The 71,209-nt window shown below is 41.8% G+C and overlaps 3 protein-coding genes across 4 annotated transcripts; 1 reads left to right on the top strand and 2 right to left on the bottom strand.

Moving 5' to 3' along the window:
• Nucleotides 1-4,136: 4,136 nt before the first annotated feature.
• eevs (2-epi-5-epi-valiolone synthase) lies at nucleotides 4,137-9,184 on the bottom strand. 2 transcript variants are annotated; one of them, XM_029774734.1, is made up of 6 exons: nucleotides 8,822-8,908; nucleotides 6,509-6,644; nucleotides 5,664-6,303; nucleotides 5,205-5,441; nucleotides 4,670-4,922; nucleotides 4,137-4,556 (listed from the first exon to the last, which is right to left on the bottom strand). In XM_029774734.1, exons 3-6 carry the CDS (start codon nucleotides 6,288-6,290, stop codon nucleotides 4,471-4,473), a joined length of 1,203 nt encoding a protein of 400 aa, XP_029630594.1. In that variant the 5' UTR covers nucleotides 6,291-6,303; nucleotides 6,509-6,644; nucleotides 8,822-8,908; the 3' UTR covers nucleotides 4,137-4,470. The 2 variants fall into 2 exon arrangements, with proteins under 2 accessions (XP_029630594.1, XP_029630593.1); XM_029774733.1 differs by lacking the exon at nucleotides 6,509-6,644 and having other exon boundaries at nucleotides 8,822-9,184.
• A 1,650-nt stretch (nucleotides 9,185-10,834) lies between these two features.
• zgc:113054 (uncharacterized) lies at nucleotides 10,835-25,474 on the top strand. Its single transcript, XM_029774732.1, has 11 exons — nucleotides 10,835-11,045; nucleotides 12,573-12,762; nucleotides 12,852-12,943; nucleotides 13,040-13,272; nucleotides 13,585-13,821; nucleotides 13,910-13,984; nucleotides 14,177-14,393; nucleotides 15,472-15,680; nucleotides 16,337-16,409; nucleotides 21,016-21,133; nucleotides 23,567-25,474. The coding sequence occupies exons 1-11, from the start codon at nucleotides 11,030-11,032 to the stop codon at nucleotides 23,760-23,762; spliced, it is 1,656 nt and encodes a 551-aa protein (XP_029630592.1). The 5' UTR covers nucleotides 10,835-11,029; the 3' UTR covers nucleotides 23,763-25,474.
• A 9,165-nt stretch (nucleotides 25,475-34,639) lies between these two features.
• On the bottom strand, nucleotides 34,640-45,443 carry mdfic2 (MyoD family inhibitor domain containing 2). Its single transcript, XM_029774731.1, has 4 exons — nucleotides 44,981-45,443; nucleotides 44,573-44,671; nucleotides 37,675-37,896; nucleotides 34,640-36,246 (listed from the first exon to the last, which is right to left on the bottom strand). Exons 1-4 carry the CDS (start codon nucleotides 45,081-45,083, stop codon nucleotides 35,990-35,992), a joined length of 681 nt encoding a protein of 226 aa, XP_029630591.1. The 5' UTR covers nucleotides 45,084-45,443; the 3' UTR covers nucleotides 34,640-35,989.
• Nucleotides 45,444-71,209: the final 25,766 nt, after the last annotated feature.

The following is a 71,209-nucleotide window of genomic DNA, read 5'->3' as shown; positions in this document are numbered from 1 at the left end:
CCAAATGGAGGGTGAGGGAGAGCTTTGTACGCGTCTCTGTGTGTGGAGTACAGGTGATCTAGAATTTTTTTCCCTCTGGTTGCACATTTAACATGTTGATAGAAATTTGGTAGAACTGATTTAAGTTACCCTGCATTAAAGTCTCCGGCCACTAGGAGCGCCGCCTCTGGGTGTGTGGTTTCCTGTTTGCTTATTTCCTTACACAGCTGACTGAGTGCGGTCTTAGTGCCAGCATCTGTCTGTGGTGGTAAATAAACAGCCACGAAAAGTATAGCTGAAAACTCTCTAGGCAAATAGTGTGGCCTGCAATTTATCACAATATACTCTACTTCAGGCAAGCAAAATCTAGAGACTTCCTTAGATTGCATGCACCAGCTGTTGTTTACAAATATGCACAGACCGCTCCCCCTCGTCTTACCGGAGTGTGCTGTTCCATCTTGCCGGTGCAGCATATATCCCGCTAGCTGAATATCCATGTCATCATTCAGCCACAATTCCGTGAAACATAGGATATTACAGTTTTTGATGTCCCGTTGGTAGGATATTCGTGATCGTACCTCGTCTAATTTATTGTCCAATGATTGCACGTTGGCGTGCTTCACATACAGTATAAACCGAAAAGGATAGTCTGTAGCCTCACTCAGTGACATTTCGTGCTCTTGTTTTGGGCTAACATTAGATAAGTATCTAGCATTTGGAACAACGTATTTTTTAGTAAACTTCAGTATACCCTAAGCCTACGCATGTATCAATTGAAGAGTCACCTGAAGCTTGAGAGGAATGGGAGATGCAGTAGACTGAAAAGAGGAATAAAACTACTTCCTAATCATGGCCTCTAAAATGGCCGTAAGGCGTGCCTCCCTGGCAGTCACCTCCTTCTTGCGCCTCCACATCTGGACCCTACTGGGAGGGAGACAAGCCCACTCTGCACCTTGGGAGGATGAGGAGATGATGATCGGTGGGGTGATGGAGTTGCAGGCCCTGCAGTGCCTCATCCATCACAGTATACCACTTCCAGACTGAGGCCTCTCCTCCCTCCGTGCTGACTCCAGTGGAGGGAGCGTTCAACTCCTGGAAAATATGGAAAAGGATAGCGTTCAGTGTCAAACATACTACATGTTTTTATTTATATCTTATCTTTTTTTCTCCTTTATTTAACTGGGCAAATTAGTTAAGAACAAATTCTTATTTACAATGACGGCCTACCAAAAGGCCTCCTACAGGGACAGGGGCTGGTATAACATCCAGGCATTTAAAGCATGCTCGATTTTCGAAAATTCACATACTATAAAACGTTATATTTCCTTATACTGAGAATGAGTCATTATTTTAATTTTTACCAACTATTGGGTTATTTCGGTAGAGCATCCCCATATCCCCATGGACCATATGTTTGACACGCCTTCCCCATACTGATTTGTATTAGTGGAGCTCTGTGAACAATTAGGGGCCTTTAATGTCAGAAAGATTAGTGGTAGTTTCAGGGTGTTTTCACACTTACGTAGTCCCTTTCAGACAATTTTTGTGAACACAGTGTGGTTCACTTAAAACGTTTTTGCAGTGTGAACACTCCAAAGGAACTCAGAACCCTCAAAAGACCATTTCGAGAGGTGGTCTGAGTTCGGTTCACTTGAATTCCGTGGTCCAGATCTCTTTTTAAGGGCAATGTGAACACAAAGCTCCCCAGGTTCGCTTGTCATTATTCCCGCACCACACACTAGACTACTGCAACACCATTTCCCCTACCATTTCCCCTCTCACATTGGTGCCACAAAAGAGAGAATATGATCATCTGCAGGGAAAAACGTGCTGTTTTTGGATAGGCCTATTGATTAGCGATTGTCAAGGATGCACAGAAATTCCAAAATATGTTTTTAGTTCAGATTATTTGTTTGCAACATGTGATCTATAGGCTAAAAACGTTTCATAAACTGTTTATTCGATTGTGGGGTTTGAATAGTGTGAGAAGACGCCAACATAGGGTACAACATCTGTTCTAGCAGTAGCCTACCTTGGGTGTACAATTGTCAATTACAACATTATTTAATATGCAGTTATTCTTCTGCTATTTATTCTGTTACCAATAATATTTACATGTTAACAGTATCTTCTGGTTACAATTATTATGTCTCATTTTTTAACTAAAGGCAATCTATTAGCTTACAAAATGTAAGTAGGTATATCTAGCTGTCCGATAACACGTTCTAATAAAATGGCTTGTCCTGCACTTTGTAAAAACCCAGAGCGCACTGAGTAAATGTTGGAAAAATATATTGGTTGCTTTTTAAACATAGCCATGTGAATGCAAAGAGGACTGAGCACTTTTGCTATTTTTACCCCAAAATTCACTTTAAAGGGGACATGGATCAGTTCTCTAAAGAGGACTGAGATCAGTTCTTTTAAAGAGGACTGAGATCGGTTCTTTTAATGAGGACTATATGTGAAAACACCCTAAAATCCATTCATTGAACCTCAATATACAGTTGAAGTCTGAAGTTTACATACACTTAGGTTTTTCAACCACTCCACAAATTTCTTGTTAACAAACTATAGTTTTGGCAAGTCGGTTAGGACATCTACTTTGTGCATGACACAAGTAATTTTTCCAACAGTTGTTTACAGACAGATTATTTCACTTATAATTCACTGTATCACAATTCCAGTGGGTCAGAAGTTTACATACACTAAGTTGACTGTGCCTTTAAACAGCTTGGAAAATTCCAGAAAATTATGTCGTGGCTTTAGAAGCTTCTGATAGGCTAATTTACATCATTTAAGTCAATTGGAGGTGTACCTGTGGATGTATTTCAAGGCCTACCTTCAAACTCAGTGCCTCTTTGCTTGACATGGGAAAATCTCAGAAAAATGTTTTACCTCCACAAGTCTGGTTCATCCTTGGGAGCAATTTCCAAACACCTGAAGGTACCACGTTCATCTGTACAAACAATAGTACGCAAGTATAAACACCATGGGACCATGCAGCCGCCATACCACTCAGGAAGGAGACGTGTTCTGTCTCCTAGAGATGAGTGTACTTTGGTGCGAAAAGTGCAAATCAATCCTAGAACAACAGCAAAGGACCTTGTGAAGATGCTGGAGGAAACAGTTACAAAGTATCTATATCCACAGTAAAACGAGTCCTATATCGACATAATCTGAAAGGTCGCTCAGCAAGGAAGAAGCCACTGCTCCAAAACCGCCATAATAAAGCCAAACTACGGTTTGCAACTGCACATGGGGACAAAGATCGTACTTTTTGGAGAAATGTCCTCTGGTCTGATGAAACAAAAATAGAACTGTTTGGCCATAATGACCATTGCTATATTTGGAGGAAAAAGGGGGAGACTTGCAAGCTGAAGAACACAATCCCAACCATGAAGCACGGGGGTGGCAGCATCATGTTGTGGGATTGAGGTCAGGGCTTTTTGATGGCCACTCCAATACCTTGACTTTGTTGTCCTTAAGCCATTTTTCCACAACTTTGGAAGTATGCTTGGGGTCATTGTCGATTTGGAAGACCCATTTGCGACCAAGCTTTAACTTCCTGACTGATGTCTTGAGATGTTGCTTCAATATATCCACATAATTTTCCTGCCTCATGATGACATCTATTTTGTGAAGTGCACCAGGTCTTGGCTGAGGTCTCGGGCTTGGCTGATTTCTTTTGATTTTCCCATGTCAAGCAAACAGGCACTGAGTTTGAAGATAGGCCTTGAAATACATCCACAGGTACACCTCCATTGACTCAAATGATGTCAAGTGGCCTATCAGAAGCTTCTAAAGCCATGACATAATTTTCTGGAATTTTCCAAGCTGTTTAAAGGCACAGTCAACTTAGTGTATGTAAACTTCTGGACCCACTGGAATTGTGAATTAGTGAATGATAAGTGAAATAATCTGTCTGTAAACAACTGTTGGAAAAATGACTTGTGTCATGCACAAAGTAATTGTCCTAACTGACTTGCCAAAACTGTAGTTGTTTAACAATACATTTGTTGAGTGGTTGAAAAACTAGTTTTAATGACTCCAACCTAAGTGTATGTAAACTTCAGACTTCAACTGTATTTTGTACAATATTAAAGTGCATTGCTCCTAAATAAAGTGTTTGTAATTGTGTATTTAAGACACAAAAAGTATTCATTTCTTAAACGATTTAATGAGAACATTTGAGACATCAAAAACATCAATAGCAATACAAAGTCATCATACAAAGTTTTGAATTTCCCTTTTTGTAATGTAGTAGTAAAACTGTGAGGGGCCGGTATTGTTCAATAGGACAAGACAGCGCTTGAAATTTTCTATCAAATCAAGTCAACCTGAACAATCAACAGCACCAACAAATATCAGCTACAACAACTGATGAGCATTCTAGATATCTGTGTCAACATGTCAAGCAGAAATGCCACATCCTTGTTTTAATTAGTTAAATCATTCAAAGTAAATAATCTACAGTAATACAAAAAATGTGGACTAGTTCGGGTCGCTTGGTCGCAGCTCATCACACCACTTCTCAAACGCTCTGTACAGGGTGTCATCACCTGTGTCATTATAGATCTCTACAGATGGAGAGAAAAAGGATATTGTTAACACCAGCTTTGAAAATATATGCATTTTTAATCTTTGTTAATGTGCTGAACTCTAGCTGACAAATACATGTCTGTCTCTTTACCTGCATGCCCTAGGCCAATGGGTAGAGGCATCCTGACCAGCCCACCAGAGTGTTTCAGCCTCTCACAAAGTGAGTGCTGCACTAGTGCCATGGTAACGTCCTGGTGCCACACAGGCAGCTCCAGCCCCCCCATGCAGCCTATAATCCGCAGCTTCTCCTCCTCTGTCATGAGGCCTCTCTCACGGGCCACATAAACCATGTAGGACATATCGATGTTCACCGCCTCTCCGTGCAGCAAGGAAGGGAGCACCTTCTGCAATAAGGTCAGCGTTCAGTACTTTATCCATGCACAACTCTCTAGAGTGCAGTATTACTCGTAGCCACACTGTTTATTGCCGCTAACTAACACAAACAGGTGTGAGTAAACCTGACACCATGCTCATCTGGCACATAGTTACACTAAAAATGGAACAGGAGGTGACAAACATGACATGATGACATATTGATTCAAACCCGTTTACATACAGTAGCTCATGGAGCTATTTGGCTTTGTGGTTATTTAAGGTGAAGCGGTATATAATTGGTTGTACTGTACCATTTCCAGCTCTGGGCTGATAAGGTGACCAAAGTCTACCAGTCTGTCTAAATCGTCTTCCCACAGGTTGGGTGCTAGCTCCTCGAGCATGGTTTCTATGGCCATGCGTGTGGACACGGAGGCAACATCTTTGTTGTCCCCCTGAAGACCGCTGTCAGACTGGAACTTGGAGTCCAACAGGAACCGGCCATTGGTCTCCAGAAGCTCAAAGAGACCTCTGTGTTTCATCAAGGCCATCTGTAGAGCACACATCTACATTACATTTACATTAAATACCAGTACATAAAACCAGATCTACAAAGCTAAATGAGCATCAACATATTCTCCAAGACTGATGATGTACTGTATATTGTTCTCTACAGTATAGTATACAGTCAGATAGTACAGTATTGTATCTTAAGTTCATGTACAGTCCAATATCTAATCCTTATCTGTTGCTGTCAGGCATTGACACTGTACCTTTAACATTTCAGCCAGCCCATTGGAGATGTGTCTTCGAGAAACAGTTTGAATGAAGGAGCGGTCTAGGAAAGCAGCCACCGGGGGTATGTAGCCACCTAGCTTATTTTTACAGTTGGCAAAGTTCACCCCAGTCTTTGCCCCCACGCTGGCATCGACATAAGAGAGCAGGGTGGTAGGGACACGGATGTAGGGGGTGCGTCTCCTGTACAGGGATGCCGCCAGGCCCACTATATCCAGGCAGACTCCTCCTCCGATGGCGATGATGGGCTCTGTGCGTCTGTCCAGGGAGAACTTATGGACCTCCTCCAGGATCCTCATCACCAGCTCCATGGACTTGTTCTCCTCGGTGGTGGGCAGGGGCAGGATCCTGTAGAGAACATTATGGGCCTCAAAGTAGTCTGTGAGCTGGCAGCCGTAGAGGTTGTAGACGGTCTGGTCCATGACCACGAAGCGCCTGAGGGACTTGGTGCTGATGCTGTTCCTCAGGGCCTCCAGCTGCTGGGGGTCCCTAATGTGCCCCAGGAGCAGGGTGTCGTTGCTGGGGTCCAGCAGGCCCAGGGACTCAGTCACCTTGTAGGTGAAGATGATAGGGCTGACCACTGTCCAGGAGGTGCCTTGCTCCATGGTGCTCTCATAGCTGGAAAACGTGATATATTTGTCAGGTTATTTTATGTACAGTACAATATGTACATTAAATGTTTAGAGAACAAAGCCTGGGGATAAATGTAAATGTGGTAGCTAAATAAAGTGGGAAAATGTGTTTGCAAATTACTATGATAGTGTTGTGATGGCTGGATAAACAACATTATGGCATCTATTCACATGTTGAAATAAATATTTACTTTCAATCACTGTCATCCACTGGCTACTCAGGGGTCTTGTGTTAAGAGTGTCCGTCCTAAGGTTGGGAGTTCAATATCCGCAGGGCTGGCATTATGGGCGAGTCCTAGAGGGCTTTGCCTGCCCTACCGTACCATCCTTGCCCGTCCAAACAAAATATTGAAATATTGATAATTTGTTTGACTGAGATGCGCGATAACAGAAAGATTCAACAATCTCAGATAAAGCATCCGAGCGAGCGAAACAGCGCCCCTCTGTCTCTGTATGTGTGACCATGTATCTGATGCTGTCTGGACAAAAGGAGTATGGCATGTTATACTTTTTCTGTCCAGACAGCATCAGATACATGGGCTACACGTAGTAATACAGAGCGGTGCTGTTGCGCTCGCTAGTTTCAGCAGAGAGGAAGAGGCCAAGTGAGAGGGCACTCTCGTCAAAATATGTCCTAAATAAACCCATGGGCATAATATGGGCATAATACGCAGACCTAAGCTTATTGCCTGCATTCCCACCTTTGGGACAACGATTTGCATTGTTAGGGTTGAGACATGAGCATCTCGTCATTATACACAGATCTCTGGCTTCAGCCACTTGTGAATTAGAACGGAAAGTTGACGTGTGCACAGTGCACTGTTCGGATGCTGGCTTTCCCTAAAGTAAATTGATGTTTTGCCAAAATTATATAATTACTCCAGTCAAAATACTTTACCAGAGAGCTTGACTTAGCCATAGAGGATCATTAGCTTCTATAAAAAAAATTGCTGTGGATTATTTCAAATCACAAGTGCATAGGCCTATGCCTATTAGGAAAGCCTGCAATTTGGGCAGAGCACGTGGCAATAAGCCTAGCTGATTATTGAGTTGCGGCTGTCAGTGAAAAGCATGTAAAATGTGAAGATAATGTGTCTTGAGTATAATTTAAAATGTTGAGACAAGAAGAAGGGGAGGGGTGTGTGGCGAAGACATGCTTAGTAAATGTACCGTTAATCCCCGTAATTTGGTTACATTCATTTACCATTCTCATTCTAAGAGTGCAAAAGTTGTTTGCAGAGTTCACAACCTGCTACACTTGTGGGAAACAAGTTTTGAGTTGATACAATGTTGCACTTCACTAGCTATAGCTCTAGTCAAGACAGATAGAAAGGGAGCCACACAGGCATGCAATTGAAAGAACCTGCATTTTATCAGGATAGGTTCTAATGTTTTTATTTGTTGGCTTTAGGCCTATGTATTTTACTGCTGCATTGGCCTATAGGCTATCTCTGAGTTCCATGCGCTCATTTCTTTAGCCGCCAATGGATCACGGTGTAGGCTATCAATGTGTTCATTTGGCAAATGCTGGTGCTCTTGCATTAGTTTAATTTTAACTTTTAGATTTTTACAATTTTAATTCATATTTGTATGATTAACCACGTGACAATAATTTTGAGAAACTAAAACGTTGCGAAAATGCGCATATAAAAATAATCATAACTGGCATGCAGATAGGTAAAATTGTAGGAAAAATTGTAAGCTTCCACTAACTTGAAACTCACTAGCTGCCTTTGGTCTTCATTATAACAGCCATTAACAAAATTCAAAACACCAGAAGTCCCATGAAAAAAAGGGCCCATCCAACTGAAATCAAATGCCTATCCAATTGATTTGTTCTGGCGCCGGCCCTGGATCTCAGGCTTATACCAAAGACTGTAAAAATGGGACCAGATGAGTCTCTACTTGGCACTCAGTATTAAGGAGATAAATTGGGGGTAAGGCCCTGCGATAGACTAGTCCAGTTGGTGTACTTGTACATCAAGATGCCTCACACTACAGAAACATGGGATAGGCTCCTGGTCCTATGAGCCATTCCGAATCACACAAGCCAAGGCTTGTGCAAGCCCACTGGGCACAAACGTCAGTTCAACACATCTAGTTTTGATTTACATTTGGTTGAGTTGTCAACTAACGTGAATCCCAAAACAATTTCACCATGCCATTGGATTTAGGTTATTAAAAGTTGGTTGAAAAAATTCCAAAATTCCCTTATTGATGACTTTTTGAAAATCCAATCAATTTTCCACGTTGATTACACGTCATCACATTGAATATTTTTGTTGAAATGACGTGGAAACAAGTTTTTGCCCAGTGGGAGGCTACTTGTTTTTTTTACTGAAAGTCTAGCTAGTGGGTCTAATAAAATAAAGCATGTTAACATCAAGAAAACTAATTTAGATGTATGATGATAATGTGCACAAACCTTATATTTTGCATAACGTTTTAATTTATTTTGAATCAATTGCATCCCATAATTATATTTTAACACAAGTTTTACTCACATTTTGGCAGCTGATACTCGACCCTTTATATATTTATTCAATTTATTTCCCGATTTACGTTTCCATGTGCCCTTGATTTGAACTAAGTGAAACTCATTCTTCTTTATTACTGCAATATTGTTGCATTCCAGTGGCTCTTCCACATGTTTCTTCCCAGTGTTTGCATCAAGCGACATCTTGATATATTTATGTATTGGAAGCTAATGAGTGACCGATGCAGAGACTAGTAACCTAATGGAGCATAATGTTCACCTCTCATTACTCTCTGTATATATACATATATCCTCGACAGCAGATCACTTCACTTCTACCAAGGGAGGAGCAAGTATTTCCAGTGTGCTTATGAAAGTGTAGCCAAAACCAGTGTGTAGCACATGCCCCAGCATGATCGTTACACAATTTTTGGGAGTGACGTAATGAAACTATAGAATTATGTAAAGAGGGATCCCCCCACCCACACAATAGGCTATATAATTAATTAGCCTACATTTCTTTATGTAACAAATATTAACGCTACTTAATAAAAAAACTACTGACTCCACATCAATAAACATGTCATGGACCATTTGTAATTGTATTTGATCACACATTCTGTATGTTTATATGTCAAGTATTTTTTATTTCACTCAAGAAATAAGAGAAGCAAGATAAATTAATTTGTAAATGATCCACATGTATTGCAAAGTTACATGTGCAATTTTGGGATACTTGACTTCTATGAGGGTTATGTATTTAGCCTACTGAGGGAGCCTACATCAGACTTGCTTCTTGTGCAGAAAATGTGCTATCAGTCACTGATGAACATGAGAAAAATGCTTTGGATATTATATATATCAGCATTAGCCAACCTCTTTTCTGTGTGTGCCAAATTGACTGTAAGAAAAATACATTTTAGTTTAGTTTAATTGTGGTATGTTCAGTTACGTAGCCTCCTAGGCTACTTAACATACTGGACACAGGTATGCAACAGTTACAAGACAAAGTATTTGTTTGTGGCAGTGGATGGATGTTGTCAGAGGTCAACCTGACTAGCTACTGTATAGAAACACATTCAATTGACCATTTTTCATCTGAGCACATCTGGTGAGTTCATGGTGTTCTGTTTGAAGAGTAAATATACATGTAGCATCTTAATTTGGGGCAGCAGGTAGCCTAGTGGTTAGAATGTTGGGCCAGTAACTGAAAGGTTGCTAGTTCAAATCCCTGAGCTGGCAAGGTAAAAATCTGTTGTTCTGCCTGTTCTTAGGCTGTCATTGTAAATAAGGATTTGTTCTTAACTGACTTGCCTAGTTAAATAAAGGTTAAAAAAAAAAAAATTATAACAATTTGAGCCAGTTTGCTACAGCAGGAAAATAAGCCTACAGGAAATGTGGATTATAATTAACTGGCATTTTGATAAATGTTTTAAGGGAAAATCAGGTTTGACATTTCAAAGTGGAAATTACAAACTTCAGAAGCCTTTTTAAACCTCAAATGCACTAATGATTTCAGTAAAGTTGTCCAGCAACAGGGTAATCAAATTAAGATCCTACACCTGAAAATAAAGAGTAATAAAACGCGGAGCTGACAACAAAAGCAGATGTCCGTCTAGGATGAGCCAAGATCAAAGGTTGAGATCAACTTTTTTGTAGAGTAAATGTATGATAATGGGAAATATGCACATTCTTGAAGTAAGGTGATCGTTCATGTCTTTTTGTATTGAGCTAAGAATTCATTCTATTATATAATTTGAATGATTTCACATTTTACATGGCTCATTTGAACTCTTCAGCACCTCATGACAAAAGTGTAGACATGATGGAAACAAGTTGTATTTTTCTTTCTTTACACAAGTGGCCTTTTTAACGTGTGGATGCCTGCGCTGGACAGATACAGTGGCTTGACTTGGTTGAAGGTCAGCTCCATTAGACATAGCTGTGTTATACGGTTTGCGCCCACGTGATGACAGTAAAACGACCTGAAAAAACGTTGTCGCGAAAGGTTTACACAAACAGTTTGATATCGACAGACAGATCTTACAGGTCAACGGACACGTGGGCGGAACTACTGTGTGGAAAACTAGGGAGTTTCGTAAGCCATCAATAAAGATACATTTACACAACTGAAACGGGTTTAAGCTATATAGATAGACAGCTGCTTTGCCAGTCGCCCTTTGTGATTTGATAACTTGTTGTGTATTTTGTATTACGAACGCCGTGGAAATTCACCATGCAGGCTGCCAAAGGTATGTCGGGTCTTTCTCACAGAACTAGCTATGATTGCAGAAGCTCGAAAGAATGAATGTGGTTGGGCTAGTTAGTTGTAGGATGCAGGAGAATGTCGCGGGGAAACATCAACTGGAAAGATGATAGGACACATAAATAGTATATTCATAATATTACACTATTTTTGCATTATAAAACTAAACATTACATTTATATTAATTGTAATTAAATAACCTACATATAGGACTAGCTAGATGCGGTTAAGAGGGGGGGACTAGGACGCCGGATTGGCGCACATTTAACAAATCTGATCTAACAAAGTGGATATTCGTCAAATCCGTCAAGATTGATGTATTGTGACATGCCCACAATGTAGTTACTAACGTCCTATTTGAATATATTTGGTTGTTTTCGCTGCATAACATTTAGAATTGGTCCCTTTTCAGGTTTAGAATAAGTGACTGCTAATGCTAGTTTCCCAACTCCCGTCTGTAGTGTCGCTAGCATCCAGAAATCGGTGGTGGTGGTCTAGTTTTGAACTGCATTGCAGTTGATTGGTGACGATGGCATGAACATGTATTGGGGTTGACATCTATACAAGCAGTTTACTCCGATTTTTACATTAACATAGTGTGAAATACACATAAACAATAGCTTAAATGAATGAGGCATCTTTCACCCACGCGTTTCGATGGCATAGCCATGGTTTTGGTCGAGTTCCATTGACTTCTTTACCGCATCTCTAGGAACATACACTTATAACCCCGCCTGTTACAGTTATTTATTGGACTCATCCGTCCTTCCTAGAGCTCTATGTCCATCTAATGGTGTAGTTATGTCATGACACAGAGTAGTCTATGAATTGTCCAGTGGGAAAAGTACCCAACCGTCATACTTGCAAAATACTACTTGAGTAAAAGTCTAAAAGTATTTGCTTTTAAATATACTTCATATCAAAAGTAAATGTAATTGCTAAAATATTCTTAAGTATCAAAAGTAAAAGTATAAATACTTTTACATTCTTTATATGAAGCAAACCAGACAGCACAAATTTATTTTATATATTTTTTATTCACGGATAGCCATGGGCACGCTCCCAACACTCCAACATCATTTACAGACAAAACATTTATGTTTAGTGAGTCCGCCAGATCAGAGGCAGTAGGGAGGACCAGGGATGTTCTCGTGATAAGTGTGTATCTATCATATGTAACATTCCATATGTAACAAGTACTTTTCGGTGTCAGGGAAAATGTATGGAGTAAAAAGTACATCATTTTCTTATGAATGTAATGGAGTAAAAGTTGTCAAATATAAATATTAAAGTACAGATACCCCCACAAACTGACTTAAGCAGTACTTTAATGTATTTTTACTTAAGTACCTTTTACCATTGGAATTCCATATTATTACAACGTCACTCCTACTCTGTATCACCCCCCCCCCCCCCCCCATCTCAAATTGTTCATTAGTATAATAGCCTACTGTAGTCATTAGGCCTATACTGTATAGGCTTGTGTACAGTTTTGGTCTTGTGTTCTCTGCAGTCTCTGACACCCCGATGGAATTCATGGTGGATTTCCTAAACAAAGCCAAGGAGATAGCAGATAGCAATGCCAACGTTCCAGAGGAACTGAGGGTCAACCTACAGAAGGCCCTGGACATAGCGTGTGGTCTAGACGGTTACCTGGAGAAAATGAGCAGCCAGGAAAGTGCACCTCTCGCTGAGCTGTATCAGTGAGTAATTCTCTTGTCCGTCCCACAGACACAGTTCACATGGATGGTTTCTTATGCACATTCTTACTTAATCCCATATGGATGTGTAGGAAAACGATGGAACACAACTGGGATAAAGTATTCAAGGAGGGCAAGACTCAGTTTCGGCTTCCAAAAGAGTGCATCACTGGGCATGTGGAAGGTGAGACATCTCTATTGGGTTCAGTTGTGTGGATGCTTGGGTAGAGATACATATTTAAGTAGTGCTAAATATTTTTTCTTGATGTTTCATTGGCAGGCCAGACTCTGAAAATGCTGGTTCACATGAGTAAAGCCAAGAGGATCCTAGAGATAGGCATGTTCACAGGGTATGGTGCTCTCTCAATGGCTGAAGCACTGCCCGAGGATGGTTCACTGGTTGCCTGTGAGATTGAGCAATATCTTAAAGAATTTGCTAAGCCCATATTTGACAGGTCTCCACATGGCAAGAAGATAACAGTGAAGATTGGTTCTGCCATGGATAGCTTGAAGGTGACTAACTACATGTTGTGTAACTACATTGATTAAGTTTAGCCTGCAGTGATTACATGTTAGTCTACTTGCTTAATAACCACGTTATATAGTTACATGCATATACAATGCAAACCAAATCACTTCAAGTAACAAAACTATTTGCAAATGTAATAAATATGAGTATAATAAATAGGCAATTATATATATATATATATATATATATATATAAACAGCCATTACCCCTGAGTAAAAGACGATACACTGTATCGGTGTATCTAGCTCATTGACAGTGAATAGTCCAGCTCTCTGATAATATTGTCTCTTTTAAAGGAACTGGCTGCAGCAGGCGAGCAGTTTGACATGGTCTTTATCGACGCAGACAAGAACAACTACATGAACTACTACAAGTTCATCCTGGACCACAACCTCCTACGGCTGAGTGGTGTGATATGTGTGGATAACTCTCTGTTCAAGGCTAAGGTCTACCTAAAGGACACCGCTGATGTAAACGGGCTGGCGCTTCGACATTTTAACCAGTTTGTGAAGAGTGATCTTCGTGTGGAGCAGGTCAGTGGAGAGACATGGCTTGTAATCGGTCTAATTATTGCTGGGTGTTTATTCCTGTGTTAGTAAAGAAGGTTTTGCTTCTTTTAAGGTCATTGTCCCCCTCAGAGATGGCATCAGCATCATCCGCAGAGTACCCATGGCAACAGCATGTGCAGGCACACAGGTAACATACGACGCATCCTCAGTCAGAAACACACTTAGTGCCAGTGCTAAAAGGAAAAGAAAATGACTATCACTGTTGTCATTGACAGCTGTAGTTACTACCATGAGTCAAATGGTGACTTTACAGTAATTAAAAGCTCATACAGACTTTTCCCTTCTCACTTATAACTCACTTGTGTTTGACTTGTCTCAGAGCAAGGTAACAGACGATGAGGTTTTCCGGGGTTTGAACGGGAGGTCGATCCTGGACCGGATGCGTCTGGACGGCAGGGTGGCCTATGTGACGGGGGCAGGCCAGGGTATAGGCAGGGCGTTCGCACATGCCCTAGGAGAGGCTGGGGCCAAAGTGGCTGTGGTAGACCTGGACCAAGGGAAGGCTGAGGGTGTGGCAGAGGAGCTCACACTGAAAGGTAAGGCTTTGGCATTAGCACACACCACTATGATTGTCACAATGTTGGATTTTCATATTAACCTTCCATGTATTACCAGCAGATGGTGCTCTACTGTCAGGGAAAAGTCAAGGAAATACTGTACATCATTGTTCCCCTATTAGCGGTCCAAGATTTGAATTGTTTTGTTTTATTATTGTTGGACATGATGTAAAAATACCCCCACGCATAATAGAGAGATATACACTACACTGAGTGTACAAAACATTAGGAACACCTTCCTAATATTGAGTTTGCACCCCTCCCTTTTGCCCTCAGAACAGCCTCAATTCGTCAGGGCATAGACTCTACAAGGTGTCGAAAGCATTCCACAGGGATGCTGACCCATGTTGACTCCAATGCTTCCCACAGTTGTGTCAAGTTGGCTGAAACCCAGCAGCGTTGCAGTTCTTAACACAAACCGGTGCACCTGGCACCTACTACCATACCCCATTCAAAGGCACTTAAGTCTTTGTCTTTCCCATTCACCCTCTGAATGGCACACGTACACAATCCATTTCTCAATTGCCTCAAGGTTTAAAAATCCTTCTTGAACCCGTCTCCTCCCCTACCCTACCCTACATCTACACTGATTGAAGTGGATTTAACACGTGACATCAATAAGGAATCAAAGCTTTCACCTGGTCAGTCTATCATGGAAAGAGAAGGTGTTCTTAATGTTTTGAATACTCAGTGTATGTGATTGTATGCAAACGTAAGCCAGGTTTGAATGCTTGTTTTAGTGAAGTATTATATCTGTTTTGGCTTCTTGCGGTCACTTTGTAGTCTGCAAATTATTTGTAATTATGTTCCGGCCCCCTGACCTTCCGCTCAAGAAACCATCGTCCTAGGCTGAATCTAGTTCATTATCCCTGTTGTATATTGTAACCTGATTATATTAAATTTTCAGACAAAACTTTAATCTGCACCACATGGCACCATATTTTGCATATGAAGACACAAAATAGTAATAATATCAATAATTTTGAACTTCAGTCTTCAAAAAGTCTAGAGGTGTTGCCTATTATTGCATTTAAACAGCCACTACTTTTTAATCCAGGGATAAGTTGCATTGCGATTACTGCTGACATCAGCAAATCGTCAGATGTTGAGAGGATGATTGACAGCATTGTGTCCAAATGGGGAGTGATCCAAATAGCATGCAACAACGCAGGGATCAACATGAACTCAGCCAGTGAAGACACCAGTCTGGAAGAGTGGGACCAAACCTTTGATGTCAACTTGAGGGGGACCTTCATGTGTTGTCAGGTGTGTGAATCCTCTACTGTATTCTGTTGTAAGCCTAGGCCACTTATAGGGACGCCTGATCTGCACTATCGTCTAGGATTGATGTGCCCAGCTGGTAATACACTTGTGTCCCCTGTGGACCGGCTGAATGCGGTGCGAAATGGTGTTGGAAAATGTTTTATTAAGACGGTACACATATTTTTCAAATTGTTTTTCTCCAACTGCCCGCCATTAAAGCTAGTTAAAGAGGAAAATGATGCCTTTGCAGCCTGACTGCAGGATGCTTTATGTACGAGCCGGTACACGGGGGACACAAGTGTATTAACGGTTGGGCACATCAATCCAAGACAATAGTGCAGATCTAGAGCCCACTATTGGCAGCCTAGGCTAGAATGCTACTGTAGGCCTGTGTGATCTATTTCATTACTCAGAGGGTCATACCAGTGGCGTAGGTCTGTCTGGAAAATGGGAAACATACAGTTGTTTGAGTTTATGCGTCTAACTGTTTTGGGGGGGAATGTTTGACGTGTAAATTACACATGGAATATATGAGAGTTTGAGTTAGGGTCTTTGAGTAAGTATGAATAGTAATGAAAGGTGTACACATAGGGTGTCAATACTAAAAGTGTGATGAATGTTTGTAATATGTGTCCATTCCCCCTGAATTCTTGCCTCAGGCTGCAGGTCGTGTGATGCTGAAGCAAGGATATGGGAAGATAATTAACACAGCGTCCATGGCTAGTCTAATAGGTGAGTGATGATTCTATCTATCCTGTATGTTCCCTTTAGATTTCATCAACGTTTTAGAGGGAGAATGTCTTCCTTTCATCTCCATGTATGGTGAGTCAATGAAGAATGGTGAGTCAAGTGAAGAATAATGACCTGAGCTTTGTTGCTGCATTGATATGTCTCCTGTAGTACACTGAGAAGTACAGTAATGTAATACTCATCACAGTGCTTTTGTGCACCAGAACATAATTGTATACGGTTTGTTTCTGTAACGTTGCGAAACGACATCAATGGGCTTGGTATTCTACAGTCTTGCCATTTCAGTGTATTTTAGTGAACTTAGTGACAGGAAACTTGGTGACCCATTTCACAAATGCAATCTATTTTTTTTAAAAGTATAATTGCTAATACTGCTAATCTTCACCATATAACTGTTTATTCAGGACAATACTATAGTGATTTATCCACCCACATTATTCTCCCGCTGCAAACACAGTTGTGATTGCTGCTCATCAAGGCAGTTTTGCATCATAATAAACATCCATCTCCTGAGCTGTAGGGAGGATGTGTTAGTAAGGAAACCTGAGGTCCAACATGTAAAAGGCTTCCTGTGCAACAACCCTGCCTGCCTCTGTAAAGGGCTGTGTTTAAGCAGCAGATGCTTTTACATTTTACTAAGTGCATTGTGAAATGGGAGTTATTCCCAGCCCAGTGTAAATCCTCCTACAGGTTCCTCCAGAGAAACAGTAACACTTCATCAGCAGTATAGTCATCGCCAATAAACTGCTGTGACATATGGGCCTGAGTCCCAACTGCAGGGGCAATCTGTGAAACAGGGCCATGCTGGTAAATAGAGGATGGCAACAAAAAGTGATCAATTACTCATGTTACGCACAGTCCTGCAGGAATTGACTTTATTGGTCTGGACATCTGTTATAGTATTGTCATAATGAATAATCAGAGGGGACCTGTTTTCGCCAAGTAGGGTACCAAAAAGCAGCCGTGAATGTGCATTTTAATTGGACAATGACAGCTTTTTGTCCATCTGCTGAATAAAATGTGTTTTTCCCCTCCCCTGTACATTTGAAGAGAATGATGGTAGGCCACACAAAGGAAGAGCATTTTTGACATGCTAACAAACTAATATATATATTTCCCATGCTGTTTGGCTGTATTGGAGAGTAGATGTAAAGTATTTGACCTGACTAAGGAGGATAGAGAGAATCATGTCAGCGGCACGCTCATTCAGCCTGTGTACCATCTTTACTTCCTATCTGTCCTGAGGACTTGAGTATGTGTAGGCCTGTGATGAAAAGGGCTAGTTTCCCCCCACTTAGAATGGGCAATAAGTAGCAGTAGGAATGTTAGAGGGTTTTAGACTGCTCTCTTTCTCCCTCTCTAAGGATTACTGCTCTTAAGACGGAAAACATCAATGCAGGTTTATTTGAAGGATGAAGGCCTGTTTTGAACGGTATTTTGGAGCTGTATCATCAGGTCTTCAGTGAGGATTAGCACTGTTAGGCTTTTTTAGCTGTGTTTCCTGTCCTGATAAATCGGCTTTCACCTTCAGTCTGGGTGTAAGCCCTGGGCTTTGCTCCTCCTCACGTGCTCCTCCTCTCCTCCAAGGCTGGGGTCCTACCCAAGGGCCTGCACCTCCTCCTCAGCCTCCTCACTCCATCATGGAAGCATCCTCCATCCTCTTCTCTCCTCACATCAGCTCTATTCCTTTCTAAACAAACGAGGGACCGTGAATCTCCTGTCCACTCTGTCTCCCCAGGACCAGCCCCTGCCTCTCTGCAGCTGTGTCATATTTATCATCTCTGTTCCGACCGAAGCAATTTGGCAGTGAGATCAAGGGGCGACGAGGTTAACTACTAAAGTTGTATGTAACTTGGAGGCTTCCCTGTGATGATTAATCAACCAGAGGGAAATTAGCCGCTGTCCAAGCATCCCATGCAGTGTGCAGCATCTGTGATGGTCAAGGCAAACAAATGGTGTTGCCTTTGTTGCTGAAGATGGTGCGTAACTGGACATTACAAGCAATTATTCTGACATGGCTTTATCCACGGGGTCCCAAGTACCTAATGGAGGTGTTTTCATGGAGCATGCAGTAGAAACCAGGGTGCTGAGTTATGATTGAAATGAAGTAATGCATAGAATGAATAATATGCAGGGGTACTGGAGTGGCGCAGCGGTCTAAGGCACTGCATCTCAGTGCTAGAGGCGTCACTACAGTCCCCGATTCGTATCCAGGCTGTATCACATCCGGCCGTGATTGGGAGTCCCATAGGGCGGCGCACAATTGGCCCCGCTGCGTCCGGGGTAGGCCGTCATTGTAAATAAGAATTTGTTCTTAACTGACTTGCCTAGTTAAATAAAGGTAAAAAATATATAATAATTACTCTCAGAGAAAGTCTACATTGTAGTGTGTGTTTCATGGTTATTAGAGGGGTAACGTTTGTCTTTTAGACATTGAGTGCAGTTTATATGGTTATTCCACATTTTGATGTGTTACAGCCTGAATTCAAAATGGATGAAATAGATTTTTCCCCCACCCATCTACACACAATAAACTATAATGACAAAGTGAAACCATGTTTTTAGAAATGTTAGCAAATTTAATTGAAAATGAAAACATTTACATAATTATTCACACCCCAGAGTCAGTACTTTGTAGAAGCAACTTTGATAGCGATTACACTTCGAGTCGTCTCGGGTATGTCTGTATAAGCTCTACACATCTGGATTTTGGGATATTCTCCCATTCTTCCGTGCAGATTTTCTCAAGCTCTGTTAAGTTAGATGGGGAGAGCCGGTGAACAGCAATCTTCAAGTCTTAGGATTCAAGTCTGGGCTTTGGCTGGGCCGTTCAAGGACTTTTACTTTCTTGTTCTGAAGCCATTCCAGCGTTGCTTTGGCTGTATGCTTTGGGTCATTGTCCTGTTGGAACGTAAATCTTCTCCCTAGTCTGTCATTTCACTCTGAAGCAGCTTCTAATCAAGGAATTGTCTGTTGTGCCTGGTTTTCTCCAGTGCTTTGCATTCAGGCCAAAGAGTTACATTTTTGTCTCATCAGGCCACAGAATCTTTTGTCTTGTGCTCTGTCTTTCACATGCCTTTTTGCAAACTCCAGGCGCGGCTGTCGTATCTTTTTCTCAGGAGTGGCTTCTGTCTGGCCTTTCTCCCATAAAGCCCTGATTGGTGAAGTGCTTTAGAGACTGGTGTCCTTCTGACAGGCTCTCCCATCTCAGCCAACGAACTCTGTAGTTCTGTCAGAGTGGTCATTGGGTTCTTGATCACCTCCCAAGGTCCTTCTTGCCCAGTTGCTCAGTTTGATTGGATGGCCAGCTCTAGGCAGAGTCTGCGTAGTTCCATGTTTTTTTTAATTTCCCAATGATGGAGACCACTGTGCTTTTGGAAACTTTCAACACTAGTATTTGTTTTATACTCTTCCCCAGATATATGCCTCAACACAATTCATGGTATAGTTTCTGCTCTGACACAGATTTGTCCGTCGGACTGCCAGATGGTGAAGCGTGATTAATCACTCCTGAGAACGCATTTCCACTGCTCCAGAGTCCAATAGCAGCGAGCTTTACACCACTCTAGCCGACGCTTGGCATTTCTCATGGTGATCTTAGGCTTGTGTGCGGCTGGTCGGCCATGGAAACCCATTTCATGAAGCTCCCAACGAACAGTTCTGGTGCTGATGTTGCTTCCAGGGGCAGTTTGGGGCTTGGTAGTGAGACAATTTTTACGCGCTTAAGCACTTGGTGGTCCCGTTCCTTGAGCTTGTATGGCCTACCACTTCGCGGCTGAGCTGTTGTTGCTCCTAGACGTTTCCACTTTGCAAAAACAGCACTTACAGTTGTCCAGCCATTAGCAGCTCTAGCAAGGAAGAAATTTAACGAACTGGCTTGTTGGAAAGGTGGCATTCTATGACGGTGCCACGTTGAAATTCATTGAGCTCTTCAGTAAGGCTTATCTACTACCAATGTTTGTCAATGGAGATTGCATGGCTGTGTGCTTGATTTTATACACCTGCCAGCAATGGGTGTGGCTGAAATAGCCAAATCCACTCATTTGAAGGGATTGTCACATACTTTTGTATATATAGTGTACACTGCCAACTGTGGGACCTTATATAGGCAGGTGTGTTCCTTTCTAAATCATGTCCAAACAATTGAATTGGCCACAGGTGGACTCCAATCAAGTTGTAGTGACATCTCAAAGATGATCAAAGGAAATTGGATGCACCTGAGCAAAATGTGGAGTGTCATAGCAAAAGGGTGTGAATACTTATGTAAATTAGATATTTTTGTATTTCATTTTCAATAAATTTGCTAACATTTCTAAAAACATGTTTTTACTTTTACATTATGGGGCATTGTGTGTCGATGGGTGAGGGTAATTTTTTTTTATTTAATACGTTTTTTATTCAGCCTGTAACACAAATGTGGAATAAGTCAAGGTGTATAACAACTCCTGAATGCACTGTATGTGTTTTAATTAGTTCAAGTTTAGTTTAAAACAAGTGATAGACAACAATACAGATTTTTTTTAAATACAAAAACCTATGCAGGTGTCGTTGGATCAATACTACTTGACTTGATTTGTCCCCTCTGCAGTGCCCCATCCACAGAAGCAGCTTGCCTACAACACCTCAAAGGCAGGAGTGGTCAAACTGACACAGACACTTGGCACAGAGTGGATCGACAGAGGGGTCCGAGTTAACTGCATCTCACCGTAAGTTTGTGTCCCACATGTTCGTTTTATTAAATGGCCTGGCTTCAGAATAGGCCTATAGTGTCAATGGCAGATCTTATCTGTATCACCATGCCACAACAGTTCACACATCACAAATATTTTTATTTATTTCAATCCTAACTTTGATTTAAGAATGTACACATACAAAATGTCCATGGACTTCAAGCCCATCTATTCTGAACAAAATTATAAATGCAACATTCAACAATTTAAACGATTTTACTGAGTTACAGTTCATATAAGGAAATCAGTCAATTGAAATAAATAAATTAGGCCCTAATCTATGGATTTCACATAAATGGACAGGGGTGCAAACATAGGTGAGCCTTGGCAGGCATAGGCCCACCCACTTGGGAGCAAGGCCCAACCACTGGGGAGCCAGGCCCAGCCAATCAGAAGGAGTTTTTCTCTACAAAAGGTTTTATTACAGACAGATACTCCTCAGTTTCATCAGCTATCCAGGTGGATGGTCTCAGATGATCCCGCAGGTAAAGAAGCCAGATGTGGAGGTCCTGGGCTGGCGTGGTTACACATGGTTTGCGGTTGTGAAGCCGGTTGGATTTACTGCCAAATTCTCTAAAACGACGTTGGAGGCAGCATATGGTAGATAAATGAACATTCAATTTTCTAGCAACAGCTCTGGTGGACATTCCTGCAGTCAGCATGCCAATTGCACGCTCCCTCAAAACTTGATATATCCGTGGCATTGTGTTGTGTGACCAAACTGCACATTTTAGAGTGGCCTTTTGTCCCCAGCACCAGGTGCACCTGTGTAATGATCATGCTGTTTAATCAGCTTCTTGATATGCCACACCTGTCAGGTGGATGGATTATCTTGGCAAAGAAGAATTGCTCACTAATAGGATGTAAACAATTTTGTGACCAAAAGAGAAAAGCTTTCTGTGCGTATGGAACATTTCTGGGATCTTTTATTTCACCTCATGAAACATGAAACTTTACATTTTTGTTCAGTATGTATTGCTATTTGTTGAGCTGCCAAGAACAGTAATGAAGAGAAGCGATTGAGTGTTTTCCTCCATTGTAAAAGTTCCATTTGAGAATGAGGCACCCATTTAAGCCCTCAAACAATGTGCTCAGGCTTAATTAGATGGCGTCTTTAGGGAGGAATCAACCAAACACTTGCTCTAATTGTTATATTCAATTAGGGAATCAAATGAGCATCCTCACTCCAAGTGTCTCCACAACAATAGCACATTGTTTGTATCTAGTTGTCTGTGAAGCTGTGTGGCGGGAAGAAGAGAACAGAGGAACACTCTTTGCTGCGCTGTGTATGTGTGTGTGTTAAGTCGAGCATCCCTTAGCCCCAGCAAATCCGTCCGGTGGCTCGGCATGCAGGGCCCATCACCACACCCAGAACAAAGTGCCCACTCTCCCACCACTCTGCTTTATTTATCGCCAGCTTGTTTGCTAATTTTAATTTGCAAAGAAGCAATTCTTTCCCCCTTCTAACTGGCTGTATCAATGGGGCACTGATTTCTTAGAAGTGACAGTCAGTAAATATGCATAAAAAAGGGACACAATTAGCGAGTGCGAGGTTGACTGCAGCCTGATTTCATTGGCAACTTTAGCCGCGCCGGTGATAAGCTGCATTATCTAGAAAATTGGCTGAGGGAAAACAGCACCTCTGATTGCCAGTAAAGGTTCCAGATAACAGGGCGCTGAAGAGAAATATAATTGAGGTGGAATATGTTAACCAGGGTGTCACATGCTTCTTGGAGCCGCTAATTTATCAAAATGTTGGAATTTGTATCAAGGCACAGCCAGGAATACTGTATGCCTAACGTGTTGGGTACGGGCTAAAGATGAGTCGACCGTGAAGCTTTTAGTTACTTTCATAATGATTGTGTGAAAAGCCTGAAGTCGTCTCACATTAGACACAGCTGTGTTGACACGTTTACCCAAATGATAAAGAGAGGAGAGAAAATCATTGGTCATGATAGATTAATGCTGACACAAGCATTGTCTAAACATGAAAGTACCACAGTCTCAGGAGGAAATCAGATGAGGAAATCACTACAGTACCAACACACCTGTTTCCTTTAAATGCCACTCAAGCACTATGCCTGAGAATCAAACCAGCTAAAGCACATATCAGGGAGACGCAGAGAAAGTGATAATGTACAGGCTCCTGAAGGCGAATTACACCTAGGGTCCTGTCGTACCCGGTGGCGCTTCCTGCGACGTGCCAGTCATTTAACACCATGCGTCCCACTGGAAATATCATCAGAGATGTACCCTTTTTCTGAAGGGTAATTGGGTTTATTTATTATTTTATTTTGGTTACCAAAGTGGTGGCTCTGAAATGCCACACTGCTGCCACTCCTAGCTTTGATGTTTGATGTCTCTGAATTCTCTTTCCCTCCATCTCTGTCTCTCCCTTTTTCTTTTCAGGGGGATTGTTGACACCCCTCTCATCCACTCGGAGAGTTTGAGGCCTCTGGTGAAGCGCTGGCTGTCAGATATCCCTGCTGGACGACTGGCTCTAGTGACAGACCTGCAAGCTGCAGTGGTCTACTTGGCATCTGACGCCTCTGACTACATGACAGGGCATAACTTAGTCATAGACGGTGGGCAAAGTCTGTGGTAGAGAGAGGGAGAAGCTTAATTTTTCCCACTCTTGGTTCACTCTTGGGAATAGACACCCGCCACAGGTGGCTGGTGGCACATTAATTAGGGAGACGGACTCATAGTAATGGCTGGAATGGAATGATATGGAACACTTGACTTCCATGTGTTTGATTTCACTCCATTCCAGCCATTATTATGAGCCGTCCTCCCCTCATCAGCCTCCTGTGGCAACCACTGTGACTGATCTCCACAGGGAGAATAGGATAACAGAGAGATTACGTCAGAGTGATTACCTGGTTTACCATTATGTCAGATTGGACATTATTTTACAGTTTCATACAGTAGTCTTCACATAAAATGAACATTCATTTCGACACAATTGTTCTTTTATATCCCTGTTAATTTTCTTAACAGAAATGCACACTTTGTTGCAAATCCTTTTTATGTCTTCTACATGGTGCTATCCTTTGGACATCTGTGTTTTTATACAGAAACATTTCACGCTGGAATCTGTGAGTGGCTCTTATAAACAGGTTTTGACACCATTGGCCCCATCAGAGGTATTTGTTTCATAAGTGAAAAGTACTTGAAACGGGTTCATAGTTCAAGATTTTAATACACTGAATGCATGCTGCTTTCTACTGTGCAAGTGCAGTACATATTAGATTGCAAAAGATTGGTTAGTAGAAAATACTGAGATGTGTATGACAAGATACTGTACGAAATACAGTCTGTTTCTAAAATTAACACTATCAAACTTAATATTGTAACTAATCCTTTCCTTCTGGGGACTACATACTGAGCACATACATATGGTTTCAACGCTAACTAGACATTCTATGCATATAAATGTGTAATAACTCCCTGTTTGACAGTCTGGGATCGTTGTGTTTTTCCGGGTACCATAGCGTACCACCCTCCTTCAGCTCTTCTCTCTCTCATGGTTTTGCTGATTGGTCCCCCAAGTGGTGCTTACAATCCACATCTTAATTGCTCCCTGTACTGTTTATGTGCTGCAAAACAATGCTTAAAGGAGGTTAGCTGAGGGCACGGCCTTAGTCACTGCAATTATACCAAAGGAGTGTCCAATTAGCACCATCCATGCAATGAGACAGTGCTTGTTTGTGTGAGCAACTTCTCACTATTAGTGGCCGTACTCAGATTTACATAATGGGGTCCCTTATTAACGGGGCTAGTGAGTGAGAGGATCCCATTTAGATATGGAAAGATCTGACGATCTCTGCATTTCAGTTGGATTTAATGTAGAAGACATACCAAACCTACATGGTAGATAGACACAACTTCCTCACAGGACAATATCAGAAGTGTGATTTCTGTAAGCAGTGAATGTAAGAATTTATCCAGAATGACCTAATAAACATCTTAATATCACGAGGGTAGAATATTAGTTAGGCATTTCGTCAGATGGCCACAAAGGGGCAGTCTAGAGATGGGGAGCTACAGATATTTGCCGTTCTCCACCTTTCAGTATACAGGATAATCACTTTGAATGTGGGGTTATCAACAACATTATTTGCCATTATCCGAGGGTGATAACAAAGGGTCTGCTATATGTTTGTGAGGAAATTATGATTGAAATGACATCCGCAATCCTAGTGTGCAAACAGCTGGACATGGGAATGAATCTGTTGAAATGTTGAACAAACACAATGTACAGTACTTTCAATTAAAAATGAAACTGAAATAGTTACATTTCCAATGTATGAAAAATGTAATTACTGTATATTCATCTGTTGCTACTGCTTGCCAAGAGATGAGGTGAGTAATTGTCAAGGTTCACAGTAATTGTTATGCAGGTATCTACACAGTTTATGTTGGGAATTGTAATAACTGTTCTGAATGTAATCTACTGTCTTAATCTTAACTAAAGACAAACATTTACATGTCAGTTAACAACTTAAGTTGTAGTTTTCCATTAGTTGTACCTAAACACAGGTTGACTGGGGTCATACATACAGTAGGTGTATCATTTTGTCAATTCATTAAAGTGTAGCCTATAGTTTAAGGCATAACTATTGTAGCATCCACAGCAACATGTTAAACTCCATCCTCTGTACTGCTGTCTACAACACCTCACTTTAGTCAGGAGTTTATTCACAGCATAATTCAGTCTAAGCTGTTTTGATGTTATTATGTTTTGTATTGCTCTAAACGGTTTCAAAGCCCTTTTTGAAGATCTTGTTTTCCCTGGAAAGCGCAGCCACAAGAGCCAAATCTAGTATTTTGAGCTGAAAAGGTGATCTCTCTCCAAACCTATGGCTTGCTTCATGAGGTGTAAGTGATCTTGAATACATTATTTATGACCTTGTGCTGCAATTACGCTCAGGAGCGGGGCCCGCGAAAATGCCGGTGTTGTGCTAAAGAGTTCTTCAGCACTAAAGCACTTGTGCCCTCGCACTTCAAATCAACTTTGATTAATGTCCATGGTTGTCCTGGAATGCAACATTTTACAGCAGAAGCAAATCGTGAGTAGCCCTGGGTCGATGCGACAACAGGAGGAGACAACACAGCGGAGCACAGCCTGTATCTGGGTGAGAGAGTACGTCAGGGTTTATAGATGGCATATTAACATTTGACAACATCAATACCCTTTTATTGATGTATTTTATCATGCCTTAGCCCTAGTCTAGTGAGTGAGATATTTGAAAATGAAATGTATGGAACTAAGGCTCTTACGACAGGTCTACATGACCTATTGTGTCAATGAAATGTCGACAAAATCAATTATTTAAAATAATTGTACTTTCAACAGGTAAATAAAGGCTTTATTTCACTGATGTAAATACAATTAAATCACCTCAATCATCCTTATTGTGGTCATACCGTACTTTAGGACGGGTAGTGAGTAGAAAATGGGGGACCAAGTACCTTGATAGTGTTGAAAGACAATTGACACAATAAAAGCCTCTGTCAATTTTAACAACAGTGTCAGAACTCAGTAGTATGTAAAAGGTTCAATTACTGTGATTGTTTATTTTTGACAATTTTTATTGAAAACAAATAAGGTGTCTTGGCAGAAAGCTATTTCTCTAGCAAGAATTTGGCTAGGACTGGGAGTGGCCTACGTGAGGGGCCTTATCGGAGGAACCTAATGAGAGGGATATCTAACCTAAAAACTAGCTGTTATTGGCAGAGAGGTTTGAAACTCTCTTTGTTATTGGCCTATTAACTTCCTGCAAAACAACGACCTTTCAGGTGGTCTTTTCAAACAGCTTTTACACTAAAACAGCATAACCATCATTTTCACAATTTCACAGTATTATTCCAACCTCATAGTGTGGAAATATAAAACACCAGAAAATTGTGTTTTTAACTGCACTGGGCCTTTAACATGAGTTAACCACTGTCCTTCAAAGTTGATCAAACCCACGCCAGAAAGATAAAACAATGGCAACATATGTAGGGAAAGACACACAGACGCCAAGTAACCTTTCCAAATGGCAGACTGCTTGACATTTTAGGGACCTTGATTCAAACTTGGGAATAATAGTGGTTTTAATTATATGCATGTTTAAATTAGCAATTATTGATACAACCTAGTTGCACAAGCCCAGGGGATGGAAATGGCCGTCAAGACTGTTTAATTCATTTTTTAAAGCTCCTTCAAGTACATTTAATTTTCATTATACCACCACAGTTGTGTTTTCTCTGATGGTGAGGGTTGCATCAGCTCACCTGCTTGTCTCTTGCTCTAGTGTGTGTGTGTGTGTGTGTGTGTGTGTGTGTGTGTGTGTGTGTGTGTGTGTGTGTGTGTGTGTGTGTGTGTGTGTGTGTGTGTGTGTGTGTGTGTGTGTGTGTGTGTGTGTGTGTGGTCACTAGCTGTATAGCTGGTATGTAGAGCTCTGTGTGGCCTTGTTGGTCAGCTCATGTGTTATTCATTGGAGTCTAGTTGTGCTGTTGGCTGGTATCATGCTCACCTGGTGACTTCCACAATTTCATTTTAGGTGGCTGCTGTGCTGTGTATTGTGAGATGGATTTCCAATAAATAATAAAAAGGTGAACATTTTGTCAACCTGTGTTATAATTTTGTATTATATTTGAACAGAGGTAGCAAACTAGATGCATACACATGCTACATTAAAATACATTTTTCTGGGGAGGTACCTTTCTGCTCGTTTCTCTTATGATTTGCTTATCTCTTTGTGTTTTTTTTTATCCGCAGTAAAACTCATGAATTCATGATTTTCATTACCAATGGTGCATCAACTGAGCCAATGCTTTGCTGACCCAGCAAATTGCTGTCAAGTCCGTTTGAAATTTACTTTATAAAATTATTCACATTTTTAATAATTCAACTACTGTGCCTTTATTGTTTTCTGTCATTATTGTAATGACCATAGCTAAGGTGGTTACAGTATATTTGTCCCTAACAATGGCTCTTGTTCCATCAACGTAACAGTAAAATGAGTGGGTCCATTTCCAAAGCTGTTCTGTTTCGATTCAGCTACCCACTGAATTTGCTAAATGATTTGGCCAGAATATGTTATGCATCTAATACAATACTCTATTGACACTTTTTCTTCAGACAAATATCTCTTATGACATCTTAATAACAGGTGTCTAAAAACCCATTCCAATATCAATGTCCTGTGTCTGCATTACAGATGTAGAAGGTTTTTATTCAACATCAATACAGTGTGAGGGAAACATTGTACTGTGAGTTCTCTAATTATAATGCTGCTAACGTGTTATTTCCTCCCCATGTGGGATTACTTTCATCTTCCCCATTTAAGATACACATTCTGTTTGGATACTCAAATTACAAACCCTCTATTAAATCTGACTGCGCAAAAGGCATTGATCATAACCCCGATAGCTCCACTCCAACTTAGATTTAATTTGCACTTCCATTAATATCTATGAAACGTCCGATTGTCGTCTTCGGCGTATTGATGGTATTGTAAGCCCTGCCTTCATATAATGTTCCCCAGCGGCTATGTGGAAATGTTACAGAGAATTAGGCCGAGGAGCAGGCTCAGTGGAACTGGCACAGCACTCAGAAATTCATTATCCTAATAAATAGAAAGAAATGAGGGATGGAGAATCTTAAGATACATTTATCTTCCCCACAAAAAGCCCTGAATCTGGCTTGAGTGGAGGATTCAAACTTATGCACTTCTCATTATTGCTGCCTGTGCACCCAAGGGTGTTCTCAAGACCCTGAGACATCTTTAAAAAAATGGCCTGGTGATTCAATAGAAAAGCAATCACTTAGCACCTCTCCATCATAAGGCATTCAGCTTGCTGGGGTATTTGGATACACATGGCTGCATCTTTTAAGCACCCTGGTTGATTATTACATTAATGAGCAATACGTCCTAGAAATACTTTATTAGAATAAAATGAGGTTAATTTTATTTTGCTGCAGTTGATTCGGTGACTTCCTTGGCTTACACTACAGTATCAAACTGAAAGTATTTAGTTTGATTTGTTATTTTGATGAATGAGTTCTTACCTCTGTCTTTTGTACCGTGTGTTTATCCCTGGTTGAGATCTAGACATGTTTTGTCCTTAGGGACCACACCACTGGAGCCTGAAGAGATTAATTATGCTGTCATTATGAAATCATGAAGTTACAATAACGTTAGCTGCTATGGTGTTTACAGGTGTGTTGCTTCTCTAGAACCAGAGGAACCCCCTACAAGGAGGAATTTGGACCCCTCGGTGGATGACACTGTAGTAGTGATTATAAGTAGCAACATATCTGAAAGGCCTTTTTACATGCCTCTTGCTTCGTATACCTCTGCTTTGGCACTGCTTTGGTTGGTTTCTATGATCTATTGGCAGAATCTTCATATTTTGTTTTGTTCATTTTCAAAGGGGATTCCGCTTTTTTATGGTTCTGCCAGATTGATTCATTTGCAGGTCATTAAAAGAAAACCGTATCTTCTGAAAGCGTTGGGCTGCTCAGGTGGCGATGCCTGTGCAGGGAGACACGTCGTAAATAAAGCCAGCTACATTTCAAATGCCATAAGTAGGGGCACCTCAGATCCTTGCATGATTGCAGATATTTAACTTATGCATATCTAAAGGAGACCTCATTAACATTCAAGGAGCACTCATCTGTGTAGCAGGATCGTTCCGTAGGCCTCATATTGAACATGTTTATTCACATTCAGCAACCTCTCTCTCTCACTGTCATTTGAGGCATTGAAAATGTAACTCTCATAAAGTTGTATGAGAATATGATATAATGATTGTGTGCTGTGATGGAAAACAATTGACTAAATGAGTGGTTATACTATGTTGTAACACACGAACTCAAAGATCTGAGTGTTAAATGAATCACCATTTATTTGATTGTAGGTGGATCTTGCATGCTATATGAAATATGTTCACAGATGATCACACGAAACAATTGCCTCCACTACAATTTGACCAGTCATGTTTATTTGTAAAGAGTTTTTGAAGGTAATGTCAGTAGTACCATAATCTCCTTAGACCAGGGTTTCCCAAACTCAGTCCCGGGGCCACCACTGGGTGCACATTTAGTTTTTTGCCCTAGTTCTACACAGCTGATTCAAATCCTGCCTTAGGCATACCTCAGTATCTTTGGAGCCTCTGAATCATGCATGACAGATACTCAATAATAATTGGCGTGGATTGCCTCTGACATCAGTCTGTGTCTGACAGCTGCTTTGTTCTGTGGTCAGATCTCCTATTTAACACATCAAAGAGTGTGTCTGCTTCACACACCTTCTCTGACACCATATCTGACACCAAATCTGACACCAGGGACAAGCACAGCTGATTCTACTTGTCAACTAATCATCAACCCCTTGACAAGTTGAATGAGGTGTGTTTGTCTGGGGCTTCAACCAAAATGTGTACTGTTGGGGGTACTGGAGGACCGGAGTTAGGAACCACTGCTCTATAGAATACATCATAAAGGTGCATGTATTATGCTCTGTGCAAATTGGATAACCATTTAACAGCTAGCTTGTCTTCTAATGAGTATGATATACTGTACTCAAGATATGGTGGAAGACGTGATTTCAATGTACAGTAGCAGCTATACTCAAATGTTTTTATGATACTGTCATCCAGTTCTGAAAGAAAAAATGTATGTCTAAAACTGCTCCATGACATTTCAACTTAAAACCAAAGGCTGTGGATTCCGTAACAGTCATGAACATGACAACAAGCGCATTCCCTGAGGGGAATCACAAGCCCTTTTACAGTAGGCCTGTGTAGATTTACAGGGGTTGAAAGGTGAATAGGAGGAGTTATGCCATGCTCATCAGCAGAAGTCTGGAAGATACATGGGAGAGATCGATCTGCAGCTAATGCAATTCTCATTATTTCTTTGAATACATTCTCCAGAGGACAGGCACTTAGGAGGTACCTGGCGTTAGGACAGTGTTAGCTGTTCCTTCATAAGCCCTGGGAAGCTGCTCTCCACTGCTGACTGGAACGAGGCAAGGCAGTGCCTCTTTAATGACTCCAAGTTAAATACTGCATTTAGTGGGACGTATAAAGAGAGAGGCATGCTCTTTTTCTGTAGGCAGCATCCAGCATTTTGATGACTCTAACAAGAACACAATAAATTGTTCCTCATTATTCAGTAATTAACTCCAATGCGCCAGGTCCCCATCCCCCTGCGCCACACTCTAAATCACCCCCTCCTCCCCCCTCCTTCTTCTGCTACACAGCTCTTTAATTTCCTCTACGCTGTGGGGACAGGAGGGGAGGGGATGGGGGCCACGGCGAGTTTGATGTCGTCCATCATCCCCTGCCATGTTTGCCGACCCCACACCCTAAACTAAACTCAACTTCCCTCCCTACCTTTCCTCCATTTCCCTTACCCACCCCTTACAGAGGTCTGGGCCCCACCTACAGTATGGGACAACACCTGGTGGAGTGTTAGGGCCCCCCAACCTGGGAAGATACCATGGGCATCAGTTATGTTCGGTGAGGGGGACTGTGATGATGATGAGATAGCAGTGTTCTTCTACTATCAAGCGATCATCACTACGCCTCCAGCCTTCATTCAGTAGTCAGTACATGAGATTTTCCCTTCCTCCTCCTGCTCTTAATTGTTAAAATGAGGCCATTAATTGGAGGCTGAGTCAAATCACCTGTCATTTCAGATGGGAATCAGCTGCTGATTGAAAGGTATCATAAAAGCCTGCCCAGGGCCTGGTTGGTACGGCTGTGCCTGCTGGGAGGGAGCTCCTTTTGTGCCTTGGCACACGCAGCCCAAAGGCCCAGAGCTCACTCTACTTTCTCTACTGTAGATTGGGCCTGTGCTCCTGAGTGACACAGATCCACACACATGGCCCAAATATAGATTCAAGAAAGGCAGTAGTGTCAGGCTCAATTCCTGGAGGATGCTGTGGGAGTGTTAGTTTCTACTGCTCCAGTGCCTCTGGCCTAATTGGGTAGGATGCACATAGCACACACATGCCATTCCTCAAAGAGTAAGGTCAAGTTCATTTAAAGGAGTAATAGGGAAATCAGACATGTAAACTAAACTGAGACAATAGCAAAGTACAATCCACAGAATGTTTTTACATGTTCCTGTAATCATCTACAATTACTTTTCTCTGAAGCACAGCAGTTATTGAAAATAAGGATTGTGCATTCTTCAATATGGGTGTAATTTGAGATGAAAAGGAAAGGATTTGGACAGAGGAAATACAGGGCCTTATGAGAAACACATGCATCAACATTTGTGTCAGCAATGACGTATACCCACCTAACACACCCAAACAATCTTCACTTCTCCGACAGATACATTTTGCACTTCAAGGTACAGTAAACAATACCTAAATTCACTTATAATGCTCCATTTGTTTTTAAAAATCACAGTGAAAATGTTGTCAATATTAACACAGAAAGAACATAAGAAAAACATACCTAAATTATTCCAACAGCACAGTGCTACATAAAGCCTTTGAAAGGAACACATCTCCAGGGAACACATCTCCAGGGAACACATCTCCACACGGACTGAATCTTGAGAAAGAGTACACAAGATGCTGACAAACCCGCAGTTTGAAATAAAAAAACGACTAAACACATTATGTTAATATTTAATGTTGCTGTTCCTCAGGAGGCCACTCTGAGTTGCATTAGGGCTGTGTGAGAGGGTCTGAGGGGAGGTTGTATTAGGGCTGTGTGAGAGGGTCTGAGGGGAGGTTGTATTAGGGCTGTGTGAGAGGGTCTGAGGGGAGATTGTATTAGGGCTGTGTGAGAGGGTCTGAGGGGAGGTTGTATTAGGGTTGTGTGAGAGGGTCTGAGGGGAGGTTGTATTAGGGTTGTGTGAGAGGGTCTGGGGGAGGTTGTATTAGGGCTGTTTGAGAGGGTCTGAGGGGAGGTTGTATTAGGGCTGTGTGAGAGGGTCTGGGGGAGGTTGTATTAGGGCTGTTTGAGAGGGTCTGAGGGGAGGTTGTATTAGGGCTGTTTGAGAGGGTCTGAGGGGAGGTTGTATTAGGGCTGTGTGCTCTGGAGGAAGAGCCTGCATCACACTAATAAAGCGATTGGGGCCTCAAACTCCAAAGAAAAACTCACATCCGATTAGAGAGCAGAGATGCATGTCAACATGCCAGCTAACACAACAGATAATAAGATAAACTTTAGTTAATGCAAGTCTAGCATCACTAAACACAATAATGGAGAATTATCCCAGTACAACATTATACAACCACAATAACAAAGGCGATGTTAAAAGATTAGACTCTTTGCACACGTGTTTTGAGTTCAGCTGTGAACAGTGGTGAGACGTGCAAGATAATGGGTCAACACTATTCTGTGAGCAGTCATTTAACCGCATGCATGTGGTACAGTACAAAGCAATGACAGCCACTTGACCTCCTCCTCTCCTCCTGGACTGAGCTGGGACATCTAGCTGGGACATCCTGTGAACCGGGGAACTAAAGGACAGGCCATTTGGATGTGATTAAAATGCATTAGAGATCCTAAAACCCATGCTGCTCCCCAAGCTATCAGGTAATTTGAAAGAGTTCCAGCGAGTTTAAGACGGGCAGATGTTTTCAGTTTAAGCCAAGCATCTGTTTATGCAGACGCACTTTATGTTTAAAAAACCCACAACGGACCTTCAATAGATTTTATGGTGCAGTATTAGCTGGAGTAGTCAGCTTTGTAATTGTGCCGCTGCAGTTAATAAGCAAATTGGTCACAAGCAGCGTTCCCATTCTGAACAAAATACTTACTATACATGGTCATTAGGTGTCTGCATACAGTGTTACTATTTGTTCTACTGTACTGCGGTCTAGGCAGGAGTGTCACCAATTTAATTTTAGCATACTGTGGTTAAGTCCTCTTAAAACGTCAAGATCCAGTTTTCATACAATAGTTAGCCTAACGTTCACAATCAAAAGCTTTCGTGTTTTTTCACAAATACTCTCCATATGCATTTTCATATAAACCAGTATAACTTTCTAACTCTTAGCAAACAATACAACAGCATTACATGAGCTCAGTGTCTCAGACAACTGGGCTGTGACTTTCTTCTTGTTTGTACAACAGGATTACACTGTTGGTCTTCACATCTGATAACAGAAAAGAAATGTTTAGCGAGTAGAGAAACATAATAACCCTCGGTGTCCATGGTGATGAAGAGTAGACGGGCCCTGTCTGCCTGACCTCCCAGAGAAACATAATAACCCCCGGTGTCCATGGTGATGAAGAGTAGACGGGCCCTGTCTGCCTGACCTCCCAGAGAAACATAATAACCCTCGGTGTCCATGGTGATGAAGAGTAGACGGCCCTGTCTGCCTGACCTCCCAGAGAAACATAATAACCCCCGGTGTCCATGGTGATGAAGAGTAGACGGGCCCTGTCTGCCTGACCTCCCAGAGAAACATAATAACCCTCGGTGTCCATGGTGATGAAGAGTAGACGGCCCTGTCTGCCTGACCTCCAAGAGAAACATAATAACCCTCGGTGTCCATGGTGATGAAGAGTAGACGGGCCCTGTCTGTCTGACCTCCCAGAGGAACCTAATAACCCACGGTGTCCATGGTGATGAAGAGTAGACGGGCCCTGTCTGCCTGACCTCCCAGAGGAACCTAATAACCCACGGTCTGCATGGTGGTGAAGAGTAGACGGGCCCTGTCTGCCTGACCTCCCAGAGGAACCTAATAACCCCCGGTGTCCATGGTGATGAAGAGTAGACGGGCCCTGTCTGCCTGACCTCCCAGAGGAACCTAATAACCCACGGTCTGCATGGTGATGAAGAGTAGACGGGCCCTGTCTGTCTGACCTCCCAGAGAAACATAATAACCCCCGGTGTCCATGGTGATGAAGAGTAGACGGGCCCTGTCTGCTTGACCTCCCAGAGGAACCTAATAACCCACGGTGTCCATGGTGATGAAGAGTAGACGGGCCCTGTCTGTCTGACCTCCCAGAGGAACATAATAACCCTCGGTGTGCATGGTGGTGAAGAGTAGACGGGCCCTGTCTGCTTGACCTCCCAGAGAAACAGATGATGCATTACTTCATGCTGCTCTTGCTGTGTACTTTACCTAGAGAGAGTGACATACCCACCAATACTCCAGTGTCCATGTCCTATTATATGACAAGGACCCATTTCAGATTGAAGTGATCCAAACAGTCAGCCGCCACTTGAGAGGACCATCTTCACGAACAGAGTTCGATGGGAACTACACGGACGAGTGTCCTAGACATGTCCTAGACATGCCATCTCCAACTGTTTCTGTGGTAACAATGACACTACATTGAAATAGACCTGTGAACATGAAAGGTTAAGAAAAAGGAACTGACAGGCTGAGGTGTCTGTTGGTGTACAACACTTCAGGGGTTGAATCACAACACTCAGAGCAGGCATTGTCCACTGTGTACCTCACTGTTCTCTGCAGTTAGGACCTCAGCACATAGGCTTAGATTTGCTAACACATACAATACTACACATGCAACAAGCTAGGTCAATGTCGTGCTGATACAAGGTAACTAGTAAAGGTCATGGTTTGACCCGTCTAAAGGTCATGGTTTGACCCCTCTACCATCCTTCAGTGAATGCAAGTCCATGATGAAAATGATTATTTATTTTGTTCATAGAGGTTGAGGAGCAGCCATTCTCTCTTAACTGCAAGGTTAAAGCCTTGTAAATTCCCAGTTCAACATCAGTCCCCATGTTAGCAGTATATTCTTAGGCCTATTTGTTGAACATATGCTGTGCCGTGACTGCAGGTTCGCCCTAGCTTAGCCTCCTTGTTCTTCAGCCCATAACGTTAAGGATAGCTAGCGATAACATATCTCAGAAAGCTCCATAGCCAGCTCCAGAAACTCACCTGTCTCTTGACAGGAGTCAAACAGGCCACAGTCAAAGTCAAAGTTACAGTTGCAGTCATTGCTAGGTATGGCCTCCACTGAGGAGGAGTACTGTCTGTAGGAAGGGCAGCAGCAATAGGTGGCTTCGTCACAGGAGTTTGGCAACATGAGGAACAGATCGTAGAACCTACAGAAGAGGCAGTTCAGGACAATCCCTGCACAGTCAGCTGAGAGGAAGAGGGAAAGACATGGGAGAACATTAGGAGCAATCAGATTCTAGTACAACATTAAACTATACATAGATAATGCTGAACCCTTTAACTTTATAAGTTGTTCATTTTTATTTAATTAATAACTGAAATTAGGACATACTATGAATGTATTAAAATGTTGATTTAAGGACATTATATTCCCAAAAATGTGACAGGAAAATGTTATCTCCTAAAAAACAATTGCAGCCTAGACAACCCATAACCGTGACCCATTTAAAAGTCTGTGCTGTAGTAAATGCTTCCAACAGCCAGCCCCTATACCTTGGGATTTGTCTTCAGGACATAGATCGACTGTGCTCCTAAAAGACCTGCATGCTGTCAGTCCTCACTTATTGTTTTGAACATTTTAAAAGCTTCCACGCTCTCCCTGGGCTTTCTTTTACACATGCATAATTTAGCAAATCACCTCTCACTCCCTCACAGGGAGACAACTGAGGAAGCTGTTTGGAGACGTAATCAATTACCATCAGCCTCTATGGGTCTTTCACTAGGAACATTCTAAAGTTGCACCGTGGCTGCTCTGAAACAACGTGCTGTGGGTCTTCCCAGCACCCTTGGCAAAAATGCTACCCCCTGGGTGCCATTTAACATGAGGTCACTGGACTAAAATGATGACCATGAAGAGACAGCAATAATGTGGGTTGTTGCTGAGAAATGCATTGGGAGTTGGTCTTTATAACTGTTAAAAACTATTAATATAAACAGCTTTGCAACACACAAGTGCAGTATAACTAGCTATGCAACATATGCCAGGCTATTTGGATAAGTGTCCAAATACATTCTATAAAAAAAAAAAAAAGGCAAACTTTCATAATCTATCCCATACACCAACATCTCTACAACTATGTAGTGAAACATCATTTTGAATCAATTGCTTAATAAATATGTATCTAATCAGTGCATCGCAATTTTCCTGATCTATGTTTTAAATAATTCAAGTACATATGCAATCAATTGTGTTGCTTCATTAAGTGACAAGTTTTTACATTATAGGATTTTCTTCTACTGTCGTTTCTGTATCTGAATTATTCACACATTTTAATAATGTATAATAAAAATGCATTTAAACATGCTTACAGCAGAGTAAAATATGAAGCTAGTAATAGGTCGCATTTTAAATTCTTACTAAGTAGTGGGTTACAAACATCAACCAGTAGTCTGTGGCTTGACCATACAGGATGTGAATTGAGTATACAGCTTTGTCTTGAGCTGCTGCACATCCTATTGCTAATGTCCTGACTACCTGTTTCTAGAAGACAATTGCCATGAAACAGAGACCAGTGTTAGGGGAACTTTGTCTTTGTCACTTGGACTGTGGAGTGTATTATAACGTTGTAATTGTTCAATCATGAGGCTGGTGTGAATGCAACTTGTGTGACTTACCTCCTGTGTCAGTCTGATGAGAGGAGGTGGAGAGAGAGTCTGATGAGGAGGAGTTCCTGCTGTACTTGTTCACAGTGAAAAGAGAAGTGGAGCTGTCCTTCTCCCTGGGCCGCTGAGGATCATGGGAGGCCTGGTCTGTGTCAGCCTTCCCTGGATCTGGCTCGTTCTCTGGAATGATGCTCAGCTTCCGGACACTGACTGGGGCCTCACTAAGAACCTCCCCTATCAAACAGGAAATAATATATTCTGAGTATCCACACAAATGAGTATTAATTCCACCCACGCGCATGCACACACACAACTCTGTGGGGGGGACATAATATAATTTGTTATTTTTCAATTTCAGAATGTGGGGGGGGATATGTCCCCCCCGTCCCCAGTGAAAGTTGCGCCCCTGTCCGTTTCCATAAAAATAAACTGTCATTCTCAAAATACTTAACAGGGAAGCAGGATACACTGAAAAACAATGTAGCTATCCAGTGGGGGAAATTATTGATTGAAAACTCTTATGAAGAGTTTAGATTGAATAACCTCCCTTGAACTTGACAACTGTCCATTCCCCAGTACAGAATAACATCTAGGCTTGGTTTTAAACTATCCTCTATTGCAGCATAGTTTCCACAGTGATGAAACCAGACATGCACGTCCAGCTGTTAGGGGCTTTAGCAGGTACCACTCTACAGTTTGGTACCAGTCTACAGTTTGGTTCCACTCTACAGTTTGGTTCCACTCTACAGATCTCTACAGTTTGGTACCAGTCTGCAGTTTGGTTCCACTCTACAGATCTCTACAGTTTGGTACCACTCTACAGTTTGGTACCACTCTACAGATCTCTACAGTTTGGTACCACTCTACAGTTTGGTTCCACTCTGCAGTTTGGTTCCACTTTACAGTTTGGTTCCACTCTGCAGTTTGGTTCCACTTTACAGTTTGGTACCACTCTACAGTTTGGTTCCACTCTGCAGTTTGGTTCCACTTTACAGTTTGGTACCACTCTACAGTTTGGTTCCACTCTGCAGTTTGGTTCCACTTTACAGTTTGGTACCACTCTACAGTTTGGTACCACTCTACAGTTTGGTACCACTCTGCAGTTTGGTTCCACTCTACAGTTTGGTTCCACTTTACAGTTTGGTACCACTCTACAGTTTGGTACCACTCTACAGTTTGGTTCCACTCTGCAGTTTGGTTCCACTCTACAGTTTGGTTCCACTTTACAGTTTGGTTCCACTCTACAGATCTCTACAGTTTGGTACCACTCTACAGTTTGGTACCACTCTACAGTTTGGTACCACTCTGCAGTTTGGTGCCACTCTACAGTTTGGTTCCACTTTACAGTTCGGTACCGCTCTGCAGTTTGGTACCACTCTACAGTTTGGTACCACTCTACAGTTTGGTACCACTTTACAGTTTGGTACCACTTTACAGTTTGGTACCACTCTGCAGTTTGGTTCCACTCTACAGTTTGGTTCCACTCTACAGTTTGGTACCACTCTGCAGTTTGGTTCCACTCTACAGTTTGGTTCCACTCTGCAGTTTGGTTCCACTTTACAGTTTGGTTCCACTTTACAGTTTGGTACCACTCTACAGATCTCTACAGTTTGGTTCCACTCTGCAGTTTGGTTCCACTCTGCAGTTTGGTTCCACTCTACAGTTTGGTTCCACTCTGCAGTTTGGTTCCACTTTACAGTTTGGTACCACTCTACAGTTTGGTACCACTCTACAGTTTGGTACCACTCTACAGTTTGGTTCCACTCTGCAGTTTGGTTCCACTTTACAGTTTGGTTCCACTCTACTGTTTGGTACCACTCTGCAGTTTGGTACCACTCTACAGTTTGGTTCCACTTTACAGTTTGGTACCACTCTGCAGTTTGGTACCACTCTACAGTTTGGTTCCACTTTACAGTTTGGTACCACTCTGCAGTTTGGTTCCACTCTACAGATCTCTACAGTTTGGTTCCACTCTGCAGTTTGGTTCCACTCTGCAGTTTGGTTCCACTCTACAGTTTGGTTCCACTCTACAGTTTGGTTCCACTCTGCAGTTTAGTTCCACTTTACAGTTTGGTACCACTCTACAGTTTGGTACCACTCTACAGTTTGGTTCCACTCTGCAGTTTGGTTCCACTTTACAGTTTGGTACCACTCTACAGTTTGGTTCCACTCTGCAGTTTGGTTCCACTTTACAGTTTGGTTCCACTCTACAGTTTGGTACCACTCTGCAGTTTGGTTCCACTTTACAGTTTGGTACCACTCTGCAGTTTGGTTCCACTCTACAGATCTCTGCAGTTTGGTTCCACTCTACAGATCTCTACAGTTTGGTTCCACTCTGCAGTTTGGTTCCACTCTACAGTTTGGTTCCACTCTGCAGTTTGGTTCCACTTTACAGTTTGGTACCACTCTACAGTTTGGTTCCACTCTGCAGTTTGGTTCCACTTTACAGTTTGGTACCACTCTACAGTTTGGTTCCACTCTACAGTTTGGTTCCACTCTACAGTTTGGTTCCACTCTACAGTTTGGTTCCACTTTACAGTTTGGTACCACTCTATCTTGTGATAGAGATATGTGGTGGTCTAGGTAATTCAGTATAATTTCAGTACCTTGTAGTGTGCAAACTAGGATCACCTTCATGAATCCCCGAGCTGACAAGGTAAAAATCTGTCGTATTGCCCCTGAGCATGGCAGTTAGCCCATTGTTCCCCAGGTGCCGTTCGACGTGGATGTCGATTATGGCAGCCCCCCGCACCTCTCTGAATCAGAGGCGGAGACACATTTCACTTGAAGGCATTCAGTTGTACAACTGACTAGGTATCCCCCTTTCCCTTTCCCATTATGGGGTTGAACACTATTAGTGCTAACATTACTTCGAACTTTGCAGTATGTCTATATTTTCCAGCAATGCTAATCACTGAGAAGTGGTAGGAAGTGTTTATTTGTAACTTGTTCAGTGTGCATAACTTATTTATTCTGAAAGCTAAGCCGCAGTGATGTACTGTATATCCCAGTTTTGGTATATTTCACTTTGATTCTGATGATCTCATCAGTTGTATCTCCAGTTTTACAGGGAACAGAATAGTTGATCAATCTGCTTTTCACAGGCTGCTCTACCGTGTTTATTTTTTTACCACCTATTATAAATTACTTATTTACCATAACTTTTGTCTCCCTTTAATTTAACATTTAATGTCCTATGATTTATTAACATGTTGGACACATTTTCCAAACAGGAATACACATTATTTTTTCTATATTAAATAGTCAAAAGGAGATATAGTAGAAATATGCATGGAGTTACAGAATCAATGAAGTCTGCCGCGTACCAGAGCTGAAAATCATTGAGATGCCCCTGGGTAAGCTAATAAATGAGGTAACTACTGCAGCTGGTCTGTGCCCATTAGCTAATAGAGAAATAAGGCCTGCAGGCATGAGATACATTTTTTAACTGTTTCCTCCATGCTACACTTTCTACAATGCCTCTTTCATTATCACAAAGCTTTTTTCATGAAAAGTTGGGATGGAACTAGCTGCACTACATGACCAAAGTATGTGGACACCTCTTAACAGCCTCCACTCTTCTGGGAAGGCTTTTCACTAGATGTTGGAACATTGCTGCGGAGATTTGCTTCCATTCAGCCACAAGAGCATTAGTGAGGTCGGCTGCTGATGTTGGGCTATTAGGCTCGCAGTCAGCATTCCAATTCATCCCAAAGATGTTCGATAGGTTTGAGGTCAGGGCTCTTTGTAGGTCAGTCAAGTTCTTCCACACCGATCTCGACAAACCATTTCTTGATGGACCTCGTTTTGTGCTCCTGGGCATTGACATGCTGAAACAGGACACTGCCTTCCCCAAACTGTTGCCACAAAGTTGGAAGCACAGAATCATCTACAATGTTATTGTATGCTGTAGTGTTAAGGTTTCCCTTCACTGGAACTAAGGGGCCTAGCCCGAACCATGAAAAACAGCCCCAGACCATTATTCCTCCTCCACCAAACTTTACAGTAAGCACTATGCATTGGGGCAGGTAGCAACTCCTGGCATCCGCCAAACCCAGATTTATCCGTTGGACTGACAGATAGTGAAGTGTGATTCATCACTCCAGAGAACTAATTTCCATGCTCCATAGTCCAATGGTTTCGAGCTTTACACCACTCTAGCCGACGCTTGGCATTGCGCATGGTGATCTTAGGCTTGTTTGAGACTGCTCGGCCATGGAAAATCATTTCATGAAGCTCCCGACAAACATATATTGTGTTGACGTTGCTTCCAGAGGCAGTTTGGAACTCGGTAGTGAGTGTTGCAACCAAGGACAAATGATTTTCATGCACTACGCGCTTCAACACGCTGCGGTCTCATTCTGTGAACTTGTGTGGCCTACCACTTCACGGCTCTAGCAGGGCAGAAATTTTACAAATGGACTTGTTAGAAAGGTGGCATCCTATGATGGTGCCACGTTGAAAGTCACTGAGCTCTTCAGTAAGGCCATTCTACTGCCAATGTTTGTCTATGGAGATTGCATGACTCTGTGCTCGATTTTATACACCTGTCAGCAACGGGTTTGGCTGAAATAGCCAAATCCACTAATTTGAAGGGGTGTCCACATACATTTGTATATATAGTGTATGTAGTTGTGCAGCCTGTTCTCATAGACTAGACGGAACATAATAAAGGTAAATCCGGGACAATCTAATGAGTATGATATCTTACTTTTGGTTCGGTTAGATAAGACAGATGATTACATAAGACAAAAACTAAAGTAAGATAGTTGGTCGAGGTGGATGGGTTGTTCGAATCTCATCAAAGTTGCGAGTTTGAATCTCATCATGGACAACTTTAGCATTTTAGCTAATTAGCTACTTCGCAACTAAACTCAGCAAAAAAAGAAATGTCCCTTTTTCAGGACCCTGCCTTTCAAAGATAATTTGTAAAAATCCAAATAACTTCACAGATCTTCATTGTAAAGGGTTTAACACTGTTTCCTATGCTTGTTGAATGAACCATAAACAATTAATGAAAATGCACCTGTGGAATGGTCGTTAAGACACTAACAGCTTACAGACGGTAAGCAATTAAGGTCACAGTTATGAAAACTTAGGACACTAAAGAGGCCTTTCTACTGACTCTGAAAAACACCAAAAGAAAGATGTCCAGTGTCGCTGCTCATCTGCGTGAACGTGCCTTAGGCATGCTGCAAGGAGGCATGAGGACTGCAGATGTGGCCTGGGCAATAAATTGCAATGTCCGTACTGTGAGACGCCTAAGACAGTGCTACATGGAGACAGGACGGACAGCTGATCATCCTTGCAGTGGCAGACCACGTGTAACAACACCTGCGCAGGATTGGTACATCGAAACATCACACCTGCGGGACAGGTACAGGATGGCAACAACAACTGCCCGAGTTACACCAGGAACGCACCATCCCTCCATCAGTGATCAGACTGTCCGCAATAGGCTGAGAGAGGCTGGACTGAGGGCTTGTAGGCCTGTTGTAAGGCAGGTCCTCACCAGACATCACCGGCAACAACGTCGCCTATGGGCACAACCCCACCGTTGCTGGACCAGACAGGACAGGTAAAAAGTGCTCTTCACTGACGAGTCACGGTTTTGTCTCACCAGGGGTGATGGTCGGATTCACGTTTATCGTCGAAGGAATGAGCGTTACACCAAGCTGTATTCTGGATCGATTTGGAGGTGGAGGGTCCGTCATGGTCTGGGGCGGTGTCTCACAGCATCATCGGACTGAGCTTGTTGTCATTGCAGGCAATCTCAACGCTGTGCATTACAGGGAAGACATTTTCTAAAAACCTTCCAAAATAATCAGGGGCGCCCCCTATTGACTTGGTCCGGGTGGGTGGGTGGGGGGGTGGGGGGGGTGGGGGGTGCTCCCTACCCGGTCATGGACCCATTGCATCCCCCTGAAGGCATTAAAAACCATTAAAAAAAATCTGCGCCTGGTAGCCCGTTCAATCACCAGGCGCACAGCTGAACTTCTCATGACAGAGAAGTGAGCCCGGATCTCAATCCCATTGAGCACGTCTGGGACCTGTTGGATCGGAGTGTGAGGGTAGGGCCATTCCCCCCAGAAATTACCGGGAACTTGCAGGTGCCTTGGTGGAAGACTGGGGTAATATCTCACAGCAAGAACTGGCAAATCTGGTACAGTCCATGAGGAGGAGATGCACTGCAGTCCTTAATGCAGCTGGTGGCCATACCAGATACTGAGTCTTACTTTTGATTTTGACCCCCCCTTTGTTCAGGGACACATTATTCCATTTCTGTTAATCACATGTCTGTGGAACTTGTTCAGTTTATGTCTCAGTTGTTGAATCTTGTTATGTTCATACAAATATTCACGCATGTTAAGTTTGCTGAAAATAAACGCAGTTGATAGTGAGAGGACGTTTCTTTTTTTGCTGAGTTTACTTAGCATGGTAGGTAGCTTTAACCCTTTTAGCTAATCCTTCAACTAAACCTAACCTTAACCCTTTCACCTAACTCCTAAACTTAACGCTAAGCTTAACCCCTAGGTTAGCTAATGTTAGCCACCTAGCTAGAATTCATAACATATCATACATTTTGCAAATTCGTTACATTTACTGTAGTATGTTTAACAAATTCATAACATGTTGAACGTTTTGCAAATTTCATATAATATGAAATGGGTGATGGATATCCACAAATTCATACATACCATATGAAACGTAACATTTGATGCTTAATGAGTGTTTTGGATTTACATACAGAATAATACAAAATGCTCTGAGACCAGGTTGAGTAGTGTGATCACTTGGCTGTATTGTATCAAGCCTACCATAATAGTTATATATGTAAATAATAAACAATGTCAGATAATTTAGATATTTTTTTCAGTAAGGTAAAGTTAATTCCTTTTAGAAAACTTACCATCTCTTACCAAAGAGCATTTATTTCCACCTTTCCTTTCCATTTCTTTTCCACGTTCTTCCTCTGTTCTGGTTTTCTGGTCTGCCATCAGATCCATTGCTGCATAAATCAAATATAGGCTGTATTAATAACACAGAATTGATTGATCATCGGTCAAAAACTTCAAATTACAGTTTTGGATAAACATTCATGCATTGAAACAGTCAAGAGTTCAAAGGCATATTGCAAACATATCTACAAGTTACTGAAACTGTTAATGCACTATCTGTCTCTAGGATCACAAACCATCTGCTCATCCTCGAGATAACAGGTAGAATATGAAGGCAAGCAAGCATCAAATATCAATCAATACTTTTCTGCATCAAACCAATTCGTTGTGTGAATGAAAAGAAATGCAGCGTACTGTACCTGTGGAAACTGTCAGCGGATGGTCAGGCTCCTTGTGGACCGAATTCTCCGGGATCATCATACACACATCATGCACTCCTGCAATCCCTCGCGCAAGTTCCATTTGGCATGACCCAGACCCACCCTATCATTATGATGACGTTTGCAAAAGGCTTATAGCAACCTCTCTGCGTATACAGCTAATTGAACAAATACGTTCTGAAACCAGCCTGTTAGTAGCCTACCAGTGTGTGAGAAAGTAACATGTCTCAATGCTCCAGGAGGTGGCAAGAAGGACAACAGTCTTATTTCAGACGAAGTCGGGTGTTTCATTTACAGCAGGGCTGTTAATTTCCGGTCCTGAAAGGCCAAAACACTTCTGTTTTTCATCCTCCACTTCTAGGGCCAGCTCTAGCCTTTTGGGGGCCCTTAGCGAGATTTGGATGGGGGGGATCAAAACCACCTTGCGCAAAAGATGTTTGTGGTCCTCCTCTTGTCCTCTTGACGATGGAGAGAAAATAATGTATTTTAAAGTTATTTTCCTGCAATTCTACACATTTTACCATGGGCATAGAGACAATGTGGCCATTTTAAAGGCCCAGTGCAGTCAAAACATAATTTGCCTCTGTTTTCTACACTGAACAAAAATATAAACGCAACGTGTAACAATTTCAACGATTTTACTGAGTTACAGTTCACATAAGGAAATTAGTCAACTGAAATAAATAAATTAGGCCCTTAGCTCCTAAAGGCCTAAGCGGTCTAAGGCACCGCATTTCTGTGCTAGAGGAGTCACTACAGACACCCTGGTTTGAATCCAGGCTGCATCACAACTGGACGTGATTGGGCGTCCCATAGCGCAACACACAATTGGCCCAGCGTCGTCTGGGTTTGGCCGGTGTAGGCCGTCATTGTAAATAAGAATTTGTTCTTCACTGACATGCCTAGTCAAATAAAGGTTAAATAAAAAATATTAAAATATGGATTTCACATGACTGTTGGTCACAGACACTTCAAAAAAAGTTAGGGGTGTGGATAAGAAAACCAGTCAGTATCTGGTGTGACCACTATTTGCCTCCTGCAACGTGACACATCTCCTTCACATAGAGTTGATTAGGCTGTTTATTGTGGCCTGTGGAATGTTGTCCCACTCCTCCTCAATGGCTGTGCAAAGTTGCTGGATATTGGCAGGAACTCTGTCGTATACGTTGATAAAGAGCATCCCAAACATGCTCAATGGATGACATGTCTAGTGAGTATGCAGGCCATGGAAGAAGTGGGACATTTTCAGCTTCCAGGAATTGTGTTCAGATCCTTGCGACATGGGGCCATGAATTAACATAGTGAATCATGAGGTGATGGCGGTGGATGAATGTCAGGATCTCATCAGGGTATGTCTGCGTTCAAATTGCCATCGATAAAATGCAATTACAGTTGAAGTCGGAAGTTTACATACACTTAGGTTGGTGCCATTAAAACTTGTTTTTCAACCACTCAACACATTTCTTGTTAACAAACTATAGTTTTGGCAAGTAGGGTAGGACATCTACTTTGTGCATGACACAAGTAATTTTTCCAACAATTGTTTACAGACAGATTATTTCACTTATCATTCACTGTATCACAATTCCAGTTGGTCAGAAGTTTACATACACTAAGTTGACTGTGCCTTTAAACAGCTTGGAAAATTCCAGAAAATGATGTCATGGCTTTAGAAGCTTCTGATGGGCTAATTGACATCATTTGAGTCAATTGGAGGTGTACCTGTGGATGTACTTCAAGGCCTACCTTCAAACTCAGTGCCTCTGCTTGACATCATGGGAAAAACAAAAGAAATCAGCCAAGACCTCAGAAAAAGAATTGGAGACCTCCACAAGTCTGGTTCATCCTTGGGAGCAATTCCCAAATGCCTGAAGGTACCACGTTCATCTGTACAAACAATATTACGCAAGTGTAAATGCAGCCGTCATACTGCTCAGGAATTGGACACGTTCTGTCTCCTAGAGATGAACGTACTTTTGTGCGAAAAGTGCAAATCAATTCCAGAACAACAGCAAAGGACCTTGTGAAGATGCTGGAGGAAACAGGTACAAAAGTGTCTATATCCACAGTAAAACGAGTCCTATATCAACATAACCTGAAAGGCCGTTCAGCAAGGAAGAAGCCACTGCTCCAAAACCTATGGTTTTGCAACTGCACATGGGGACAAAGATTGTACTTTTTGGAGAAATGTCCTCTGGTTTGATTAAACAAAAATAGAAGTGTTTGGCCATAATGACCATCGTTATGTTTAGAGGAAAAGGGGGAGGCTTGCAGGCTGAAAAACACCATCCCAACCGTGTAGCACGGGGGTGGCAGCATCATGTTGGGTGTTTTGCTCCAGGAGGGACTGGTGCACTTCACAAAATTGCTGGCATCATGAGGAAGAGAAAATCATGTGGATATATTGAAGCAAAATCTCAAAACATCTGTCAGGAATTTAAAGTTTGGTCACAAATGGGTCTTCCAAATGGACAATGACCCCAAGCATACTTCCAAAGTTGTGGCAAAATGTCTTAAGGACAACAAGGTCAAGGTATTGGAGTGGCCATCACAAAGCCCTGACCTCAATCCTATAGACAATTTGTGGGCAGAACTGAAAACGTGTGTGCGAGCAAGGATCTGACAAACCTGACTCAGTTACACCAGCTCTGTCAGGAGGAATGGGCCAAAATTCACCCAACTTATTGTGGGAAGCTTGTGGAAGGCTACCCGAAACATTTGAAGCAATTTAAAGGCAATGCTACCAAATACTAATTGAGTGTTTGTAAACTTCTGACCCACTGGGAATGTGATGAAAGAAATAAAAGCTGAAATAAGTAATTCTCTCTACTATTATTCTGACATTTCACATTCTTAAAATAAAGTGGTGATCCTAACTGACCTAAGACAGGGAATCTTTACTAGGATTTAATGTCAGGAATTGTGAAAAACTGAGTTTAAATGTATTTGGCTAAGGTGTATGTAAACTTCTGACTTCAACTGTATGTTTGTTGTCTGTAGCTTATGCCTGCCCGTATCATAACCCCTCTGTGTTCACAAGGTTGACATCAGAAAACCACTTGCCCAGTACAGTTGAAACTGGGATTCATCCATGAAGAGCACACTTCTCGAGCCTGCCAGTGGCCATCAAAGGTGAGCATTTTCCCACTGAAGTCAGTTACGACACCGAACTGCAGTCAGGTCAAGACCCTGGTGAGGATGATGAACACGGTTTCATCAGCTCTCCGGGTGGCTTGTCTCAGACGATCCCGCAGGTTAAGAAGCCAGATGTGGAGGTCCTGGGCTGGCGTGGTTAAACGTGTTTTGCAGTTGTGATGCCTGTGGGATGTACTGCCAAATTCTCTAAAACAACGTTGGTTGAGAAATGAACATCCAATTCTCTGGCAACAGCTCTGGTGGACATTCCTGCAGTCATCATGCCAATTGCAAGCTGCCTCAAAACATGAGAGATCTGTGGCATTGTGTTGTGTGACTAAACTGCACATTTTATTTGGCCTTTCATTGTCCCCAGCACAAGGTGCACCTGTGTAATCAGCTTCTTGATATGTCACACTTGTCAGGTGGATGGACTATCTTTGCAAAGGAGAAATGCTCGCTAACAAGGATGTAATCAAATTTGTGCCTAAAATATGAGAGAAATAAGCTTTTGTGCGTATTTAACATTTCTGGGATCTTTCATTTCAGCTCATGAAACATGGGTCCAACACTTTACATGTTGCGCTTATATTTTTGTTCAGTATATATATATCCACACTCTCAGGTTGGAATACTACTGTGAAATTGTGAACATGATGATAATGCCCTTTTAGTGTAAGAGCTGTTTGAAAAGCTCGCCAGAAATTTCTGCCTATTTTTCAGTCTCATGGTTTTCCATGGTGACGTCACCTTGCATTAAATTTGTTAATAGACCAATAAGAGAGAGATTTCCAAACCTCTCTGCCAATAGCAGCTAATTTTCAGTGTTCCTTCTCCTGCTCAGACCACTCTCAGACAGTCCTTGCAAAATTAAAACAATCATAGTAAGGTACTTAATTGTTACCTAGAAATGATTTGAGAATGAGATAAAAACGGTTGCTTTGGACCTTTGAAGCAAGTTTTCTGCAATTCTACGCATTTTGCCATGGGGTGGAGATAATTTTTTGCAGTTTTAAAAGCTAATTTCCTGCAATTCTGAACATTTTGCAATGACTTATGCAATGTTCATATGATATCTGAGTGAGAATGACTAACAAAGTCAATGGGGCCCCCTGGAGTTTAGACCCTACCTGCCTGGTCGATATTCGGCCATGATTAATACAAGTTTAGATAGCTGGCTACACTAACTACCAATCTAAAAATGGATGGTTAATTGAGTGACTGTCAGTGACTGACATAGCAAGAGAAGAACTGCTGATGCACAACAGGACTTCAAAATTGCACCTTGTGTATTCTACTATTCTTACTCTTAATAGTAAGTTCCTAATTCCTACCGAAATTGAACCGCACTGATTTACAGCAAGGTAATCAGTGGTTGGCAGTTGACTTGAATATGCAGATGAATGCAGAAAAAAATAAGAAAAGCTAGAACTATCTTGCAAAAACTCTTAGTTAAGATTACGTTATTGGTCAATTACTAAATTTGACTTCCCCTTTTAACCCAACCCCTCCGATAGACACACATACATACACGTGTGTGTGTATTGTTTTGTAATGCTAGGTATTACTGCACTGTTGGAGCTAGAAACACAAGCATTTCGCTGCACCTGCAAGTTTGTGTACGCGGGAGTAAATGAAGATACAATACCTTCAGAAAGTATTCACACCCCTTGACTTTTTTCACATTTTGTTGTGACAAAGTGGGATTTTTTGTCAACGATCTACAGAAGATACTCTGTAATTTCAAAGTGGAAGAAAAATTCAATCATAAAAAAATAAAAATAATGAAAAATAAAACATTAATGTGCTTTATCTTGCATTCAACCCCCTGAGTAAATACATGTCAGAATCAACTTTGGCAGCGATTACAGCTGTGAGTCTTTCTGGGTAAGTCTCTAAGAGCTTTGCAAATCAAATCAAATCAAAGTTTATTCGTCACGTGCGCCGAATACAACAGGTGTAGACCTTATAGTGAAATGCTTACTTACAGGCTCTAACCAATAGTGCGAAAAAAGGTAAGTGTGTGTGTGTGTGTGTGTGGTGTGTAGGTAAGTAAAGAAATAACAGTAAAAAGACATTTGAAAATAAGAGTAGCAAGGCTATATACAGACACTGGTTGGTCGGGCCAATTGAGGTAGTATGTACATGAATGTATAGTTAAAGTGACTATGCATATAAGATAAACAGAGAGTAGCAGCAGCGTAACCATTTGGTTACCTGTTCAGGAGTCTTATGGCTTGTGGGTAAAAACTGTTGAGAAGCCTTTTTGTCCTAGACTTGGCACTCCGGTACCGCTTGCCATAGTAGTAGAGAGAACAGTCTATGACTGGGGTGGCTGGGGTCTTTGACAATTTTTAGGGCCTTCCTCTGACACCACTTGGTGTAGAGGTCCTGGATGGCAGGCAGCTTTGCCCCAGTGATGTACTGGGCCGTACGCACTACCCCCTGTAGTGCCTTGCTGTCGGAGACCGAGCAATTGCCGTACCAGGCAGTGATGCAACCGGTCAGGATGCTCTCGATGTTGCAGCTGTAGAACCTTTTGAGGATCTCAGGACCCATGCCAAATCTTTTTAGTTTCCTGAGGGGGAATAGGCTTTGTTGTGCCCTCTTCACGACTGCCTTGGTATGTTTGGACCATTCTAGTTTGTTGTTGATGTGGACACCAATGAATTTGAAGCTCTCAACCTGCTCCACAACAGCCCCGTCGATGAGAATGGCGACGTGCTCGGTGCTCCTTTTCCTGTAGTTCACAATCATCTCCTTAGTCTTGGTTACGTTGAGGGATAGGTTGTTATTCTGGCACCACACGGCCAGATCTCTGATCTCTCCCTATAGGCTGTCTCGTTGTTGTCGGTGATCAGGCCTACCACTGTTGTGTCATCTGCAAACGTAATGATGGTGTTGGAGTCGTGCCTGGCCATGCAGTCATGGGTGAACAGGGAGTACAGGAGGTGACTGAGCACGCACCCCTGGGGAGCTCCAGTGTTGAGGATCAGCGTGGCAGATGTGTTGCTACCTACCCTCACCACCTGGGGGCGGTCCGTCAGGAAGTCCAGGATCCAGTTGCAGAGGGAGGTGTTTAGGCCCAGGTTCCTTAGCTTAGTGATGAGCTTTGAGGGTACTATGGTGTCGAACGCTGAGCTGTAGTCAATGAACAGCATTCTCACATAGGTGTTCCTTTTGTCCAGGTGGGAAAGGGAAGTGTGGAGTGCAATAGAGATTGCATCATCTGTGGATCTGTTTGGGCGGTATGCAAATTAAGTGGGTCTAGGATTTCTGGGATAATGGTGTTTATGTGAGCCATTACCAGCCTTTCAAAGCACTTCATGCCTACGGACGTGAGTGCTACGGGTCTGTAGTCATTTAGGCAGGTTGCCTTTGTGTTCTTGGGCACAGGGACTCTGGTGGTCTGCTTGAAACATGTTGGTATTACAGACTCAATCAGGGACATGTTGAAAATGGTCAGTGAAGACACCTGCCAGTTGGTCAGCACATGCCCGAATCACACATCCTGGCAATCCGTCTGGCCCCGCAGCCTTGTGTATGTTGACCTGTTTAAAGGTCTTACTCACGTCGGCTACGGAGAGCGTGATCACACAGTCGTCCGGAACAGCTGATGCGCTCATGCATGTCTCAGTGTTGCTTGCATCGAAGCGAGCATAGAAGGGATTCAGCTCGTCTGGTAGGCTCGTGTCACTGGGCAGCTCGCGGCTGTGCTTCCCTTTGTAGTCTGTAATAGTTTGCAAGCCCTGCCACATCTGAGGAGCGTCGGAGCCGGTGTAGTATGATTCAATCTTAGCCCTGTATTGAAGCTTTGCCTGTTTGATGGTTCGTCGCAGGGCATAGAGGAAAACTGGATTGTGCAATATTTGCCCATTGTTATTTTTTAAATTCTTCAAGCTCTATCGAACTGGTTGTTGGTTATCGCTAGACAGCCATTTTCAAGCCGATTTAAGTCAAAACTGTAACTGGGCCACTCAGGAATATTCCATGTCTTGGTAAGCAACTCTAGTGTATATTTGGCCTTGTGTTTAAGGTTATTGTCCTGCTGAAGGTGAATTTGTTTCCCAGTGTCTGTTGGAAAGAAGACTGAACCAGGTTTTCCTCTAGGATTATTCCTGTACTTAGCTCTATTCCATTTCTTTTTATCCTAAAAAAACTCACTAGTCCTTGCCGATGACAAACATACCCATAACATGATGCAACCACGACCATTCTTGAAAATATAAAGAGTGGTGCTCACTGATGTGTTGTGTTGGATTTGCCCCAACATACTGTAACACTTTGTATTCAGGACACAAGTTAATTCCTTTGCCACATTTTTTTCTGTTTTACTTTTAGAGCCTTATTGCAAATAGGACGCACATTTTGGAATATTTTTTATTTTGTCATTTAGGTTAGTATCGTAGAGTAATTACAATGTTGTTAATCCATCCTCAGTTTTCTCCTATCACAGCCATTATTATTATTTACAAATATGTATTTAACCTTTATTTAACTAGGCAAGTCAGTTAAGAATAAATTCTTATTTACGGCCTACCCTGGCCAAAGCCTGATGGCCTACCCTGGCCAAACCCTAACCCGGACAACACTGGGCCAATTGTATGCCGCCCCATGGGACTCTCAATCACGGTCGGTTGTGATACAGCCTGGAATCGAACCAGGGTCTGTGGTGACGTCTCTAGCACTGAAATGCAGTGCCTTAGACCGCTCTGCCACTCGGGAGCCAAAACTTTTTAACTATTTTCAAGTCACCATTGGGCTCATGGTGAAATTCCTGAGCGGTTTCCTTTCTCTCTGGCAATTGAGTCAGGAAGGACAGCTGTATCTTTGTATTGACTGGGTGTATTGGTACACCATCCATGCAAGGATAGATTGATATCGAGCTGCATTAACATTTCTCAGAGTTTACAACCCATACCAATTTACACTAATTAGACTCACCATTAAAGTTGCATTTAAAATTATACCCTGCTGTGTTTGCATTGGTTTAGAGCACAAGAGGCATGCTAATTGAAAAATTAAGATGCAAGAGTATTTGCCTACGTGGTTCCCATAATGCCTTGTTAAAATGGTAGGCCTAAATAGGACTCCTGAGGAAAACTTAGACGGAGGACTTTTCTCATGTTTTAAACACACACAGATTTGTAATTTAAATTATCTTTAAGTATACTAATATATAACATGATTGTAACTATTAGTATTTCACTAAGACCAAGCTATGTGATTGTGTGTCATTCATAATTATTGTGATATTCCCCATCAGTTGGCTTGTTATCACTGTGACAGCTGGTTTTCATATATCATATATCTATGTCAGTCATACATCAAGCAGGTGAATATGCACAATTTAGCTTTCATTGAAGTGTAGGCTACTTAATGTGAAATGTGTTTTGGACCTGAGACTACAGAAAAGTCAGTGGCTGACATGGCACCCATTAGAGCTTTCCTTAATGTATTGTGTGATGGCCTGGAGTCTGAGATCGAGTTCAGGTAAATTAGAGTACATCTAAATGGGAGTTTACCTACTGATTCACAGCACTTGTAATGCGCTCCATTATTTACAACAGTAAGCATGTATTTGTATTACTCTCTCTCTTTCTCTCTCTCTCTCTCTCGCTCTTCCCCCTCTCTCTTTTTCTTTCTCCATCTCTCTCAGTGGTTATATGTGGTCATGATGACAGGTGTTTCATAGAAACAGTTGAATGGCCAGGGTTGTAGGAATGTTCAGCAGTCTCAATGTCATAGTTAACAGAACATAGGGTCAGAGGTGCATCTTGCCCAATGAGGTCTATGGAGGATAAATGTCATAGACAGATATGTTGAAAAGTCCAGCCTCCCTTTCACCTTGAAACAAAGACGAAGGGAGAACTGATGTCATATTTAACCAAAATCAGTCTTTTATTTCAAATTAGTTACATTGGGCTGGATACCTTCACCTGCTTTGTCACTTCTATAGCCTATATTAATCGTACACAGGTAAATAAATGGTGTAAACCACACATTTCATGAACATGAGGAGCAATAGTTAGAGTTTGTTTGTGTTTGAATAATTGCAGAACTGTAAATGAAGCGTTAACGCTGTATAAATCTGGCAACGGGATTTGCATTATTTGAAATGACCAAGAGAATGACTAAGAAGCGTATTTTAAGCCACCGGCTTGACATTTGTTTATGGACATCAATGTACCAGTAAACTAACAGAGGTAGAAATGCTACTTAGTGCAAAAAGCGGCTAGTGAATTCTGCCTCCAATACTAAACATTAAAGTGTTTCCATACAGGATTAGGTATTAATCCCTCACGGATCACCATGGAGAATTGGCCCTTGCTTGAGAGGGGATGAAGCACGAAATCAAAGAAGACTTTTCTGACCGACTTTGAATGATCTAGGTATGTCGCATTGGGAAAGTATATTTAAGTGTGTAGTTTTCGTAGGAGTTATGCACAGGGTGATTTTACATTACCACTGAAATTACCATAGTACTCTTTCAGTGCCCTGGGCATCTTTTCTTACCTTCTTTACTGATCCACTTACAGTAGTCCTAATTTCCTGTAGGCATACATCACCTTATGATACCTTTAGGGAGCATTCCAGCCCAACTCATTAAGTACTCAATAATCTCTAGTTGAACAAGTCTCAATTTACTTCAACACCTTGAACATGTCTAAGGACACCTGCATGCAATACCTCTATGACAGTCAAATCACACTGTAGGGAAAACTCATAACAGTATATGACTCAAACCAACTGGGGATTGTCTCTGTTTTCAGTGGGGGAGGATATGTGGGTTTCCTAAAGTTTATTTCACTGTACAGTATTCAACCAAATAGTCTTTCTTTAATTCATTATAATGTATTTGGTGGTCTTTAAATGAAAGTGTGATAGGTTTGTAAAATGTTTGATCTGCATTTGGAGATGAAAGAGTTTGGCTAATTCCTTTGTTCTGTCTGATGATTTTTCACCACTGGCTTATTGAAAACGTATTTATGGCTTTAAAAATGTTTCTCATTCATTTGGTTAGGTCTTGTCATCTATATATCTAAAACTAATGATGGATATTGGCTTATTTTAGTTTATTCCTCAGTAGAAACGTATAACAAAACTGAGTCGGAATGGTACCTTTAAAATGTGACAAAACCTACTGTAGGCCTATCCCATTGCATATATGCAAATCAAAGGGAACTGTATTTGAGACACTCGTGATTTTTGTACTAAGCAAGCCTGCCTAGTACTGTTGTCACATTTTGATAATTGAAAATCCCTGATGGACTGTGAAATGGCTATTGTTAGAGACCAATTTGAGTCACATAGATAATCAATGTTAGCAATGACGTAGAGTAGCCACCTGCTAAATGTTTCAATTGATCTGTGATGCTTTTTCACCAATAAGCAGTTTAAAATGATTAATTGTGTGTGGCTAAGAGTAGCCGAGGCTTTTACTATTAGTGTAATGATGATATGACATAAGTATTGTCTTGTTGTTATTGCACAAGACAGATTATGATTGGGTTTAGCTGGTGCACATTATGAGATGCTTCCTAAGTAGTGTTCATAAAGAAACCCTGGTGGCTGTGTCAGAGCCATAATAAGGGTTGTGATTCATATATACTTTAAGAGTCAAGGGTAACAGTGGGTGAGACCTGTATTTTATTTTATTTGTCCTTGCTATTAAAGGGATCCTGTCTGGGTCCTGCCTGTGGTTCTTTAGTCAGACTGTACCTCTGAGTGTGTTCTCTGCTCTGGTGCTAGTGTCTCATTGATACACCAACACCATTTTTACACATTGTCATTTTAACTCTCTCATTATCGCCATTTATATGGACTCGGATACATCTCATTGTGAAGGGGTCAATTGGGACATCTAAAATCCACCCCCCTCTGTTTAAGTATGATAGCTCTCAAATGTAGTTTGCACACTACTGTGTTAAAGGGATTCTCCTGTACTTTTGTATACTTTTTAGGCTGTAGTTCTCACAAGCCAAAAGTGGTCCCGGGACATTGCGTACTACATCATGTATGTGTCGATGTGGGCACAACGTCATTGCTCTCTCTCTCATCATGTGAATCTTGCTAGCTGTCACTCATATGGTGAGGGTCTGAAGCTCATTTGTTGAACTCGAATTGTTGGGGATTTTGTGGCTAATTGAGGTAAAACAGTAATTCTGCTCATAGATTATGCATTTATGAATTATACATTGACACATCCAGCCCAAAGCAGGAGGTTAAAAAATACTTAGTATTCACCAAAGTTCCTTAGTACTATTAAATGTTTTGCTCTTTTTGATTTCATATGACTTTTGATGGCATCACCTGACAGTGTGTATAGGCCTGAATCGCAAATGATATCAACAAAAGTAATCATCTACTACTAATAGACTGGCTTTTGGACACTTACATTTTAGTCATTTAACAGACCCTCTTATCCAGAGCAATTAGGGTTAAGTGCTTTGCTCAAGGGCACATCAACATATTTTTCACCTAGTTGGCTCTGGGATTCGCACCAGAAACCTTTCGGGTCGTTACTGGGCTAACGCTCTAAACCGCTGGGCTACCTGCTGCCCTCTGCCACCCTGACTTAAAGTCACATACACACCCACACTCACACATACTCACAGACATCTTATTTTATTTTACAAACAAAAAAAACACAGTCACTCAGCTACAGTATATAGCTCAATACACTGCACAGTTGTGTGCAGCATTGGCACATTTTCTTTTGCCATTCCCTTTTTCATTGGAGTAACATGAAGTTCTCCCCATCTACAAGTTAGTTTTCCAGCCAAATATTTACTTTGGGATCTGATTATTAAGCAATTTCCACAAAACTTCAAATTACTTCACTCAACAATTATTTTAAAGACGTTATAAGACCCAGTAGACCCCCAAGGTCCTGGAACCGATTATGCAAAGAGATAATTGCTATGAAGATTAAAAAAAAATTAAATTGGTTTGACAAACCTATAAGTTGTTAACTACTGCTCAGTGCAAAAGAATACATTTGCTGACGAGGCCGCAAAGATCCAGAGCAGGAAGCCTTTTTCCGTGTGCTCAGGTGGGCGGTAGGTATCGCTCTCTTTATTATCACAGCTAATGGTGTTCCAGATCTGTCCTCAATTATAGAGGATGAGATGAACAATTAATTAATAATTATTGTGATAGATAAATTGTGCCACGTTCAGCAGATGTGCAGTTCTGGAGATGGAATGAAAGGAAACACAGATACAGGGTATTGACCAACAGTGGCCCCTCTTTCTCTCTCTCCATATAGAGTGTAATTTCAGGTCCACACCCAGATATGTCCCGTGTCTCCTAGCCTCTCTTAACTGCCAATGCATCACATGGAGTCTGGGTGTTTGCTGATTTACTGTGTGTAAAGCCAATGTTGCTTTAAGAGTGCAAAAAAAGGATATTCATCGTTCATTTCCTCATAGAAAATTGTTTTTTCCTTTTAGGTAAAATGTACAATGCCTGAAAAATGATACATGAACAAAGTACTTTTGAGCAGAGGCTCAATTGTATAATTTTCCCATAAACTTGGAGCGTTTAAGTGTAGAAAGGAGGAATTATATGGCTATGAATGGCTTCCTTAATAGTGATATCACTTCTCTTAACAAAAGAGTGAGGCTCTGCAATGAGCCTGGAGTGCGGACTTAGCTCGATTGGCCATTTCCGTGGCGTCCATTAAGGTCACAGCACTGCGCCAGCATGTAGGAGAGTGCATGAGTGACAACACAGGTCCAAAGACGAATGGAGCACTTTTCCACAAACCTCGTCAAGTCTGAAATCACAAAAAAATAATAGCTATTAAATTAATTGCAGTCATAATCTCGTAAAATATGTGTCTAAAAATTATATGCAGTTCGATTAACACATAACATGGGTGTCAAATCTGTAATAAAACCCTGATCAATAAAACAATAACCATGTTGTTAAAAGCAGTCATTGAAAGGTGTTGCGGGGGATGTATTCCAGGGGTGAGCAACCCTTTTAATATAAACGGATTTCATCTTTCCACTATGTCACCTAAATCACCTCAATGTTTGTGTATACAATTAAAATAAGGTAATAAATTGGAGCAATGGATGGATTACGAACGCTCTCTTCGACCCCATATATCAGACTTTGTCAAGGGCCCAGAAAATGTATGTCTAACAATCTGTTGATTGCAGTGTGGTGTGAGGAAAGCTCAAGAGAGGAAAGATTATGTCTGTTGGAGGATACATTTTTTGAACATATTGTTGTGTTTAAATCAATAAGTTTTAAACGAGCAATAACGACTGCAATTAATTTGACGTTAAGAATCTTTATTTTAAAAGTTATCGCATGTATCCTGATTTAATGAATGGTTTAATATTTTTTCCTTTTGGCACTGACTATGTCTAAACGACTGGTCTTTTATCTTGAAAATGGGTGAGAGAAGACAGGGTTTATTTGGAGTGTTGAGAACATGATAACGTTTAAGTTGAAGGGCATATTTATATTAAAGAAAGAGGAAGAAACGTCATGAGTGGATCTCCATACAGTTACGCCTGCTTCCTTACCACGTAAAATTTTTTTTCCATGCCCCTTGAGATATTATTTTTTTATCAGTGTGTTTATATTAAATCATTTGAGTTGGGATGTCAATTTGAAAATGAAATCGTCTCTGCCAGAGACTCATTCAAATTGGAAATTAATGGTATGGCAATTAAAAGTCGGGTACAGTATTTGGCAAAATTATGATAATGATTGTAGCTAGAGGTGTGAATATTGCAGGGAATGGCTATTAACACCAGCACAGCATTTCCATTGGAAAATGTCAGTGTGTTTCAGCAGTATCAGCAGCAGTGTCACACTTGTTTGGATGATTCTCATCTGATCTATTCTCTAAAGCATGTCTCTCCTCACTACAAAACATGGCTGAAATAACCCTTCCTCTCTTTGCCCTGCTATTTACCAGAAATCAGATGACAGCTTTGTATTCCTCTTTCCTCACCAACAAAGCAATTAAAGCTATAATAGTGTATGTCAACCTAACATATGTATATTTACTTCTATTACAACAAGATACAATTTGTGTCCTTCCATTACTGACACCAAACAAACAGCCTTTTGTAATTCTGCCGTATGAATGTGTTTGCTCTCGTGCTGGAGTGTAATGTAAGGAATGCATCCCTTATAGTGTACTGGTAATTGAGTGATTTATCAGCTCGTGTTGCGAGTAGCTATAGGCTAAGTGTGGTTGAGATTCACAATTACCAACAGACACAACATGGTGTTTGTCTGCTCATGATTAATGCACTGCATCTGCAGCTAGGGCTGTAATTTTGAAACTGAAGCTGTTGGGTGATGGAGGATTCCTGTGAGATTCTCCCCCTCTGCTTGTTTCACACACTGCTATCAGCCAAATTGGATGATCAGTGGGGGAGTTCTACCACTCTCTGAGGCTTTCACTGATTTTGCCTTTAGGTTTGAAATTCACTCAGATCGGAGAACTCTTCCATCCAGGGAGTGACTTTTTCAATTGAACATTAAGTGGAAGTCCAACAAAAACAATTCTCCCTGAGACCGTAATGTTGATTCTGTTTCCGAAAATCCTTCATCCATAAGGGTTAACTATGCCCACACCTTTCCATAACCCCTCATGAACAGGGACTCGTCTCAATTGCAATAGATTTTGAACTAAGCCAATGATATGCTAATGGTATGTTTCCTTTAAATGCACATGACAAATGTGGTTAAAGTGCATAGAAAGAGGAACCTCGTCAGAGTACTGTTATGAAGTACACTATGTATGCAATAGTATGTGGACACCCCTTCAAATTAGTGGATTCGGCTACTTCAGCCACACCGATTGCTGACAGGTATATAAAATCAGGCACACAGCCATGCAATCTCCAAAGACAAACATTGGCAGTAGAATGGCATTACCGAAGAGCTCAGTGACTTTCAACGTGCTAGACAATCTGGACCCTCTCTTTCTAAAATTATCCACCGCCATTGTTGCAACCCCTATTACCAATCTGTTCAACCTCTCTTTCGTATAGTCCGAGATCCCTAAAGATTGGAAAGCTGTCATCCCCCTCTCAAAGGGAGTGACACTCTAGACCCAAACTGTTATAGACCTATGTCCATCCTGCCCTGCCTTTCTAAAGTCTTTGAAAGCCAAGTTAATAAACAGATCACTGACCATTTCGAATCCCACCGTACCTTCTCTGCTGTGCAATCCGGTTTCCGAGCTGGTCATGGGTGCACCTCAGCCACGCTCAAGGTACTAAACGATATCATAACCGCCATCAATAAAACAGTACTGGGCAGCCATCTTCATCGACTTGGCCAAGGCTGTCGACTCTGTCAATCACCGTATTCTTATCGGCAGACTCAATAGCCTTGGTTTCTCAAATGACTGCCTCACCTGGTTCACCAACTACTTCGCAGACAGAGTTCAGTGTGTGTGGGGGTACCACAGGGTTCAATTCTCGGGCCGACTCTTTTCTCTGTATATATCAACGATGTCGCTCTTGCGGTGGGTGATTCCCTGATCCACCTCTATGCAGACGACACCATTCTGTATACATCTGGCCCTTCTTTGGACACTGTGTTAACTAACCTCCAAACGAGCTTCAATGCCATACAACACTCCTTCCATGGCCTCCAATTGCTCTTAAACGCTAGTAAAACCAAATGCATGCTTTTCAACCGTTCGCTGCCCGCACCCGCGGGCATCACTACTCTGGACGGTTCTGACCTAGAATACGTGGACAACTACAAATACCTAGGTGTCTGGCTAGACTGTAAACTTTCCTTCCAGACTCATATCAAACATCTCCAATCCAAAATCAAATCTATAATCGGCTTTCTATTTCGCAACAAAGCCTCCTTCACTCCGCCAAACTTACCCTAGTAAAACTGACTATCCTACCGATCCTCGACTTCGGCGATGTCATCTACAAAATAGCTTCCAATACTCTACTCAGCAAATTGGATGTAGTCTATCACAGTGCCATCCGTTTTGTTACCAAAGCGCCTTATACCACCCACCACTGCGACCTGTATGCTCTAGTCGGCTGGCCCTCGCTACATATTCATCGCCAGACCCACTGGCTCCAGGTCATCTATAAGTCTATGCTAGGTAAAGCTCCGCCTTATCTCAGCTCACTGGTCACGATAACAACACCCACCCGTAGCACGCGCTCCAGCAGGTATATCTCACTGGTCATCCCCAAAGCCAACACCACCTTTTGCTGCCTTTCCTTCCAGTTCTCTGCTGCCAGTGACTGGAACGAATTGCATAAATCGCTGAAGCTGGAGGCTTACAATTCCCTCACTAACTTTAAACATCAGCTATTTGAGCAGTTAACCGGTCGCTGCAGCTGTACGTAGTCCATCTGTAAATAGCTCACCCAATCTACCTGCCTCATCCCCATATTGTTTTTATTTACTTTGCTGCTCTTTTGCACAACAGTATCACTACTTACACACCATAATCTGCTCATCTATCCCTCCAGTGTTAATTTGGTAAATTGTAATTACTTTGCTACTATGGCCTATTTATTGCCTTACCTCCTCATGCCATTTGCACGCACTGTATATAGACGTTCTTTTTTTTCTATTGTGTTATTGACTGTACGATTGTTTATTGCATGTGTAACTCCGTGTTGTTGTTTCTGTCGCACTGCTTTGCTTTAACTTGGCCAGGTTGCAGTTGTAAATGAGAACTTGTTCTCAACTAGCTTACCTGGTTAAATAAAGGTGAAATAAAAATACAAAAATGTAAAAACATTGCATCGTCATAAGATGCCACCTTTCCAAAAAGTAAGTTAGTCAAATGTATGCCCTGCTAGAGCTGCCCTGGTCAACTGTAAGTGCTGTTATTTTGAAGTGGAAATGTCTAGGAGCAACAAAGTCTCAGCCACAAAGTGGTAGGTCACACAAGCTCACAGAACGGGACCACCGAGTGCTGAAGCGCATAGTGAGTAAAAATCATCTGTCCTCAGTTGCAACACTCACTGTCGAGTTCCAAATTGCCTCTGGAAGCAACATTAGCACAATAACTGTTAGTCGGGAGCTTCATGAAATGGGTTTCCATGGCCGATCAGCCGTACACAAGCCTAAGATCACCATGCGCAATGCCAACCGTCGGCTGGTGTGGTGTAAAGCTTGCCGCCATTTGACTCTGGAGCAGTGGAAACACGTTCTCTGGAGTGATGAATCACGCTTCACCGTCTGGCAGTCTGACGGACAAATCTGGGTTTTGTGGATTCCAGGAGAAAGCTACCTACCCCAATGCATAGTGCCAACTGTAACGATTGGTGGAGCAAGAATAATGGTCTGGGGCTGTTTTAAAGCTACAGCATACAATTACATTCTAGACGGTTCTGTGCGTCTAACTTTGTGGCAACAGTTTGGGGAAGACGCATTCCTGTTTCAGTATGACAATGCCCCCGTGCACAAAGCGAGGTCCATGCAGACCTATCTAACACCTTTGGGATGAATTGGAATGCGGACTGCAAGCCAGGCCTAATTGCCCAACATAAGTGCCCGTCCTCACTAATGCTCTTGTGGCTGATTGGAAGCAAGTCCCCGCAGCAATGTTCCAACATCTAGTGGAAAGCCTTCCCAGAAGAGTGGAGGTTGGCGTAGCACCAAAGGGTGGACCAACTCCATGTTAATGCCCATGATTTTGGAATGAGATCTTCGACGTGCAGGTGTCTACATACTTTTGGTAATGTAGCAGTTGAAGTTGCTGGTCTATATAATAGATGTAATTAATTGATGAAATGTAACTATTTGGTAAATTCTATTGGAAGGTGATCCAATCAATCCACCTTTTCAATGCTTCTAAAGATGTTCTTAACATATACACGAAGGTTAATCAACATAGACACCTTCATAGGGCTCTGTCTCATGTTTTACCTAAGGTAGATTAAACCCAAAAGCTTGAGCCTGAGAAAGAGATGAGAATTGCACATACATTCTTTAACAGATTCACTGGTCAATAATTGAATGAGTGATGTCCATTGTCCAATTACCTGCATTATCTGTGGATAGTCCTCTCATTAAAAGGCTAGAGAGGAAGGAGTATAATTAAAAAGATATGCGGCGCCGGCATGAGCATTTAATGATCACGCTGCATTTGCCTGATATACTCTCCAGGAGCAGTGAGATCATCATACTGGATGGAATGGAGGGCAGGCAGGGGAACCCACCCAGACCTGTAGCACCAGACCTAGCCCTCTACTCACTGACTGGGACCCAAGCCACATTACAGTACACAGCTGGGCCTGTATGGGGCTGTTTCCATGGCTACAACCACAGGGTCGTGTAGTTGAGGGTTTACAGTATACTGAGAGTCTACTGTTAGTCAGGGCATATACCTGTGGTGAAAATGCCTAAGTCAGGTAGAAATTCTTTGCACCATTAAGCATGTGAGTGCTCCAAGAAACACTAGCTTCCTCTTCATGGTGAAGTAGGGCTTTAATTAGTGCAATCTGAATGAATAACACAAGTGCAATTTGGTGGAGGGGGCCTGCTGCTTTAAGATGGGTATTTTTTCTCTCTCTAGTGGAGCACATCACACGGTCAAGTGTATTCTTGCACAGTGTGTCTGGAAAAGCAGAGTTTTACTGTAAACAGACTTAAGTGTTGCTCAGAAAACTGAACTCTTAGAAGAAAGGGTTCCAAAAGGGTTATTTGGCTGTCCCAATAGGAGAAACCTTTTTAGTTCCATGTAGAACCCTTTTTAGTTCCAGACAGAACCCTTATTGGTTCCAGGTAGAACACTCTGTGGAAAGGGTTCATCATGGAAACCAAAAGGGTTCTACCGGGAACCAAAAAGGGTTATTCAAAGGGTTCTCACGTTGGGATAGCCGAATAAGCCTTTTAGGTTCTTGATAGCACCTTTTTTTGTAAGAGTGTGAAGACCAGGATGCTTTCATATTTATTGGACGCTGTCCAAGAATCAGTGAGTCGTTGTCTTGGTGATGTAACAGCTGACCAAGTTTGGGCCTATCCTCTCATTAAAGGCTCCAGTGTAGTTTTTTAATAGTGCTGTTAAGTACTGCTGGACTTGATTTTTGCTGTTTATAAAACTCCATAATTGGTGTAAATGTTAGTTCAAATGTTTCCAGCCGGCTGGCGAGGCCCCAGAGACAGCTTTGGTTTGCGAGGGGAAGGGTGGGGAGCGGTGTTTGATCATGAGCTGTTATGAGGTGGCCCGGTCAGTGCCTGAGCCATGGCCAGGCCTGAGTGGGCACCAGCAGAACAAACAGAGACAGAGCACCAACGGGGCGGGCACACTGAACCTCAGTGACACTAGTTGAGCTTCAGTAGACCCACACCCTGGCATATACAGTGCATTCGGAAACTATTTAGACCCCTTGACTTTTTCCACATTTTGTTACATAATAGCTTTATTCTAAAATTGATTAGATTGCTTTTTCTCCCTCATCAATCTACACACAATACCCCATAATAACAAAGCAAAAACAAGGTTTTTAGAAATGTATACAAATGTATTAAAAATGAAAAACAGAAATATCACATTTACGTATTCAGACCCTTTACTCAGTACTTTGTTGAAGCACCTTTGGCAGTGATTACAGCCTCGAGTCTTCTTGGGTATGACGCTACAAGCTTGGCACACCTGTATTTGGGGAGTTTCTCCCATTCTTCTCTGCAGATCCTTTCAAGTTCTGTCAGGTTGGATGGGGAGCGTCGCTGCACAGCTATTTTCAGGTCTCTCCAAAGATATACGATCGGGTTCAAGTCCGGGCTCTAGCTTGTCCCAAAGCCACTCATCCATTGTCTTGGCTGTGTGCTTAGGGTCGTTGTTCTGTTGGAAGGTGAACCTTCGCCCCAATCTGAGGTCTTGAGCACTCTGGAGCAGGTTTTCATCAAGGATCTCTCTGTACTTTTCTCCGTTCATCTTTCCCTCAATCGTGACTAGTCTCCCAGTCCCTGACGCTGAAAAACATCCCCACAGCATGATGCTGCCACCACCATGCTTCACCATAGGGATGGTGCCAGGTTTCCTCCAGACATGACGCTTGGCATTCAGGCCAAAGAGTTGAATCTTGGTTTCATCAGACGAGAGAACCTTGTTTTTCATTGTCTGAGAGTCATTAAGTGCCTTTCGGCAAACTGTGCATTTTACTGAGGAGTGCCGTTCGTCTGGCCACTCTACCATAAAGGCCTGATTGGTGGAGAGCTGCAGAGATGGTTGTCCTTATGGAAGGTTCTCCCATCTCCACAAAGGAACTGGAGCTCTATCAGAGTGACCATCGGGTTATTGGTCACTTCCCTGACCATGGTCTTTCTTCCCTGATTGCTCAGTTTGGCCAGGCGGACAGTTCTAGGAAGAGTCTTGGTGATAACGTCGACCTCATCAAATCAAATCAAATGTTATTTGTCACATACACGTGTTTAGCAGATGTTATTGTGGGTGTAGCGAAATGCTTGTGTTTCTAACTCCAACAGTACAGTGATATCTAAAAATGTACAACAGTACACACAACCTAAAAGTAAAATAATGGAATTAAGGAATATATAAATGTCAGGATGAGCAATGTCAGAGTGGTATAGACTAAAATACAGTAGAATAGAATACAGTATATACATTTGAGATGAGTAAAGCAAAAATATGTAAACATTATTAAAGTGACTAATGTTCCATTACTAAAGTGGCCAGTGATTTCAAGTCTATGTACAGTACCAGTCAAAAGTTTGGACACACCTACTCATTCTTTATTTTTACTATTTTCTACATTGTAGAATAGTAGTGAAGACATCAAAACTATGAAATAACACATACGGAAAAATGTAGTAGCCAAAAAAGTGTTTAACAAATCAAAATATGTATTTATTTTTTAGATTATTCCAAGTAGACACCCTTTTCCTTAATTACAGTTTTTCACACTCTTGGCATTCTCTCAACCAGCTTCATGACGTAGTCACCTGGAATGCATTTCAATTAACAAGTGTGCATTCTTAAAAGTTAATTTGTGGAATTTCTTTCCTTTTTAATGCATTGAATCCAATCAGTTGTGTTATGAGAAGGTAGGGGTGGTATACAGAAGATCATTTGAAAAAAGACCAAGTCCATATTGTGACAAGAACAGCTCAAATAAGCAAAGAGAAATGACAGTCCATCATTACTTTAAGACACGAAAGTCAAGTCAATCCGGAAAATTTCAAGAACTTTGAAAGTTTCTTCAAGTGCAGTCGCAAAAACCATCAAGCACTATGATGAAACTGGCTCTCATGAGCACTGCCACAGGAAAGGAAGACCCATAGTTACCTCTACTGCAGAGGATAAGTTCACTGGAGTTACCAGCCTCAGAAATTGCAGCCCAAATAAATGCTTCACAGAGTTCAAGTAACATCAAGTAACATCTCAACATCAACTGTTCATGGAGGAACTGCGTGAATCAGGTCTTCATCGAATCAAATCAAATTCTATTGGTCACATACACATGGTTAGCAGATGTTAATGCGAGTGTAGCAAAATGATTGTGCTTCTAGTTCTGAGAGTGCATCATGGTCCAATTGCTGCAGAGAAACCACTAGTAAAGGACACCAATAATAAGAAGAGACTTGCTTGGGCCAAGAAACACGAGCAATTGACATTAGACCGGTGGAAATGTGTCCTTTGGTCTGATGAGTCCAAATTTGAGATTTGCCGTGTCTTTGTGAGGCGCAGAGTAGGTGAACGGATGATCTCCGCATGTGTGGTTCCTACTGTGAAGCATGGAGCAGGAGATGTGAGGGTGTGGGGGTGCTTTGCTGGTTACACTGTCTGTGATTTATTTAGAATTCAAGGCACACTAATCAGCATGGCTACCACAGCATTCTGCAACTATACGCCATCCCATCTGATTTGCATTTAGTGGGACTATCATTTTGGTTTTCAACAGGACAATGACCCAACACACCTCCAAGCTGTGTAAGGGCTATTTGACCAAGAAGGAGAGTGATCAGATGACCTGGCCTCCACAATCACCCGACCTCAACCCAATTGAGATGGTTTGGGATGAGTTGGACCTCAGATCAAAGGAAAAGAAGCCAAAAAGTGCTCAGCATATGTGGGAACTCCAGGTATTCCAGGTGAAGCTGGTTGACAGGATGCCAAGAGTGTGCAAAGCTGTCATCAAGGCAAAGGGTGGCTACTTTGAAGAATCTAAAATCTAAAATATATTTTGATATGTTGATTTTTTGTCACGTTCGGACCAAGGCGCAGCGTGAGTAGCGTTCCACATAATTTATTAGAAAGTGAAACTTAGAAAAAATACAAAACAATAAAGAATAAACGAACCGTGATGACAATGCAACTACACATAAACACAATATCCCATAACCCACAGGTGGAAAACATGCTACTTAAGTATGATCCCCAATTAGAGACAACGATTACCAGCTGCCTCTAATTGGGAATCATACAAATCACCCAAACATAGAAAAACTAAACTAGAACCCCACATAGAAACTATAAACTAGACTAACCCCCCAGTCACACCCTGATCTACTCTACCATAGAAAATAAGAGCTCTCTATGGTCAGGACGTGACAATTTTGGGGGGGGTTACGATGATTCCATATGTGTTATTTCATAGTTTTGATGTCTTCACTATTATTCTACAATGTAGAAAATAGTACAAATAAAGAAAAACTCTTGAATGAGTAGGTGTGTCCAAACTTTTGACTGGCACTGTATATGGGGCAGAAGCCTCTAAGGTGCAGGGTTATGCAACCGGGTGGAAGCCACCTACTGATGACTTGGTTTTTTGCTCTGACGCTGTCAACTGTGGGACCTTATATAGGCAGGTGTGTGCCTTTCCAAATCATGTCCAATCAATTGAATTTAACACAGGTGGACTCCAATGAAGTCAAAACATCTCAAGGATGATCAATGGAAACAGGATGCACCTGAGCTCAATTTCGAGTCTCATATCAAAGTGTCTGAATACTTATATGAATAAGGTATTTCTGTTTTTTATTTTTAATCCATTTGCAAAAAATTCTAAAAACATGATTTTCGCTTTGTCATCATGGGGTATTGTACTGATTAGTAAATTTTTTTAAATTACATTTCAGAATAAGGCTGTAACGTAACAAAATGTGGAATAAGTCAACGTGTCTGAATACTTTCTGAATGCACTTTACCTCCAAGCAGATCCACAATGTGTTTCTGATATGTTTGAAAAGTGTTAAGACTTATCTCAGAGAACTATGCCAGTAACGTTGTGGTAGTAGTTTGTTTTTGTACAGAATCAATAGCATGTCATTACGCTGTTAATGCTTATCACATTGAATGCCCGTCCTTGTCCCACCTGCAGTTGCAAGGTTGGTTGATTGTAGCTACAGAGCATGTGTGTACAGTATGTGTTGTGTACCTTTACACAGTAGATGGAAGGGTGTCAGAGGTTAAACCTCATCATCTGTATTTATTCTCTTCAAATTCTAGGTTCAACTTATTCAAACCGACACAAAATAAATATTTTTCAGGAGATGGAAATAGTCTGTATTTGATAATCCAGCAGTTAGGACTATCGCTGTAAATAGTTTGGTAATTTGTGAGAACAAAATTATCTGATGTGCAGTATTTATACCTCACTGCACTCACTCTAACACCTTCTCCCAGTGATGACAACCTCTTGCAAATCCAGAAGTGCTTCAAGTTATTTATACAAGACTGCTGCACGCAGGTATGTCAGTCAGTTGAAGCCATGTGATTGACAACCAGTCATTGTGGAGGGAATGAAAATAGATTGCCGTTTTTTGTCCTCATGGATTTCTCCTTTGGCTTTGTCTTTTGGACTCTCAACTTTTCAGAGAGCAGAGTTCTGTCTCAAAGTTGAGCGCTCAGGCCAAGGATTTTACTTAACCTCTTTTGAGAAATGGACCGCGGGGTGAATTCACAAAAGAGCAGGCTGTTGGACAATTTGTCTTTTGACAGAAGGGAACATTGTAAACCACCAGAGGGTGGTCAGCGGTGAGTGGCCCAGGCCTGCCTGGGGCGGTACCTGCAGGCTACTTTGCTTCTTGATTTGCTCAGAACGAGGACGAAGCATACTGTAGATAACTGCAGCATGGCCACGGCGACGGGCCGCCATCTGGCCCTGGCTAGGGAATAGAGTGGTGTGGGCGGCAGGCAGCCTGGTGTCAGGACGGCTCCATCAGGACTGTTTGTGAACAGATGTTCTGTGGTGGGCTGAGGCTGAGGCGCACTCTCAATGGGCTTTGGAGGGACGACATGCCTATCAGTGGCTGGAGAGTTCCAGGGGAGCCAAAGACTTTGACCTTGAGGCTGGAGCGTGTCAATGCCTGTCTCCCAGAGAAATACATAATGCCCTTGGAGAGTTTGAAACACTTATCTAATTGTATTTCAAACAGAGGCCAGATTCTGTTAATATGTTTTTCTAAATTCTACATACATAGCTGTTTAGCTAAGAATCTTAGTTTGGATGTGTTTGATGAAATTTACAGTAGAAATGTGATTAATTCTCAGTAAAATCAGGCAACTGCCCAAGAATTAAGTACAATTTATCATAATTGAAGTGTGTTATAAGAGATGTTCTGCTATAAAATAATATCCCCATGTTCTTAGCTATTCTGATGCCTCATGGAACAGAGCAGAGGACAGAATAAATTGCAAGGGTAAGAGTATCAATATCCTGTGTCTCCATCATCCGGATCTCAGCGATCAATAAGTGTTTAATCAGTCAATGATATGCCATTAATGTAACACCCTGCAGGTAGACCCATGTAAATACCAGGCTATAGGAAATGGATCTATTGGAAAACATCAGATCAGAACATTCTGTTTTTATGTGGGGATGTAAAAATCAACAAAACATCCACAGAAAATGTGAGATGGAGCACACAGAAACCAGCTTAAATCGTTCCGGAATTGGTGGTAGAAAGAAAAATTTGCTATTTTTCAGCATATTTCCGGCAATTCTATATATTTTTCCATGGCGCTAAGAGAACATTTTGCAATGTGAAAGCCAATTTCCTGCATTGCTACGCATTTTGCCATGGCTAATTCTGTGTTATTATGCTCAAACATTATAACAAAATCATTGGGGACCCCAATTGTGGCCCCTGGACATGTAGCCATGTATTTTGTAGTAGACGTTTGATGTAGATTAATTTAATCTTTGGATTTTTCAGAATAAATGCAAAAATGCTGGTGTGTCACCTGTAGAGATAATCATTTAGACTTGAGGGATAGAGTGTCTCCCTGTGCTGTCTGTAGTAACCTGTTGACTGACATCCCACTGAACACATACTCATCTTCTCCCTGCGTATGCCCTATTATTATTTATTCAACAAATTTGCCTGTCTTCTTGCTGACAACAGTCGTATTTGTAAAACCGAACACTGCACAGCAAAAATGTTTATCACTTTATAAACTAAAGGCTGATGTTTTATTTATGTGCAATGATGAGAGAAAACAGAGCTGAAATGATGTTTACCTAATAGGCTTCAAAGAGGAGCCAACATAATATTAGGGTTTGCTGGCGACTAGGCTTGTAATTCCTGGTGTCAATATTTGAATTGCTGAGGGAAGTACTGCAGACAGGGACTGTATCGGAGTGCAGTTTAGTCCATCATCTATAAAACTAACATCTGTTGAAGCATACATTCAGTTTAAAAATAACTGTTCAGAGATCATCGGGTAAAGTACAGCTAACCAGATGTTGTTTTAAAGTGCCAGATGGAACAATGAAAGCGGGATTGAAAACTAGAAAGCTCTATGAAAGGTCAGATCAATTAAGAAACCTGCGTTGGCTGCCATATGACAATTAAGGCAAGTTTAAAGCATTGAGCGATGGGGCAGTGGAGTGGCTGTCGCAGGGAGAACATCTTGGGGGCATAAAACCTGTGTGCAATGGGAAGCTGCATTTACACCAGGTCAAGGTTAATGACCCGCACAGATAATCCTGATAGAACGCCTCACAGCGTTGCTGACGACCTTTGTCCATCAGTATTAAGGAGCCAATAAATTATAGAAGTGACTTTAAGTGACATTGAGATTTACTCTACTCTAATGAGAGCGAGAGAGAGAGAGAGAGAGAGAGAGAGAGAGAG

The sequence above is a fragment of the Salmo trutta genome, chromosome 14 (genome assembly GCF_901001165.1).
Source record: "Salmo trutta chromosome 14, fSalTru1.1, whole genome shotgun sequence".
Taxonomy (NCBI): Eukaryota; Metazoa; Chordata; class Actinopteri; order Salmoniformes; family Salmonidae; genus Salmo; species Salmo trutta.
This window is presented reverse-complemented; position numbering and strand designations above follow the sequence as displayed.

What these genes read in the sequence shown, in the direction of transcription:
- eevs (XM_029774733.1), bottom strand. Translation starts at nt 8,997, where the DNA reads ATGTCGCTTGATGCAAACACTGGGAAGAAACATGTGGAAGAGCCACTG. An exon ending in CGAGTATCAGCTGCCAAAAT is followed by an intron (nt 6,304 to 8,821) that starts GTGAGTAAAACT and finishes CACGTTTTCCAG; the next exon opens with CTATGAGAGCACCATGGAGC. An exon ending in CATTGGCCTAGGGCATGCAG is followed by an intron (nt 4,557 to 4,669) that starts GTAAAGAGACAG and finishes CTCCATCTGTAG; the next exon opens with AGATCTATAATGACACAGGT.
- zgc:113054 (XM_029774732.1), top strand. An exon ending in CAGCATGTGCAGGCACACAG is followed by an intron (nt 13,985 to 14,176) that starts GTAACATACGAC and finishes GACTTGTCTCAG; the next exon opens with AGCAAGGTAACAGACGATGA. An exon ending in GTCCATGGCTAGTCTAATAG is followed by an intron (nt 16,410 to 21,015) that starts GTGAGTGATGAT and finishes TCCCCTCTGCAG; the next exon opens with TGCCCCATCCACAGAAGCAG.
- mdfic2 (XM_029774731.1), bottom strand. Translation starts at nt 45,083, where the DNA reads ATGGAACTTGCGCGAGGGATTGCAGGAGTGCATGATGTGTGTATGATG. An exon ending in ATGCTCTTTGGTAAGAGATG is followed by an intron (nt 37,897 to 44,572) that starts GTAAGTTTTCTA and finishes CCTGTTTGATAG; the next exon opens with GGGAGGTTCTTAGTGAGGCC. An exon ending in TCATCAGACTGACACAGGAG is followed by an intron (nt 36,247 to 37,674) that starts GTAAGTCACACA and finishes TCTTCCTCTCAG; the next exon opens with CTGACTGTGCAGGGATTGTC.